At 39.7% G+C, this 61,100-nt stretch overlaps 3 protein-coding genes and 1 non-coding gene across 4 annotated transcripts; 2 read left to right on the top strand and 2 right to left on the bottom strand.

Annotated features, from left to right (window-relative positions):
- Positions 1-4,721: 4,721 nt before the first annotated feature.
- Positions 4,722-7,197, top strand: LOC140953468 (frizzled-4-like). Its single transcript, XM_073402907.1, has one exon. The coding sequence runs from the start codon at positions 4,971-4,973 to the stop codon at positions 6,639-6,641; it is 1,671 nt and encodes a 556-aa protein (XP_073259008.1). The 5' UTR covers positions 4,722-4,970; the 3' UTR covers positions 6,642-7,197.
- A 3,119-nt stretch (positions 7,198-10,316) lies between these two features.
- On the top strand, positions 10,317-24,844 carry LOC140953435 (ribosomal oxygenase 2-like). The gene is made up of 9 exons (XM_073402905.1): positions 10,317-10,855; positions 11,782-11,901; positions 12,731-12,862; positions 14,204-14,307; positions 15,000-15,120; positions 17,714-17,960; positions 21,828-21,991; positions 23,434-23,724; positions 24,314-24,844. The coding sequence occupies exons 1-9, from the start codon at positions 10,433-10,435 to the stop codon at positions 24,476-24,478; spliced, it is 1,767 nt and encodes a 588-aa protein (XP_073259006.1). The 5' UTR covers positions 10,317-10,432; the 3' UTR covers positions 24,479-24,844.
- LOC140924254 (U5 spliceosomal RNA) lies at positions 19,604-19,724 on the bottom strand. The gene has a single exon (XR_012164225.1). It is a non-coding gene; the product is annotated as a U5 spliceosomal RNA (small nuclear RNA).
- Positions 24,845-39,395: 14,551 nt separating the features above from the next.
- On the bottom strand, positions 39,396-41,873 carry LOC140939223 (placenta-specific gene 8 protein-like). Its single transcript, XM_073388802.1, has 3 exons — positions 41,630-41,873; positions 40,921-41,060; positions 39,396-40,101 (listed from the first exon to the last, which is right to left on the bottom strand). The coding sequence occupies exons 1-3, from the start codon at positions 41,862-41,864 to the stop codon at positions 40,015-40,017; spliced, it is 462 nt and encodes a 153-aa protein (XP_073244903.1). The 5' UTR covers positions 41,865-41,873; the 3' UTR covers positions 39,396-40,014.
- Between the last annotated feature and the right edge of the window lie 19,227 nt (positions 41,874-61,100).

Genomic DNA, 61,100 nt, shown 5'->3' with positions numbered 1-61,100 from the left:
GGCCGGAAGAGTGATAGAAAAAATAAAGAAAGAAAACAAAAATAAAGTGTTATTTTAAATTTAAAATTCTTGTAAGGACCACTTAAATAAACAGCAGCGAAGGAAAGCCGGATCTTGTCGTAGATCAGGATCAGCAGGATTAGCCTTGCTTCCATGATCCGTTGTTCAGTTACGACCTTCCCCGGGGGGAGTACTCTTTAACATTTGCCTTATAGGTACTGATCTGAACAAGAGAAGACTGAAATAAGATCCAGAGTCAGGATTTGGAAAGTCGGACAACACACCCTACTACGAATTCACACGCTCCCGGATTGCTCAGTTAATAATTGATAACGTTCATTTTTGAACCAAAAATCCCGGTGGGTACTTCCTTACATGTCAAAGAAATGTAATGCTTTTACAAACAGAATACATTAATGTATTATGTGAGACAGCATTGGATTTCTAGTTCTGTATCGAGTTATCCTGTTTAGCAAAAGACTACCAATATCCAGGCACCTCATGCAATCTATAATCACGGACAAAGGTTGAATAACTTAACAGCATTATTGGTCCATTTCATACGCCTTCTATATCTATCTACAATCTTTTTGAACATGATGTTCAAAAAAATTGTATCACATAGACTTTTGTTCTTGGGCCATGGTAGTTTGATCAAAAAACACAAACAGCGGTGATAAACATTGTGAGTTTTCGCATTTTTATAAGCATGACGTTTCGTTTGCTATTCAACATACATTTGCTGTTTGCGTTTTAGTTTGGATCAAAAAAGTTTATTTGTTCTCCCCCCACCCCCTCAGTCAATGTTGGGACATATAACATCAATTACGCGCAAAAACAATTTAATTTTGTCCAACATTGATCCAGTGGGGGGGGGGGGGGGGGGGGGGCACAAGTAGAAGGGAAGTGAAAAGTGGAAGCTTTCCCAACCTTTTCGTGGATGATTGTAGGAACTCTTGTAGTGATAGATTGTTTCGTAGTTTTCGTCTTAGCGGAGAACAACAATTTACCCTTAGCCTAAGTTCATCTCAGATTCAAAGTATTAATAAAATAATAATAATAAATGTCTTTATTTGTCATAAGATAAAAACTACAAATGTTATGTTACATATTTTTCACAGCAAGAAGAGAAATTAAGCCATAATAATAAAAATCGTAACTTATTACATATGGAATTTATATCTATAGATAAGTCTATTGATAAAAGTCATGATTCTTAAAACGTTCTCACAGAACGTAAAATGCATAACGTTTTGAGAATACTTTTATCAGTAGACTTATTAAAACTTATCACTCGGAATACTTATTAAAATAAGTGTTCGAGCGATATTCTTGTTGCGTATTAAAGTTGTATTGGTGACTCAACCGGTAGGCTTTAAATTCGTCTAGGGCCTACAAGTATCTTTGTTACATTTAAAATTCACTATAATTTACCAGTGATGCAACTATATGGGAAGCTTTTTTCCAAGTTCAGAAAAGCCCAATGTGCAATAATTGCCCTGGAAAAAGCAATTACCTTGGATTACAGGATGACATACTTTTCCTGATCTATCTCTGCAAAATTCGTCGACTCGCTCACCGGGAAATTTCATACCCGTTTAAGAGTTGTAATTGCTACATCACTTTGACTCGAAAAATGACTACCGCGTATACGTTTGTCGAAACGTCCGTCCATGCTGCCATCATCAGGCTAATGAAAAGGCTAACAAGGCTTTGGCTAATGAGGACTACAATCACTTGGACGATACTTTAGCAAAATGCTCAGTCAGAAGCAAGTACAAGTTCGTCTACGCTAGCTAGCGCTGCACATAGCTTTAAACGAACTTGGCGATGTCAAGCTATTTGCTTCGAATTCTTTTTTTGTAAGCTGACGAGTGTCTTCTTCGCATCAACTGCTTTCTTGGCCCAGTTTTGTTATAAGGCTTTATTTAGGCATTGAAACTATTTCCTGACGCCTTTTGCTGCCGGGATGGCAAGGATGGACTTAAACAAATAAACAAATTGTTATGAAGTAATGCTTCTTACTAACTCTACAAGAGCCGTTTAGTGTATGGGTATCAAAGCGCTAAAAAACAGCGATCAGGTTTCTTCTTGTTTTCACCTTTTTTTTTCTTTTTTTTTTAGAACAGATCGAAAGAAAAAAACACATAGGTACAGCACAGAAATGTTTTCGTGAACATGGCCCCTTAACAAGGACTCCTGGAGTCAAAATGTTTGTTTGTTTGTGTTTTTTTTTTTCAAAATCTCAGCCTTGGGTTTATTCGTAATATTCTTAAATTTCGCAGATTTCAGCATTTTTTATTTCGGACACACAAACAATTACAAAGTCAAAATGGTACCACGCGTCCTCGGCCGGACACACGCGTGGATGAGCTTAATTTACCTTCCTTAGCGGGTCACGCGAGGCAAGAGGTTTTCATTGACAACTGAAAAGGTTTCTCAGCTGGTTAGAAATTCTTCTCATCAGTGATTTCCCAGCACAACCTTATTTTCTTTCATTTAGCGTGTATTTATTCGAAAAATAATGCTGTGCTAAAAAGACTGCCTGCCGAATAACTTGGCCCAGATGGGTTCGGAAGTAGCCACTTCGCGAGCAAGTTATACCAATCGGCGGTACTCTCGCATTTTTTTCTTTTCGTTTTCTTTGTGTTTGCGACACCAAGCTTCAAAACTGCTCAGAAAAAAAGAAAAAGAAAACTAGTAGAAAAGTTCATCCTTGTGAATTGCCTATCGCCGGATATTATGAAGTGAGTAAATAACTTCGAGAGCATCCACTGTTGCGTGTGTGTTTGTGAGACAGAGAGTGTATGGTTAAAATTCCCACAGATTTCTGAGACTTCGGCAAACTAATAACCGGCGGTAACCGACTATTTGACGTATGAGATAAAAAAGTCTGATTAATTAAATGTCGGCAAATATATAAAAAGACCTTAAAGGGATCATTTTTCCATATCACAGCAAGAATTCTATGACCTGCAATAAATCTATCCACGCTACTGCTCTAAATGAATTGTTGGTGGCAAAAGTCGGAATTTTCAAACGCTCTCGTCGTCTATTAATCCCGGGGGGTGCTGAACATAGTTTTATACGGTGAAGCTCTGCACCCCTTACTCTTGGTTTTGACAAAAACGGTATGCCCTTCGTGCACTGACAAAACTGTTGTAAAATCACTGCCGTTTTATTTTAGATATTAATAAACTACAAAACCATCCCGTTTTCTCGACTTTTTCACAGCCATAAAATACCGCTTGTTACACTCCTTTTGTGCCTTTTCACAAACCCAAATGAACGATTTCCCATTTCCCCACCCTTTCGTCCCGGGGGGACTCCGTATATGAAAGGAGTGGGGGTGCTCGTCCTCTCGCTTATGGGTGTAAATTTCGCATTTTGGTCTCGCTTAGGGTGTTCTGGGTAAAACACCATTATATTTAGCCGTTAAGGTCTCTTTTAGGGTTGCACTCGAAGAAATATTAAAAAATTATATATTTTCAATTCGTTTTATTTACTCGATTCATGTAATCAAGATTTAAAATCATCGCCTTTAGGGGTGAAAAAAGGTTGGGCCACGCCCAGATGGGTCTCCTTTAGGGCTTTAATTCAAAATTTCCGACAAGCATCCCCACCCCTTTCATATGCGGAGTCCCTTCCCGGGCCTTTCGTATACAAGCCTGAAAAAGGTGGTCTTTCGGGCGGAGCCTCCCCGTAGAGGCAGGAACCCATAAGTAGTTGTGGGCTCCCGGAAGGGGCCAATATAGGGATTATCCCCCAGCTCACGAAAGAATCTGAAGAAATCTCGGCCAGTGTGGCGATATTGTTTGAAAATCAACCAGTCGAAACAACAACCAAGGTACGTATTAACGCATTTGTGGGAGATAATAGTCAAATAATTGCGGTTGCAGTTTAGAGACAGTGATCATTAGCAATATATTTATTCTCGAAAAATAACCTATGGAAGATTTTCTATAGTCAAGGAAGGTTTGAATACCCTCAGTCTTAGCTGAATAGATGATAGTTTTGTAGAATACCTGGCAGTTCCAGACATCTTTTATGTTTATACTCTCAGTGGCTAAACGTACACAAAGCACTTGATCTAAGAGCAAAATAATCTTTGCAAGGCGGACGATTTATTAAAAAGAAAAAAAAATCGTTAAAGCAATTTATATGGCTGTCCATATTTTTTTAATTTTTATTCACAGTCGGGCTCATTTCCGAGTACGTATAATTACAAAAAGTTTCCGAAAGTTTATGCGGGCACTTAAGGGGAAAAAAATTGAAATTTGTATTTAAAAATACAAGGAGGAAAAACAGTAGTTAGGTTACTTTTGCATTTTTTGCTTTGACAAGTCGCCCTTCGGATTTTGAATCATAATTTTGATAATTGGGATAAAAGTTTTCATGGATAGGTCAGCTGCAAAAGTTCAGATAGTTCATCGTCTTCATCTTCACTCAGACCGCGCGGGTCAGCTGATTGCCAAAGCAATAATCTGATGCGGCAACCAGTCTGTGCTTCTAACAAAGACTAAAAGAAAGGATTTCATCTGTGTAAATAGGGCCAGGGTTTGCAAATTGAAAGCAAGCAGGATTCATTGTCCCAAGTTTGCTTTGCGCATGTAATCAGCCAATCACGACTCGAAGCAAAATTAAACCTAATTGACAGATGGTTTTGATAGGCGTGGTCTTTAATCAGCCGAACGCCTTGTGATTGGCTAAAGCATATAAAGGTCGTGAACAGCACAAAGAAAACACAGCTACCATATTCACATGCAGATAACTTTTGCTTACATTTAGCATTTGTGAATTCCGTTTGGATGAACGAACTTACCTAAACTCAAGTCTCTTAGAACGAATCAGTCTACAAAGATCTGGGAAATACGAAGGACATTTTGAGATCAGGGTGCAAAAGTCTCAAGGCTTTGAAGTCACAGCGCATTCAACAATCAACTTCAGCTGTCGTGGCAATGAAATAGACCATGAAGGCGCTCGATCGTTCGTTGGTTTTTGTTGTGTTTTTGACAAGTTGTATCGCCTTTGTGAACTGCCAAGGATCCCGAAAAAAGTCATGGCAGTGTGAGAAGATCACTGTTCCACTTTGCAGTGACCTGGGTTACAACGCCACCAGAATGCCCAATATGTTGGGTCACGATACGCAGAAAGAAGCTGAACGGGAGATCGTACAGTTTGTTCCCTTGATTAAATGCAATTGTTCCACTCCTCATCTGAAGTTCTTCTTGTGTTCGGCGTATTTTCCAATGTGTACCGATATGGTGGATGTGAAAATCGCTTCATGTCGCCCGTTGTGCGAATACGTTCGCGACAAATGCCTTCCCGTTCTGAAAGAATTCGGCATTTCGTGGCCGATGAACCTAAATTGCACGAAGTTCTTGTACGAAAACAACGATCGTCAAATGTGTATGCCAGGACCAAATTTCACGGACAGTTCAAGCCCCAAACCGGTTTTAGGTTCTACGAGCGTGAGACCAAATGACGGTAATGACCTACTCCCAAATGACAGTGTTTCTGCTACGCCAGCGGGACGACACCACACTGGCTCGGAACAGTGCAGGAAATTCAAAAATAACATCAATTACTATTATGTGAAAAGTACTGCATCGTGTGCCGTGCTGTGTAATCAAGAAGGTATCTTTAAAACTTCGGACAAAGAAACGGTCGACAGATGGATGACTGTATGGTCCGTAGTATGTTTTATATCCACGTTCTCTGTTCTCTGTACGTTCTTGGTTGATACTGCACGCTTCAAATACCCTGAACGTTCGATAATATGGCTCGCTCTATGTTACAACCTCTACTCCATATCTTTTATCATTCGTCTAGCAGCTGGCCGCGAAGCAATCTCTTGCGATCAGGAGTATAATGGGCCAAAATTTCTTATCCAAGACGGTTTGCGAAACACTGGCTGCGCTATTGTCTTCTTGATACAGTACTTCTTCATCATGGCCGCAACAGTTTGGTGGGTAATTTTGGCGCTAACTTGGTTTCTCGCGGCAGGGATGAAATGGGGTTACGATGCCATCGGCTCTTACTCGAACTTGTTTCATGTTATTGCGTGGACTTTACCAACCATCAAAACAATTTTTATCTTGATAACTCGCAAAATCGACGGCGATGAATTGACTGGACTTTGTTTCGTTGGAAATCAAGACCTGATTGCTCTTGCTGCGTTCGTTCTGGGTCCCGAGTTTACTTATCTAATTATCGGTACCCTGTTTCTAATCGCGGGATTTGTGGCGTTGTTTCGCATCCGCGCAACGGTTCAACGAGACACCAGTACAAAGAGCGAGACTAATAAACTAGAAAGACTCATCGTTCGCCTTGGGATATTTTCCGTGTTTTCAACCGTCCCTGCGACGGCTGTAATCGCTTGTTACTTCTATGAATACGGGAATAAAGAGTACTGGTTTTACGGCAAGCGCGAAAATAGAATCGCCGAGCCGAATTTCAGCATATTTCAGTTAAAGATTTTCATGTCTCTCTTCGTTGGGACGATTTCAGGTTTTTGGATTTGGTCACCGAAGACATTACAGTCGTGGAAAAAATTCTACTATCTAGTGATTGGGAAAAGACCTCCGCGTCCAAAGAACCAGAAGATCGGCGGGAATAATTCCAACGAAACGACTGTTTAAGTTTTTTAGTTGTCGTTGTAATTCTCTCGTATCGATCGAGCAATTGACTTCATTAGCGCCTCAAGAGCTCGACGTTCTTTGGTAGTTATTTTTATAGTAGACTAATATCACTTGTATTACTCAGTGTACTCGTTTCTTCGTCTGAAAAACAGTCAAAACAATCTCATGCGGCAGTAAGCAATTAGCACCTAATTTGAGATTGTATGTAGAGACTGAAATCCATTTACTAGATTGCCCTAAAACAACATTAAATTACTTAATTCAGTGTATGAAGTTTTTTTTGGATCAAAAATGTTGTTACTAAAGCTCAAAACTGTCCAAAACCTCCATGTTCGTTTCGTCTTCAATTTCGCTGGTATTGCATTTCGTTTATGAAGAGAATATGTAAACTTTGTACATCATATTTTCCTCGAGAAGAACGACTTTCGTTGTGGTTGAATTATTAACTGTGGAAGCCTGTTCCCGGGATGTTGTAGTTTGCTGTGAGCTTGTTTTTTGGACCATGATTGATATGTAACATAGGCAATCGAATTAAAATATTGTTGCTAAATAGAAATATGTTTTCAAATATCTATAAGTTATCGTCTTTTTGCAGTTGCAGATATCGGCAGCTGCTTTGGGGAGGGCACATTTGTTGGCTTTTATAATTTCATATGTTTATCATACAAGTGGACAGTGGCGAACAGAAAGTGCCAGTTGACAATGCCATATCAGCGGTACAAAAATGTTATCTGTTTTGTGCTAATTTTTTCTGTTTGTTTCGTTTTGCGGACGACCAGAGCACGCGGCGCGCTGTGAAGTTTATTTTTATACTTCAGTCATGAAGTACTGTAGAAAAAAAAACACCATTGTCGGCTGGTTTAATGAAAGTTTCTCCGTATTTTATGTCATTTCCCCAGTTATCTGTCGGGATAAATCTGACGCGAGATGAGAGTTGTTTTTCTTCCTCTTCGCTCTATTTCCCTTCGTGAATCGGTTGCCCTTTCATCTTTCAGATCCAATTATTGTTTTTTTATCTTTTTGCATAGGCGGCTCGGCTAAATTAAAGGACATCTGATATTCAAAAATGGTGGAAAACCCAAAAATACGGTAGTTATTCATTAATGGCATCCCCAGCCAAAAAAGCTTCAAATCATTTCTGTCTTCTCAAAAGCATTAATTACCTGTTAATCTACTGGAATTTTCCGTAATAAACTGTATAATTTAATGTCATCACTTCGTTCGAAGGTTAGAAGTAACAACAGTCGTGAATATTCATGGGATGATTTTATGTGTAGAGCTGTGTACCAAACGTTCTAATTAAGAGCCAATGTTAATCTCTATTCATGACTGGGTTTTGACATGCATTAAGAAAACGCGAGGCCTTGTTGCATGCCATTGTAGTTGCAGTTTGCATCAGAACGAACAATGTTCCCAGACATTACCAGCTTGCCCTTGTATTTTCCCGCTATACCTTTGGAGGGCTCTAACTGATGAAAACTTGACTGGAAGCCTTTATAAACTCTGAGAGGAAAATAATGTTCAAGGTCGAGAAAAACGAGAGTTCAAGTGACCTTGATTAAGTTGAGCGCACAAGTCAACAAAGAGTGGGACAATGTTGGTGTCTGAAAATAAGATCATAGCTGTCATCGCGTGCGATCCAAACCGCCAGGTCCCAAGGATTTCTTAGTTCCTTTCGCCCTCAGGATTAAGAGCACTTCTAGGAACGTTTAGCGAGGGTGAACCTCCCGAGGGAGGAGGGGGGGGGTTCTGGGGCGGGGTTGCTCGTTGTCTCGCTTACGGGTGTAAATTTCGCATTTTGGTCTCACTTAGGGTGTACATACCGCTCGTAATGTTACCAGAATAATGAAACAACGAAAATTTGCGAGAAGGAATGATCAGGAAGCAATGAATCTTCACCCTTTGTCAGACCTCTCTTAGTCGGTTTTTTGGGTGAAAAACCGTTGCCTCTTATCTCTTTCTTCGTGAAGATGTGTTATTTATTGTCAACATTAGATTCCATCGTCCACCACACTGGGCACCTTTTATGATGTTTACACAAAACATTTCCCTATACAGGAGTAATCGCACTGACTATCGTTGGAAAATTTACGTTCGCAAATAAAATAGAGGCAATGTATGAAAGGTCGAGCGTAAGCGTAAAACTCAACTTCGCTCAACTTCACGTTTAATCTCAACACTTAATATATTGCCGGCTATTTTCAGTTACGTAATTAAAATTTAAGTGCGTTAACGTGCGTAGCCAAAAAAGCGTCAGTGGATATCAACCTTTAAGTACTGTTAGCAAGCATTTACTGTTAGGTTTGCCACTACAAATATAACGAAACAAAATAAATACGGTTACAATATAGTAGAATCCCCTTGGTTTAGTGATAAAGGCGATAGATTTTGGAGCTAGGCCTTCAGGGTTTGAAGCTCACTTATGCCACCAGGGGCCCCTGGGCTCCTGATTCCACTTAAGTTAGTTTTCTTTTTTATTTATTTGGAATCGAATGCTGTTATTCTATATAAATTTTGGCGACCACAACCCTCCCTACCCTGCTTAGGGCTCCAATATTCCATCAGCAGTAAGACCAGGACAACGGTTTCATTTTCTTCAATGGAGGTGGTTTTCACCGAGGCAGACATCGAGAAACTCCCGCGTGACCGACCCATAACTGTAAACGAGGGTAGGCTGGGCTGCCTTCACCAAAACATATTCACGAGAAAAGTGACTGACATCGCATTTACCTCCGACTTTTGCAATAATCATTCACATCTGCGTCCCGTGCGTCCTTGTATTTGACGTCCTGCGTCTCCATCCCAAACGTCTCCGCGTCCCATACTTGATGTCCCAAAGTCCCTCGTCTTGCGTTCTTAAGTCACAAACGGTCCCCGACAGACGCGTCCCAATGTCCAGTCCCCTTCTTGTCCCGGCCCGTCCCAGTTTTATACACGGCCACGACTATCGACATTTTACTAGCTCTTGTCAAAACTTATGTCAACATCAGAGCATTTCAATGAAAGTGTCAAAACTATATATGCGTTTTTGTTGATATGAATAGAGAAACTCTGCTATCTACAAAATCAGTACCTTATAATATATCAGTAAGAACAAAGAATTTTAAGTGCACGGTTCCAGCAGCATTTACCAGACAACACAAGAATCTTTTCATCTTTTAAGGTAAAAAAGGTTCTTGTAATGGGCAATCACTGCTGTGTACTTTATTCCTTTTGCCAGCAACGACGACTCGTATTTTCTCATGGGATTGTAAGAATCACGTTATTTCAATTATAAAAGTTTACATCAAGGAACCCCCGGCACAAATTTAAAAAAAAAAATGAAACGGCAAACCGATCCTTACGGCAAGGCCATGAAGAAGTAAAGAATATTTAAAAAAACAAAAATATATATATATTTAAACAAATTGCCCAATATTTCGGTTTGAAAACAAACCTTCTTCAGGGGCTAAAAGAAAAATGAAAATAAAACTAAAGATTCGTTACAAATAAGCATTTAAAAATGTGACAATAAAAACAATTTTTTACAGTACATCCACCATCATATTTTAGTGCGGAAATTTGGCCTGATGGCCGAGGTTACCAGTTATTGCGGGCCCGTAGAAATGGCGCGAAAAACTGACCAATGAAAACAAAGAACAGAGGCGCATCCTTCACATGGGAAGCCTTGCGCGCGCGTTGACGAAACTCCATGTGAGTGTGGAACATCTGAGCTCTGCTTGCATGTGTGTGGAGCTGCTGGCTTGCACCTTTGTCATCTTTCTCTGCTCGTGTTTTCCGTCTCTTGGACCATGAAGCGAAAGAATCGTAACCCCAGTGCTTCTTCAACTCCTCCGGATGGAAAAAAGAAAAAAGTAGCGGGTAACACCGAAGCTTCGACTGCTGCGACGAAGGCCATAGACTTCAGTTCACCTCAGAGGGTTCTGGAGTCACTTTTGTCCTCGACAAATTTGGATAACTTTTTCGACGAATACTGGGAGAAGAAACCACTTTTTGTTAGTCGAGAAAATGCAGATTTTTACGGACAGATGTTTACGAAGAAAGAGTTGGAGGCCATTTTGAAGAAGGAAGAAATTCAGTTTATTGAAGATATGTCGTTGACTCGCTACGCGGAAGGCAAGACTGAGTTGTTGAACGAAGATGGACGGGTTAATACGAAGCACCTAAAAGCGGCTGGCGTTGCTGTACAGTTTCATCAGCCTGACAGATACAAGGTTTGTAATTTTATCGAAACACGTGCGAGAGTTTCGCGCAAGCTTTGTCATGAAATGTGTGCCAGATTGTTTCTCCCCTGTCTAAACGGTAGAGATACTCGCTGCCCCTCGCATGTGGACGCAGCTTAAAACCCGGTTTTTGTAGAGTATTCAGTACGGAGTACCAATGCTATAAAAACTGAGCCTGCTTGGTGATGCCATGTTCGTGGTCTAGACATATTATTATAATGTGTACAAATCAGGTTAAACCACACCCAAATAATACTAGTATAATAATGGAGGGAAAACATCTAGAAGTTCATCTGCAGTAGTTTTGGGCTTTATTGCAGGAGTTCAGTTTTATTTTAGCTAAATCTTTGTAATGAATATCTGCTAGTACAAGAGATAAATGAAACTCATGGAGAAGAATGTGAATCTTTATAGTGTTGATGTGGTCAAAGGTAAGGCAATAAAGAGTCAATAAAAATGTAGGAAGAAAATGCTTTCCACATGATATCATCTTGCTTGATAACAAAAGCATTATCTGCATAGAAGGCTCGTTTGAGAGAGGGAAAGGTGTAGTTATTGAAGGAGGATCATTTTAAATTTAACCAGGGTGTGGGAGGGTATTAATACGTGTGTAATATTCAAGGAAGTATACTGTATTATAGTATTTAAAAAGATATAAGTTTTCCCATGGGCTTAAAAATGGTTTTATTAACTAATCTGTGAATAGTGGCATAGCTACAGGGCTGTGCTCTAGCAGAGCCCGGTGGTCCCTGGCGCCTAACTTTTGCCCTTGGGCAACTAGAAAATCTCAAATTTTTCATACAAATCATATGCGGGACACCCTAGTTTTTACAGTTTCAGAGCACTGGGCTCCCTTCAATTTTCCTTAGAGCACAGCCTTGAGCTACCAAATTAAGTATTACATTTTGCCTCCCTAGGATGAAGTCTGGAGGTTGGCGGAATCACTGGAAACGTATTTTACCAATCTTGTTGGTGCTGATGCATTTATCTTCCAGCCAGGATCACAAGGGTTAGCTCCACAGTTTGATGAAATGGAGGTTTGTTTCATGAAACATATATTCATTTAAGTACTTTTCCCTAGAATATTATTCCAAAGAGCATTAAGGGTAAGGTGTGACATAATTAACTACTGTCTACTGACACAGTATTGGTAAATAGTGTTAGTTACTACCTTTTATTGCTAAGGTCATTAAGGCTCATAATGCCAAAACAATACCATTGATAGTAAATAATAAGATGTCGAATTTTTGGGTGTTAGGATGCTATCTCGGAAAAGTGAATTAAACACCTAAAGAACACTAAACTGGGCTTGCAATGAGCTCTCCTTTCCTCTGCCCCTTGCACCTTCGTTGCTCAGTTGCCCATTCCCACATGCCTTGCTTCACTCACTCAAACAGGGCTCGAAATTGCAACTGAAATGGTTGCCATTGTAACTAACATTTTCTCCTGGCGACTAAAAATCCTGGTTTAGTCACCACTTTGGCGACCAGATTTCTCTATGATTTAGATTTAAATTAAAAGAGTAAAGTTAAAACAAACATTTGATCTTATCTTGCTTTGCTTTCGTCATAAAAAGGTGCCAAATTACATAATGAAGCCAGTTTACCTCCAAATTTATACTGACTTCTTCCTTTGATATTTTCAAACAATCAGATCTGAAGGATCACGCCGTACTGTGTTGCGTCATTTACATCATACAAACTGGCAACTAAAAATTTGCATCTGCCGACTACATTTCTCCAGTGGGTCAACAAAAGGCAACCTGAGGAGTTTTTTAATTTCAAGCCCTGCCAAATAGGATAGCTTGCTCACTGGCTAGATGTTTTGGAGGTGTATCTTTATTTACTACTTGAACTTTTTTTACAGACATTTATCCTTCAGCTGGAGGGGAAGACTAAATGGAAACTCTTTAAACCTATGCAAGAGCTTCCTCAAGAGGCCAGTCCTGACTTAGAACTAAGTGACATAGGTGAACCTATACATGAATTCGACATGAAGGTATACTCAAAACCATTGCTCCCATGCTAATAACAGAGGCCCAATTGTTATAGTGTGTACAGTGTTCCAGATAAGAAATGGAACTCAGTAGGCGGGGAATAAAACAGCTATGGATTTCTTTTGGTTTTATTTTTCTTCTATTTTTCAATAAAAGTACCCAGGGGCCACACTCATAGTAGCCAGGGGAAATCCCCTGCCCACAGCTCTTAATGACAACCGTGCTGTCCGCAGACTCAAAAGTTAGAGCGAGACTTTGTCTTTCCATCTGGGATTGAAAGGGTTAGTAAAGCACTAAGAAAGTTGTTAGTGAAAATGCCTTCAAAGGAAGCCAAAAGCCTTTTGCAAAAAAAAAAATTATCATTTTGATTTTCAAAGGTTGTACACATAATCATCCCTGCTATCTCATTTAAAATTATGGTTTTGTTACACACAGTTTTCCAGGAAATTTATTGTACCTTCTCATTTGTCATTGATAACAAAAAAAGGAATATACTAGCAGTAACCGTTGGCTAGGAAGTGTGGGCAAGCAAGTGGGTTTACCTTGGCGATTTGATTGATAAAAACCGCTTACATAATTGTGTAGGCGAATCAGAGAAAGCTCTTTTAGTTCCAGTGTCAACAAGAGGGATCACTGTGGATCATGAAAACTGAATTGAACAACACAGTGGACAAGACTCATATTTAATTCAATGATTTTATTCACTGTTGCTTAGATACAATTAGCCTGCAAATAGTGAGGAGAGACGGCTGTATTTGCCGGCAAAGATACATTTAAACAGTAATCACTGTAATGGGTGACACAAGTAATGCATCACTTACACAGTCATGACACAATTGCGCAAAGCGAATATTCAATCCGTGTTCGATGACCAAAGGCCATTGATATGCAATAGAAAATAATGAAACAGCTTAACTTACCACTGTTTAAAACTTATTGAAGCTTTCAGATGACAAGCATCATAACATATTTCCCTGGAAACGTATCAAAATATAAAAACCATGCACTGTAGTGGCTGAACATTGAGAACCTTGGCACAATGTTTTCCTTTTGGGAACTTTTAAAGAAAAACTTGGCTTGTTTTGTTTAATAATCCTTGTCTTGAGGACTGAATGAATGACTACAGGGGACTTTGTCATGTGTATATAAATTATAGTAACAAATCTGTTAATGTTATTTCTAGTCATGAATAGTATTAGGGCTAGGATAAAATAGAATGAAAGAATCAAACCAGCTCGACACCTTTTTTAACCTGAATCACAGGCCTTTTTTGTATCAAGGAAGTTTGTTTAAAATAACCTTACTTTATTTATAAATAAAAAAATGCTCTGATCTTTCTGCAGCCTGGGGATCTCCTTTACTTCCCAAGAGGAACTATATATTTCCCAGTGCCTATTGAAGATAAAGACCATACAATGTACCTATCTCTGACTACGTTCCAGGAAAAGTAAGCTTACATGTATATGCAGAAAAAACGTCTGCTAGGCTGGCCTTTTTTGCCAAGGTCATTGAATGTTTATCCTAGTATATTAAAAGGAAAGAGCCTTCCCGGAAGTGCCATTTCTACAGAGAGGGTGGAAGCAGTGGACAAAACATACTGTGTTACGTCCCGCTGTCTAGTTCCAGGTTTGGTTTGTCCCCTGGCCAGCCTGGTGAGCTGGGATCCTGGCTAAGCAGGCTTTTTGTGTGTCAGTTGTCATGTCATGACAATGATTTCCGTAATTGTGTTTCATTAATGTGCCAAGAGATCGACGAATCAAACCAGCCCAGCTAGCTCAAAGTAATCATGTGCCCTTATAACTTCTGAAGTTACACTTTTTGTTAATTTTCCCTTGTTAGCATCCATGTGCATCATAGGGATGTATCCCTGTGCCTACAGCATGGTGAGAACACTAATGTCAGAATTAACTCTTGCAAAGACAGATTGTGTTAAAAGTAGTGTCTCATGGGCAGTGTAGGAAAGTGACTAAGAATGCATCTCTGTGTCCATGTTATGGAATTTTTCATTACGAGATGCTCACCAGGGGAAGGGTGCTTATATTGTGGCATAGATCGGGCATGCCAGGGAGGGCAGGATGAGGGAGACTTGATTAAAAAGGACACACTACTGTAACAAACTCTTTGCCCTGTGAATTTCAGTTCTTGGGGGAACTTGCTGAATAATGCATTGTCCAAAGCCGTTGAAAAAGCAATGGAAAGTGATGTTGAATACAGAAGAGGACTTCCTTTTAACCTGTCTTCATTTATGGGCAGTGGAGTGGTAGGTAGACTGTTTGTACAAGTGTTAAAGATAACTAATTATTTAAGTTTTATACCATTTTGATTCAACCACTGTCAGGGCAGCAAATCCCAAAAATAAAATAAAGAAAATCTCTTCAAATGTATTTTCAAATAAGCGCCCATTCTCAGACTTCCACCTTGACTTAATATTCCATTACTACAGTAAGCTGTTGGTCGATCAGATAAGTTCATTATTTTTGCTAAGTGAACTTCTTGTACTTAGCAAGATGTGCCGATGAAGGTTTAAAGTTTTCACAACAGTCCACTGACGCTGAATAATTCAAAGAATTATTCTTTGTTAAAATGTTAACTTTGGTACACTCACTTTTTTTATAAGAACGTTCTGCCTGAAATTTGTCAATATATTAAGAACATGCTAAAACATAATAATACCCGAGGCTCTGTGAAGAACAATTTATTTTTCACTGCTATTACTTTTCTAAATCCAGAAAATCAGAATCAGAGGGCACTTTTTCTTTCTTCTTTCCACACATTCCTACTGTGTATGGTCAATAATACTTGTACTTGTACAATTCATTAATTTAAAAACTATAATCATTGTCTTATCTGGTCTATATATATGTAGCTTAAAAGTTACCAGATTGCTGTTATTGAAGTTTAAGAACACCTGTAAGAACATTTCCAGGCTGAAACTGTCCAGTAAATAAGAACTGTCTAGACTCAACTCAAAAATGGGCGTTATTATAAAAAATAGTGTATCTTGTTTTGTTATGGGGAAATTACAGCTGTAACTCAACTTTCCCTTTGTTATGTCACTGACTGAAAAAAGTTTCGCAAAGAAAATGACAAATTACCCTTTAAGCCCCATGAATGTCCACATATAAATTCTCCTAACTGATCTCTGCACATTTTCCTTGAAAAAAAATATAGCTGAGGGAATTGTTAAGAGAACAGAAAGCAATGTCACTTTGGCCAGTCAAAATATTGCAACTAAACTCTATTTCATATTGTTTGATCAGTCCCTGCAAAAGTCTTCTTGGCTGTAATGCTTTCAATTTCATTACAGTCAAACCTCGTTAATACGGACACCAAAGGGACAGAACAAGTGTCCGCTTAAGGTGATTCCCTAGTAAAAGAACCTAACATAGATTGTAGATGAAACTTGGTACACTGATGTAACAAGTCAAGAAGATGATAAAAAAGTAATAAAAAGTGGGGGTCACTGTGCTCGTTTTGACGTCACAATGCTGAGAAATACGGCTATTTTGGACCCTTTGTCAAAAACCGCGCGTAGCTCAAAACTAGACAAAAACGAGAGACTTTTTCGATAATGCATGTGGTATCGCACAGAATTTGACATTATTGTATTGTTTATCCACTTACATACCAGAAAAATACCTTTTAATGCTCCTGTTTTTATTTTACGCTCCAAAGTAGAATTGAATTGGACACGTGCTATTCGACCCGTGATAGCTCAATCCGTACAATTTAGTAAAATTGCCAAAAACTGAACATAGATTTGAGCCAATTTTTTTCTCGTCGAAAGGAAGCACTGTCCTTATTAAAATCATGAAATAAAAAATGGGGGTCACCGTACTTGTTTTTGCGGTAGAACTGCAGAAAGTGCGCACCAAATGCAATTTCTCCAAGTTTTGAGAGAGGACTAGGGCGAGTTTCAAAACAGAATGTATGTGAAAGGGGGAAGGAAGTATTAAAAAATCTGTTTTTACAGAATTTACATCGAGATATCACATTTAGGATACAATGTGATAAAGAAAGCGTTTAAATAAAAATCAAAGTGAGTAAGCACAAGTTAAACATCCACTATCGAGATTCTCCGTGAGGAAGTCGAACTCAGCAACACGCGTACTGCCTACGTTATGCACATTCCCAACACATTGAGTCTCACCTTGGCAAGAAACAACCTCAAGCAAAAATTCCAATAGCGTTTCTCTTCCTTCAACTTCATTTTAATAATGTTACTTCACATGCTCTTTTTTACTGCCACCATCTTGTTATGCACAGTAAGAGATGCGCAGTGCAAAACCAGGGAATCACCTTAACAGAGGTGTCCATATTATAGAGGTAGGGAATGTATGATTTTTGGCATTTCTGGGACCAAACAAACTGTCTGTAATAAAGAGGTGTCCGTATTATAGAGGTGTCCGTAAGGAGAGGTTAGACTGTAATTTCCTGAACCTCTTCTATTGATTATGTATTTGTAAAGAGAAAATTAATATTGGTGACTTTTGGGACATAAAAGGGTTAATTAACTAGGGGGGCTTGCCGGGGGGGGGGGGTACTCCTGGGAATGATTCTTGGTGGGGGGCTGCCGCCCGGTTCTCCAAATCCTGACCATATTTCAGACCAAAAAATGTAATTTTCCACACCCGTTTTCAGACCAGTACCCCCCTCCCCAGGGGGGCTTGTAGATGGGGGGCCTGAAAGTGGCATTTTTTTGTATTTGAACAAATATGATAAGCTCCCAATAGTGATGGCAAAATAGTCGTTTGTGGTGTAGTCTTGAATAAGACCATGAAAGTAGTTGGAAGGCAGTCATGACGAGTAACTATTAAATTACACATTTACTAACTTGCTTAATTTATGTCTAGCATGACCAAACTGAAACAGAAGATTCATCAGAACAAAATGGAAATCAACAAAAAGATGAAAAAGAAGCTGAGGGTGAAGAGGCCAAACCAGGAAATCCAAAGATAGAGTTTAATGTAAACTTGATCAAGCTTTTGAAAGGACTGGTGCGCCACTTGAATCCTGATAAAGCTGTTGATGATATGCTTCGTGATTTCTTTGGATGTCGTCTTCCACCCTTTGGAGGAGTTGGAAAAGATGTCAAAAAAGGTAGGTAAATATTTTCAGGTGTAATTAAATAAAACGTTTTCAAATTTGTGACAAGAATGTCTATGGAGAAAAAAGTCACAGCTTGAGAAAGCCAAGAAAGGCACCTGCTCTAGCAAAGAGAAGGATGTACCTAAAGATTTAGAAATCGTTGACCAAATGACATGGTATCTGGGCAACTAAACAGAGCTTATCCTTTCTTCTAAACTGAAACGTTCCCTGAATCCTTCAATCCCTATAATTGGGATCGTGCGATTTAGGGGAACGTTTGAGCCCTGATCCTGTACTTGCTTGTAAAAAGAAGGGTCCAGATTTCCCAATCTTTCCCTTGGTAGATCACAGTCAGTCTAAATATGTAGTGTGGTTGCCAATGGAAAAACAGTCTTGCACAACTGTAGTCTGATAAACTGTTTATGGCTCTTTTTCCAAATTGTCTTTTGTTTGCTTGTGACACAAAAGTAAAGATTGACATTACTTCACAAGTCGCTTAAGTACTTACACCTTGGCGTGACCCCTTTAACAATATTTCTGGGTTTTATTTGCATATTTTGGTTATTTTGTTGTTGTGGTGGTGTAAGATATTTCAGGACTTTAACTCTTTCACAGACCTGCTTGTAATATTGACCATTGAAACTTAAGCTTTCACAACAAAAATTTTGAAATCGTTTTGTAAAATCCTAAGAAATTAGTAGTACAGTAGAATCCCGCTAACTCGAACACTGAAGGGAAACGAAACAAAGTTCGAGTTATCGGGGTCGATTGATTGTTTAATTTGCTATGGTAATAATGATAGTTACTGATTTTTCAGCACTCAAGTGTATGGCACGTAGTGCAAATAATTTATTATTTTATTAGAAACGGTAACATGATTATGCATTTTTATGATAAAGCGTGAGCTGTTTGCGGTAGTTTACCGATTATACAACAAGAAGAACTAATAAGATAGCATCCGAATGGGGTTACAAGAAACAGAGTTTTTGAGTGATCGGGGTAAATTTCAGTGAAATATTGATTATGGGGAAACAAATTTAGTTCGAGTTAGCGGGAAATTCGAGTTCGAGTTAATTGATAAGTGACTGAAAAGTGGGGTAAAATCCAAGGCAGTAGAACTTAGTTCGAGTTAGCGGTGCGTTCGAGGTATCCGAGTTCGAATTATCGACGGGTTCTACTGTACCATGAAACATTTGGCAGAGTTCTTGCATGACCATGATTTCATCCACAGATTCCCAACTTAGGATGACAAACAAACCCGCCATAACTTGGTTTGCGAGTGAAAGATGGGCTCCTAGACACTTTTCTTAAGGCCTCCACTATGATATTAGTTTTACAGATAGTCAAACCTTCAAGGCCGAGTGCTCCTTTAGCTGGAACCTCTCCTAAACCCGGCCTAAACGATTACCTCTTGTAGGCGATCGCGACCACTTTTCTAGGATGACGGTCTTAGAATTTCCCATTGTTTTTAACCTCTTTTAAGCGGCCGCGTAACTCTCGGAGTTAAACCGTTAGAATATTAGCTGTTATAACTGCTTAACACCTTTTGAAAGGGGAAACTTGTCCTACCTCCATCTCAAATGGAAATCGTGGTCGCGTCATTTGTGTTACGTATGGAAGCGTGTGCATATTATGTTCTTCTTATCACGTTTAGGAGCCCCGCCACAAGGCAGGGCGACGAAAAATTAGTCTATAGACTCATTCAAGTGTTCTCCTCCACGGAAATCTTTAGTAAAAGGCGAAAGATTTATGCGAGTTGAAGGAAAACCAGAGTTGACGCAAGCTGTTGTCTTTTGACGTTTTGTCGGACTTAAGGGAACTATGCATGTGGGACATGCGCGTATTACGCTATCTAATAAGTTCTTAAACCACGCATGCGCATCATGGCTTATCCGCGTGTTAATTTTTTTCTGCACCTAGCAGTGACTTACCCAATTTTTTTTTTCGGTCGGTTTCTTCTCTTGTCGTCGAAATAATCCACCGTGAAACTCCTTCTTTAACCATTGAATGTTCATCGATCGATCTTCTTAACTAAGTAGCATGGATGAGTCACCGTTTCCAGAAAACATAGCATTTAAGAAGCGAGGAGTATTCCTGAGTTAGTCAGTCATGGTTTTAGTCAGGATCTCTATGAAAATCTACTGCATCAAAGAAACATAGCAAGAATTGACTCTTATTACATGGGAATATAAAATTCTGTGTGAAAATACGGCTCGACCAGAGCGTCCCGGAGAGCTTGCTAGCAGGCTAGCTCGACAGCAATGTTTCGAACCCGGTCGCTAGGAAATGGAAATTAAGGAAGAAGCAACAAAAGAGTGCTTTGCTCAACGTTTCTTCTTCTTCTTTTTTGGTTTGTTTGCTCGACATGTGCCATTTCAAACAAAGTGACGCGATGCGGGAACAACAATATGATAAATATTCGCTCTGTGTTCTTAGTATCGTCAACCCCTTCGCACATTTAAGCACGTATGAATCTCCTTCAGGTACAGAATCTCGATAACTCAGCAGAAAGCAAAACAATAAACAGATTTAAAGGGCTTTGATATGATAGACATTGGGATGACTCTGTGTGCCAGAGACTTATCTTGTGCGGTTACCGGTTTCGGTTATGTTATAGTGACCCGGGCGAAAAGTTTTATCTCGCGGCTTCGCCGCTCCTGGGTCCGGCCGAAGATCTGTCGGCTGCAGCCGACATTATTGAAGTATTCTGCCGCACTCAAGAAAAAAATTCGCTGATCGCTAAAAATGGTAAGACTGTCCTTGTTTAAGTACGTGCAACTACAAAATACAGGGCCATATTTTAAGATCTTAAACATAAGTGGCTCGCTAGTCGTGACAATACTTAAAAATAATAATTTAAAAACTTATGGCGCGTAAATGTACCGTATTTCCTCGAATAATAGCCCTCCCTCGAATAATCGCCCCCTTTTGATTCCAAAAAGGAAATAATCGCCCTCGGCTATTATTCGACGAAATACGGTATGTAAATGTAATGACAAATGTTTTTACGAGAAAGATATAAGACCTGGCTATAAGTATGACAGACATAAAAAAAATGTAAAAATACAAAATTTAAAGAACAAGTTAATGTATACCAGTTGATATGAATGCACGTCTATAGAAAGTATATAAGGTATAGTTATAGGTATATAGTTTAGTGGCTTGATGGCTCGTCAGTCGAGGTTAGCATCTTAAAAAACGAGAAAGGTAATATTTTAGGGGCTCGGCGGCCTGCTTTGTGGCTCTTCAGTCCAGGTTTAGTGGCTCGGTGGCTCGTCAGTCCCTACTGCCGAGCCACTGAGCCGCGCCCCAACGAATATACCTAGAAAAGGTGCCCTGTATTCTGCAGTTTAATAATCCCAGTTCCTTGAATAAAGGACAACCTTGATATGTCTGTCTTTTAGCGTCTCCAATCTCGTTCCCAGTCTTGGAAAAAATAGACGTAAAATTAAGAGGTCCTTCTTCCACCAAATCAAGAATGGGAAGTGACGTCTTTGCCTTCTCGCGGCTTGTCTCTTTCGGGGTATGAAGGTTGGTTTCCATTTTATTCTGCCCAGGGGCCCGTTTCTCCAAAGTTCGGTAGCTTTTCGGGCCCGAAAACACACATTCAAATCGAAATATAAAGAATAAGAGCGCGGGTCCTGGCTAGCAAACTACTCCATTTTGTTTCATTAACTGATAGGTTTGTCATGTTAGATATAAAACTATTGAAACCTTTCTCTTGCATGTAAACAACAACAGCTTTACGGGCCCATTAATTAAATACCTCGTGTCAGGGCTTTTCTCTTAGAAAATGAGATCGGCCCAGCGGGTGAGGTTCACGTGAAGTGAGTAACATATTTGTCCAGATATTCTTATGATACATTTTCTGCGTGATAGGCAAAAAGAAAAGTGCTGCGCCTTCCGACGACAGCAAGATCAGATTGATTCATCCGGACCATGTGCGAGTTTTAATCGGGGACTTGTCGGACGGTGTTGCCGGAGACGAAGATTATTCCGAGGCAGAAGAAGACGATGAGGAAGAAAGCGAAGAAGAGGAAGAGGTGTGAAACTTAGCATATAATTAAGCAATAGAAAACGTTTTCCGTGTTTGCATAGCCTGATATAAACACGAGAGGGGTTGGGAGAATTCGAGACATTTTGCAAACCCGAGACGAAGTCGAGGGTTTGCATAACTGTCGAGAATTCTCCCAACGCCTCGAGTGTTTTTATCAGGCTATGCAAACACAGGAAAAAAGTTTTCTATTGCTTTTATAAAATAAATTTCCCGAGAAAAAACGCAAAACTCTTTGTATGGCACTGAAAATTCTTACCAGTCACAAAGTCTTGTCCACGAAGTCTTGCACGCGTAATCAGTTCTTGTTTTGAAAAAAGATCTTTTCCAAAATACGGACTTTTCTCGCTTAAAATGTTAGCTTAAGCGAAGAAAAATTGACACACTTAAAACTCACTTTCTTCGTAAGGATTTTCCAACTTTCAGCCGACGAAGGAATGGGTAAATAAAGTAAACTTGTCGAGTTTTGTACTTGAAAACTTTTTCAAATTAGTGCTTGCGTGATTAGCGCGCGAAAAGTGTTTACATACTCTCATGCAAACACTCCTCTCAGCTAATCAGAGCGCGCGTACTATCTTAGTTATTTTATAATTCGTAATGGTACTATCTCACTAGTCCCCTGCGGCCCTACTTAAAAACTATGCAAGGTATTTGCAGCACTAACCTTCCGGCCTTGTCCACGAGCTTTTTCAAGCGGAGAGCGCAGCCTTAAAGCGGGGTACTGGAAATGAGCTACAAGCGCGAATAGGGGTGATTGGAACGAACGCAGAGCGCTTGGGATGCAGCCAGCCTCCGATCCCATGCAGACGTTCTAAGAGCTACGTTACGCGTTACTCTAGAACAAAAGGCGTTCGTGGAGAAGAAACGCGTGACAGACTGGCAGCGCCAAAGCGAAGTAACGACAGTGACACCCTTTGGTTGGATTTCCACTGTCGAGTAATTTTGACGTGCGAACGCACGTAAATTTTACTCGTGTAAATAAAATAGAGGTAATAAAGAGGTTAAACATCACGTTAACGTCAAACGGCAAGCGCGTTTTTGTGCCTTGTGACCAAGTTTCCCCTTAACTTGTCGTTTACTGTTCATTATTTCTACACATAATTTAGTAGTTTCATGCGATTTGTTAATTATCCATAAGAAATTTTTTGAGGTGTTTTTATCTGCTCATTTTTCTTTTTTGAGAAATTGTGTACTTGAATCTGACGTTTGCCGTATACACGTGAAGCTTAAACTCTCTAATGCATCCTGGGAAGGTCACGCATAAACGTAAAAGTTGAAACTCGCTCAACTTTTACATTTACGCGTGGGCCTTTCATACATTGCCACTATTTTATTTACGCGCGCAAAATTTACGTGCGTGTGCACGTAAAAATTACGCGACAGTGGAAACCAACCCTTACTGAGAGAGGTGTCTTATGCTAACTATGTTAGGAGGAACCGGAGGAGAGTGAGAAAGGGGACAAGAAAGGTACGAACAAGAGCGACAACAAAGCAAAGCAGAAAGCTAAGAAGAAAGAGAAAGAGAAAGACACGAAAAAGAAAAGTAAGAATAATGAATCAGATAAGGAAGAAGACGAAGAAGAGATGGAAGAAGACGAGGAGGAAGAGGATGATTACGAGGAAAGTGGAGATGGAGGTGAAGGATTTGGAGGAGAAGAGTATATTTTGGTTCTTCATTCAGTCAAGAACGACAGGTCCAAGCACATGATGGGCGACAAGAGTGTAAGTACCCTACCGTTTAATCCTTTGTAAAAAAAAACTTCTCCCCCGGAAGCTTATTCGTTTCAAGCACATTTGAGGGGGGGGGGGTTAATTGAGACGGCGGGGCTTTAATGCCCTTTCAACAACCTACCAGAAGGAGGTATCAATTGTCTTTAAAAGAACTAGAATGTAAAGTGGACAAGGTCAAGCACATGAAGTTGGAGTTCATGTAGCCGTGGATGAAAAACAAACCCGATGTTCCAGCGCTGCGAGTATGTGTACGATTGATCGCTGACCAACCACGCGAAACTAATGTGGGGTATTTTGCTATAGCAGTAGTGATAGCAGTAATAAAACTACTATTTTAGTAGTGCTTTCATCGTTGCAAATACATTTTTGGGTTGGTCCATGTCTCGTACCTTTTAAACGAGTCTTGGGCAGTGTTAAGGCTTTGGAAAGGGCCAGGTCCGCTCAGCGTTAACTGATTATCTTATTAATTCTCACGACCATTTCTCTTAATTATTTATTCATATTGTGAGGATAAAATTGATATTGATCACCTTACGGACTTGCAGAAATGGTAAGCTGATCCTTGATACTTTCATTGTAGCCTTGTTCAATTTTGAAGTTCCCCATCCGATACAAGGAGGCCCTGCGACAGATCACAGCAGACCGGGAGGAGTACATCACCGTCAACAGCCTACAGCTTTCAGACAAGGAGCGTCATTTGTTGGTGACTTCGTTATGGAAAGAAGGCCTATTAGAAATGGAGTAACTGTGGAACTTGAGAAATGAACCGTTTAGTTTACCATTTCTGTTGACAAACTTAAAGATGTTCGTTGCGTTTCTTCTCGTATTTTTGGAGCCCGAACCATTCTTTCGGCGGAACCTGGACCAGGCGTTTTGTTAAAATTGCTTTAAAATGTGTGGAGTCATCAGATTAAGAAGGAAACGACCGACTCTGTATCTTGAGCGTCTGGTAATAGCGTGAAAGACAATAACGTAAAAAGCCCCTCTTTTCACAAGTTTCGCAGTTTGGTTGGTTAATATTTAAGCGCTTTGGCCTTATCCAATGTATGTACCTGATTTAAAAAAAGTTGCTTTGGCCGTAGGCCATTTCCGAGTTCCAAAAATTCTCAATTTCAAAACGAAGCCAAGTGTAAAACCTTTCTAGTGATGATGACTTTCATTTGCATACGAGTAAAGAAACGTTATCAAATCAAATATAAATTCAGCCTTAGCCTCGCTTTGAACAGAGGCTTGGGGCTACTCGAAAATATAGCCTATTGCGCATTGGGAAGCTATACTATTGTTTGGCCACACAAGCATTTCATTGCCTGAGTTTCGTATGTCCTAATGCCCAGTTGCCAAAGCAACCTTTTCTGAATTAGGTATAGGTCAGTTTCGCTGTGGCGCTCACGAGCGTAACCGCGGCTATGTAGGCTAAGGTGTGGTTATCGTTTGATAGTAGTATGAATTAAAAACGTTCCGGCGACCTGGTATCACGGGACATGCCGTTGAGTTTAAAATTTATTTTAGTCCTTGCACTGAAGAATGAAGGAAAGGTCTGTTAAGTTGTTGTTGAGTTAGTTGTTAAGTAATTATAATCTGCCAATTACCAGGGGCTTGTTTTTGAGCAAAATCTTGAAATATCCAATTATGGGTATTCACATTTCGTCCTAAATATAATATTAGCATATTTATGCTAGTTAATGGTCATAATGCAATTAAACAAGAGAGACATGTCTACGAAACAATTTTGTGTGTATCGTTCCATCCATCTCTGTAGAGGTTTCTATGGCAACCCGAGAGTAGAGCCTCTTTTTGTCTACTTGAGAGAGGAGTAAAGGAAGCTCTGCTTAAATCATGTCAAACCTTTGGGGTCGCCGCAGCCCGAGCGTCTGGACTGTTCAATCTCCTTTTCTCCCGTCAAACTGTTTTTTCGTAGTGCGAGCGTCCCTTTATTGATAAACCGATGGTTGTAACCGAGCCCGCTGTAGCAAGCGCATGGCTGTTAGGCCTGGGTTCGAAATTATATCCTAGCAACATGCCGCGCATGCTCAACAAAGATCTTACTCGGTTCGTGCAGTCTTTATTGAGTACGCCAAAATCGAGCAAATGAAAGAAAGGCTCTGCTGATAGGCTGGTTCCATGGGGGATCTATGATTGGTTATGCACCCGACCAGCGGTCCAGATCTAGATTTTGATACACTTCCACTTCTTACCATATATATACAGTGTGTATGTTGTGGTTTAATTTTATCCATGGATTAGCCCACGTCCGATAAATTGAAATTCTAACATGACTCCGAGTCCTTAGGGACAAAATTGCAAATCTTTCAGGATTCCATTTTCTCGCAATTCCCAGAAGGGACTTGAAAACACAAAGAAAACCAAACCAAATATAGGTAAATGACCAGAAAGCCTCCGAGTCATGTTAGAAGTTTAGTATAACGAACGTGGGCTGTTTTATTTCTTTTCTGGGGGGTGTGGTAAAGTATAATAATGAGTTTGAAACAAAAGAAAATAAAATTTAAACCAAGCATGAAATTCAACCACAGCATATGTGTCGGCTACACGTGTATGTTGCAGATTAATCCACACTCGTTTGAGAGGCTGAAACGTTGGAGTTTGGGTAGCAGATGAACGAAACACTGGTGTGTAAGGGCTTGTATAAAAAAAAGGAGAGGCGATTTGTGTCTGCAGACTGTAATGCATGAACGTTCCTCGAAGCAAGACTTTCGCTTAATGATGTCTTTTATTACCGGTGAGGTTGAAAGGCGGAATGAGTTTGTGGAATGGCATGTGGCATGACTTGCGGAAGGGCGTAATTATGCGGAGTGAAATATATGCAGAATGACTCGAATAAATAAATTTAGCTGGAAATTGCACCCTTTTTTGACGCCAATCAATTCACAAGCAGCCGCTTTTTTAATGTTGCGGGCTCGACTACGATTACAATCAAGGAGTCAGGAAGGACTCCTTGATTTCTCACGGTCGATTAGCTTTCTTTGCACAGCCACAAAAATTCTACTTGCCTTTTTAAATTATTAGTCGGGTTGGATGGCAGCACCTATACCACATCACGAAAGTTTGGAGAAAAGATGGTTTGGAAGATCACGCTCCCTACTGCGTTACTATTTTTCTGCAAAAGATATTTGCACGATTGACTTTCCTTTTTTACATTTATTTGAATTTGAAACCACGTGAGATAACAGGCCAGAGCCCCGATTTTAAGTACTAGGCGACTTTGAAAGACGCGTGCTTTACATATTTGTGGCGGATTAGAATGCCGGCTTAGTCGGAAGCCCTTTGTTTAAAACATGGCGGGATACTCGCAGCTTAAGGCAAGCATGTGCCTTGTAGCTGTCAACATAATGCTTTTTAATTACATTCTGTCATAATTAACAAAACCCGATCGACGCTTGATTGAAAGTAATTATACAAATCTGGTACCAGACAAACCGCTTTTAAAAAACAAAAAAACAAAACTAGTTTATCGTTATTTCTCAGTAATTTCACTTATCAAAACAAATATTTAATTTTATCAGTTTTCCCGTTTCTTTCAAAACTTCCGTTATTTCCGGACGTTTCACTGTAGTCAATGAAAGACACGTTTCATCAGTCGTCTTTTGCGCGGGAATATCAAAATTTCCATCTTTCAAAGGCGATGAACCAAAGCTCGCAGGGTACCAAAGCGCCAAAGGCGTACGATGCAGTCCCGGTGTTTTGTGTGCACCCGTTAAAAATATTGAACGCCAAAACTATCAAGTTTTGGTACTGCGAAGGGCAGCTAGTTTCTGTACCCAAAGGTTAGTGCATGGACAGGCTATCGAAAGAAAATAAAAGGAATGCTTGCCCAATGGATAGCAGGCATAACTACGCAAATAAATGCCTCATTACATCCTTGTCTGCGAGGTTAGTACTAAATTTACTCTCTAGAATACATTACACAACTCAATCAGCAACACTTTGCAAGTAGAATTGGCGATCAGTGTGGGCAATTTATATTTGTAAGGGACGTCCGTCGCACAAAGAGTTAACGCGCGGGGCTTTTTAGTCAATGACTGACATAAGAGTTTCCTCACAATCGATCCAGTGAGAGTGCGATAATGTGCGCGTGTATTTTGCCTACAACTGGCAATAAGCTGAATAAACCGGAAGCTAAACACCATGAATAAGTTACTAAATCACATCGCTCAGATTTTTAAGTGGATATTAAAAATCGTATTTTCTCAAGTACCGGAGGGGTTTTTCGCGCATTCTGTTGCGCAGTTTGGCAGTGATATACCGAGCATCAGACAGGTAACGCACCGAAAGCCACCATTTTACTCTTCTTCTACCAAACAGTTTTCCTGCAATGGTCTTAGTACTGGTCCCGTTGCTGAAGCCTTGCACGAGCAAGATACGGTAATCCAGAATCGAGAATCGATATTGTACTCGGGACAAGAAAAGGTCGCCGTCCATGGACCAACTGATGCAATGCTAGAGCTTCAAGCTGCGGAGAATCGCCAATTCTGGATTACAACCAGTGAAGGAACTCCTGAGAAGCGTCCAAATTATAAAGGAACTTTGGAGGCCAGTCAGCCACGGTGATTGTCGCACCACGCATAAAGTAGAATAAATTTGTTAGCCTGGTCTTGTCTTTGACGCAAATCACGTAAAACTATAAAGAAGTTGCCACTATGAACTCGGGAAAATGAAAAGTCAATAATACTGTGGTTGACGACTGACAGTTTAAAAGAGAGACAACCTTCACCTCAGAATCTTGGGCGCGCCGCCTGTAAGCTCAGAGGGAGAGGGAAGCCCCATTATTTGGCCTATTTAAAAAACAAATGACACTGCAAAAATAACCTACAATTATAATTTCAAAAGAGAGTCTACCATCACCTCAGAAACTTGGGCGCGCCGCCTGTAAGCTCTGAGGGAGAGGGTAGCCCCATAATTTGGCCTATTTCAAAACAAATGACAGTACAAAGATGGCCTACGATAATAATTTGGATAAATGACCGACATTTTAAAAGGAGAGACTACCTTCACCTCAGAAACTTGGGCGCGCCGCCTGTAAGCTTTGAGGGAGAGGGTAGACTCACAATTTGGCCTATTTCAAAACAAATGACAATACAAAGATGACCTACAATAATAATTTGGATAATGACCGACATTTCAAAAGAGAGACTACCTTCACCTCAGAATCTTGGGCGCGCCGCCTGTAAGCTCTGAGGGAGAGGGGAACCCCATAATTTGGCCTATTTCAAAACAAATGACAGTACAAAGATGACCTACAATAATAATTTGGAAAATGACCGACATATCAAGAAAGAGACTACCATCACCTTAGAATCTTGGGCGCGCCGCCTGTAAGCTCTGAGGGAGAGGGGAGCCCCATAATTTTGCCCATTTCAAAACAAATGACAGTACAAAGATAACCTACAATAATAATTTGGATAAATGACCGACATTTTAAAAGAGAGACAACCTTCACCTCAGAAACTTGGGCGCGCCGCCTGTAAGCTCTGAGGGAGAGGGTAGCCCCATAATTAATTCGGCCCATTTCAAAAACAAATGACACTACAAAAATAACCTACAAAAATAATTTGGATTATAACCGACATTTTAAAAGAAAGACTACCTTCACCTCAGAATCTTGGGCGCGCCGCCTGTAAGCTGTGAGGGAGAGGGTAGCCCCATAATTTGGCCTATTTCAAAACAAATGACAATACAAAGATGACCTGCAATAATAATTTGGATAATGACCGACATTTCAAAAGAGAGACTACCTTCACCTCAGAATCTTGGGCGCGCCGCCTGTAAGCTCTGAGGGAGAGGGTATACCCATGATTTGGCCTATTCCAAAACAAATGACAATACAAAGATGACCTACCATAATAATTTGGATAATGACCGACATATCAAGAAAGAGACTACCATCACCTCAGAATCTTAGTTATCAATTGCGAAGCCAGCTGCGAAGATCGACTTCCAAATTTTCAATCGATTGGAAATGAATTTATAATACCCAAATAGTCTGATCAAATTTCGCGTTTCCTTGAGATGTCTGGTTCGTTTAATCAGAAGTACAAAGTTCCTTGACAGGCAATGTGTCCGGTGCTCTCCAAAGGTGTCTGGAGGAATGCTTTAAAAACTAATTACGAAAGCAACGCCTGCCTGTTATTGGAAACCAATCTGCGGTGGTTGCTGTGGAGATTAGGCCTCCTCGGGCGCGCATTAAAATCGGGGCTCTGGCCTGTTATCGGGCGGCGGGCGGGCGGAGTGTTTCTTTTTCAAACAGTGGGCTGGGTCGCGTGATCGTGACATAATATTCAGAGATTGAATGTATCTTGTATTTTGTTTCCTTGGCATCCTCGGAGACCCAGGGGCAGATAGTGGGGGCGAGGGAGAGTCTAAACGGGCGAGAAAATATGCCACGAAGAAAAGAAAAGGACGACGAGAAGAGCCATTGGGGACAATGTCTTACCAGACCAGTTCCAGACGGTCGCCGCCGTTCTGGCTTCTGATTGGTGCCAGAAAACGTTTGAGTTTTTCTGCCCAATCAAAAGGCAGAACGGCGGCGACCGTTTGGAACTCGTCTGGTAAGACATTGTCCCCAGGGGCTCTTCTCGTCGTCCTTTTCTTTTCTTCGTGCCATATTTTTGCGCCTGTTTAGACTTTCCCTCGCCCCCACTATCTGCCCCTGGGTCTCCGAGGATGTTTCCTTGGCTGCGTGGTGGAGTTTCAGGCACGTGAAGCTAACAGCTGGCGGAGAGGCGCGAGCTCGAATCCTGTCCTGGCAATTGCGTTTGTCTACTTTTTCACTTTCTTTCTTTCTCTCTTTGTTTCTTTCAATCTTTTCTTTTCTTCTTTTTCCTTCCCGCTTTTAGCATTTCTTTCACGATCAAACGCACACACTTACACTAAACAAGGGAGGTGCGATCTCGAAGAGAAGCAGAAAGGTCTAAAGGAGGAAGAGAGCAGTTCGCTTCACTCGATTTGTGGATTATAGATTAATGTTTGACTCGGGGCGTTTATTTAGTCTCAAATATGATCGGATTCGTTCACCGTATTAAAAATCCCCAGAATTGTAGCTAGCCCGACTTCACTTTCAGCGAGCGGTCTTTACCCTTTATCTAGGAAAGATCGAAGCGACTCTGCTGGCAGGGTACACCGTTTAAATGCTTGAATCGAAATCCGGGAGGCGGCTGAACACAGGCTATATCACCCTCATGACACAGAATTTTAGGTATTTTACACTATTCAGTGGTATTACTAGGCACTTTAAGATCCAACGACGCGGCGGCAATAAGAACGTCGCTTAAAAAGTGAATTTGCGTTCTTTCAGTCTTTATCGCAATTATTCCTACAGACTTACTTTGTCAAATGTAGGCGAACCCTCCTGGAGTTGAATTCGTAAGGACCATATCCAAGTACAGAAAGAGGAATTAAATTTTTCGTTGCTTGTTTGCGTCCTCCGTAAAACGCGAGGTTCCGGATTTTCACGTCGTAGTCGTGCAAAAACGGGCAAAGAAATGTACAAAAAAGGGTGGTGCACGAGCAAAGTTATCGTTTTGCTTATAAAACCTATTGTTTATTTGACGTTCTCGTTGCCCTCTGCGTCGTTGGATCTAAAAGTCCCTAGTACTGTTGTATTATATGCCCGCGGAAACAGTCCTAGCCCCATCACCGAGGTAAAATATAGTACAGTTCCATCCGAGTACATTGATTTAACGAATTTCTGGAGCAAGTCATTGATATATAAAACAAAAAGAAGGGGCACGAAAATTGAACGCTGTGGAACTCAACGACTGGAGGGTAAGTCAATAGACCTTTTTACAGACACGGCGGCCATATTGAATTAATTGGATTTAAGGAGTATTATGGGATGCCCAGGGGGCATTAGAACGATCCGATATACTCGCTCATTATTTACGCGCTTTGCGGGCCAATTTTTCTTTAAGTCTTCCTTGAAAAAGGGATGTAATAATGATCGCCTTTTTCCCGAGAAATATACATTGAAGTTCTATGTTAGATACTTGCCAAGGGAATTCGTTTAAGAAAAGGCATAGCCAAGCAAATAACTGGCCAAATATTTGATATGGTATAGCATACATGATGCAATGTGCACGCGTGCGGAGTTGAAAAATAGAGGAGGGTGAACATTAAGAGAACATGTGAACAACTTACAGTTGATTCCCGATAACTCGAACCCTCGCTAACTCGAACCTCGCGCTAACTCGAGCCAAAGTCGATTTTCCCTGAATTTCCTTCATACATTTACTGTAATGTAACTCGAACCTCCCGCTAACTCGAAGTAATTTTTGTTTCCATTCAATCAGATTATTTCTAAATAATTTCTAATTTCGACAACTCCGAACATGTTTTAAGCGCGTGACAAGAGGCAAAAAGAAAAAACAGTGTACCACTGTCCTGAATTCCTAAGCATTAAATTTATTTCAAATCAACCGTGTCAATAGCTTAGCGCGCGAATGACGTCAGAGTTACTGATTTGCAATTTTTGTCTGAGTTTTGCCATTTTTCTCATTTTAATGACAATCATGACACTTAAGAATAAAAATCAACGATAAAAATTTTGAATGACGTTTCGATGACTCGCTCATCATTTTCACTTGACACTGATGACAAAAGTCAGACAAAATTGAGGAGTTCGCTAAATGTTAATTTCAGTTTGTTTGTTTGAGTTTCGGGTCTATAAATAGTAACTGCGCGCAGTGCTACTATATTTTTTGCCTTTACTTTTTTTGTCACTAGCTCCAGTTCAAAATCAGTGTCCATCCCTGTGAAGACTGTGAAGTGTGCACGATACTTTCATTCCCTCGCCATATTTTTGCTTACTTGCTTATTCTGCACTTATTTACCTCGAACTCCCGATAACTCGAACCTTTTATAGAAGAACCTAGAAGGTTCGGGTTATCGATACTCCATTGTAAGTCCAAATTAATCAACAAGCAAAGTAAGGTTTGGAATACCCTGGGTTCCAGAGACTTTTTTAAGGGCTACTATGATCAAAATATTGGCGCCCTTTTAGAAGTAAAAGTAACAAACATTTGCCTCGCCAAATTTCAAGTCAAAATTCCAATAGGAAGACCGCTTATTTTAAACGTAAAGTCCAGGTTTGCTTTTAATTGCCGCTATTACTCGATTCAAAAGTGACCGAGAATTCCACAAAGATCTGGAACTAGTTGGAATAAGAGGCATGTGACTTCAGACTTGCATCGTGTATCATGTAGACATTTCCAGACGGTATTTCTTTGTTTGTCAGTTGAAAATCGTGTTTTTTTCATGAATTGAGGCAAACGTTTAGTGACGTCACTGGACGGCATTAACGGCTGGGCGATTCAGACGTTACTAAAAAAAAGGGAGTAGAAACCACTCAAAGGAAACGTCTGAAATTCAGACGAAGATTTTGTAAACCGTCCCTATTTCTACCAAGATGTATTTGTACTTGTCGGACGAGAGTGATGGAACGCGGTATTTCTTTGTTTGTCAGACGGTATTTCTTTGTTTGTCAGTTGAAAATCGTGTTTTACTTTTTGCATGAATTAAAGCAAGGGTTAAGTGACGTCACTGGACGGCATTTAAGGCCGGGCGATTCAGACGTTACTTAAAAAAAAGGAAGTAGAAACGACCCGAAGAAAACGTGTGAAATTCAGACGAAGATTTTGTAAACCGTCCCTATTTCTATCAAGATGTATTTGTGCTTGTCGGACGAGAGTGATGGAATGCGCTTGTTAAGATTTAGGTAGACGTTATTTTAAGATGCTTCATGTACAGTATAACGAATCGTCATTGGGTCTGTATCAATAGTTACATCTACAATGTTTATACCGCGCGTAAGTTTGCCTCTGCCGTGAATTTTAATCCAAATTGTTCGGAACACTTTTGAAGTTTTTTTTTGTTTTCTCTGCTAAGCGTGCTGATTTGTTTTTATGCAAACCTATATTTTCCTTGCCAAAACCGCCTCTATACAAACCTATATTTTCTTTGCCAAACATTTTTCGTAGCTGGTTTAGCTCATTGTAACATAAACCGCTACTGTCTTTCTTTATGCAAGATTTTCCTTTAAAAAGGAGTGATTTCCCAGCATGCTTCACTAATTATTAAAATGTGTCCCGTGTCGGAATTATTTGTTCTCCTCTACTATTCCACAAGCAATGAAATACACCATGTCTATGAGTAATGTAAATTTGCGTTCAAATGATCAATAAATGTTTTGGCTTTTGAGCTGAAAACAAAACCTTAAATAGCCACATAAACGACATACCGAATGCACAAATCCGGATGTTTTAATTAATCAGCAAACAAGAAGGGTCATAAAATATTGTTAGTTCTCAAACTTCACATCACAAGACATTTTAACAAGAATACTTTGCTACAGTAAAGACGAATGTTATAATTATAGTGATTTGAAACGTCAATTGTTCAGAAGTTTCACATTGAATACCCGAGACAGAATACTTGAAATCAAACAGGCCTTCTATATCCTCGCAAATTTTTATTCATTCATCACAGTGTGAATCGTTTTAACTTGAGCTCTACATACAAGGACTATGGAAATTATTTTCCTAGTTGATTAAAATCCACTGTCTATCTCAAAATTGAACGTTTCACTATCATCCTACTTTATAAAAATTTTCGAAAAGCAAACAAAAAGCAAATAGTTTTTAACACACGTCATCAACCTCGGCTTCAATTTCAGCTTTTGACATTGCACTAATAGATTTCACTTTTTCTTTTATCTCTTCAGCTCTCTCTTCCGAGATCGGAGGCAGTAAAACTTCTACTTCGCTTTTAATTCTTCCAATTCTTTTGTCAAATGCTTCTGTTATTTCCCTCTTCTTGTTAATTAAGAGCAATTCTACAAATGGCTTCCTGAGCTTCTTCACATCGTTGGTTTAGCTCAAGCTGCTTCTGCATGATCTCGTGACTATTGCTTGCTGGATCCATTGCAATCATCTTACCAAGACTGATGTGATACGCTCCATCAAATGCTTATTCGACAACTCCACGTATACGCTTGAAATGCTGTTCACCACGTACGCAATCTGATTGGCTTGAAAGGCTTGTTTCGAAGATGACGTCACGCATGACAGCGGACATGCCACTGTCACCTTAGTCCAATCTGTTACGAGAGGTTTGCACAAAGTCCTTGAGGGAGGTACTCAGGCAACACTTGACTAAATTGAAATAGCATTTGGAAAAACCGAACCAGCTTGCCCCACTGTTCTCGCAATTCACCGAGAGCTTGAATACCTTTAACCAAAGTCTGTCTGATTTTTTCCATATCTATCTTCTTTAAGTCCAGTTCTTTCATTTCGGCAAGAAGATTGGTCGCTTCTTTTGTTTTGTTCGCAACCTCATCACAAGATGCCTCGTATGCGCGACGAGAATCCTTCAACATCTCATTCGCTGTTTCCGTCCTGAATCGATAACTGTTAAATGCTTGCTGGACTAACCCACCATCGCTGTTGTACATTGGCTGTTTGGCAAGATTTGGAGATGTATTTGGAAGGGCGTTGTTACCAAGAGCGGAATGCGATCCAGCTAGTAAGGTTTCAGCCTCTTCAAGGAGTTTATCTGCTTGCAAATTTATCTCTTGAATGTCTTCCTGGGAATATTGCAGTTGTGGTTTCCGAGACAAGGTCTGGGAAAAATCAATTGCATCTTTGCACAATTTCATCACTTTCGTTTTCATCTTTGATTTCTTTACCTCTTCCAATCGATTTTTCTTAAGGCTTTGAAGTGCCTTCATAGTGCGTAATACTCCATCCTTTGCGCTTTTATCGCCTTTCATGACTTCTCCACCATGTGCAGGTTTCACAAGGGTTTTCACCTGGCCGTAAACCTCAGGCACTATTTTGTAAACCGCCAATGCGCGTTCAGAAGTTTTTGGACGATTGAAATGTCTTGTGGGCTCATTGACTTGAGATGCTTGTGAAGAACGAGTATTAAAGTCTTGTTTTCCCGACATCATACTTGTGATACTTGGTATGATACTGCCAACGGCGCGAGTAGTAATGATGATGGTGTCAGCGCAAGCTTTTCCAATGACATCCCATTCGCCAGGCATTGATTTAATGGAATGTTTGAATTCTTCATTCGCCTCCTTCATTTGCTTTTCCATTTCATTTCGTCTACTTAAAGCTTCATCTTTCTCCGCTTGAACGGCTTTCATATGCTCCTCCGCAACCTCACGAGCGATCTTTGCGGCTTTCAAATCCTCTTTATGTTGACCTTTTGCTCGTGTACACGCTTCAAGGAGTTCCGCAATTAGTTTCATCACAGCAACGAACTCTTTTTCAACCGACGTGGCCAACTCTAAACAATCATCAGCGATCCTTTCAATGTTTTTTAGGGCATCGGGGACCATCGATTGGACATCTTCAGCTGACCCTGCGATAAGAAATTTCACTGCTGTTTTGACGTGCTTGTCGACATTGCTTGAGTACAGAGGGATCTGATCCATGGAAGTGTGTGCCTTGTTAAAGGCATCCCATCCTCTGTTGCTGAACTGCACTAGACAGGCACGAAACGAATCAGGGTATTTCAGAAATTCAAACTTGATGCTATCTTTCTTGTCTTGAGGACTGAAGTCGGCATCCGAAGAAATAAGAATTAACTGTCCTAGCAAAGCGATGGATAGAGGAGCTGGCGTGAGAAAGGTATCCCAGTTTGCGTAAGGTGCCGTCATCAATCTCATTTCTTCTTTCTTGTCAATTCCTTTGTTCATGCCAGCTATAGCTTTGTCGAGTTCCTGCTTCGTATTTTGAGCCATCTTTGAACATCAACAACCTAAAATGTAAACCGTTTTAAGATCAACGACCACTGCACGGGCAGGAGTCTTTTTGGAAATATTGAGCAAGAAAATCTCTATAGAGTAGTCTGTACGGTTATAAATCTTCTTCATATCAAAGGGGGGAATTGCATATATCCCATGATGCTTCGCGCAAATTTCTTTTTTCTCTCCGCGGTGGAAACAGCGTTCGAGGGTTCCGAGGGAGATTTTCAACGACCTGAATTTCACGATGCAGCTCATCCAAGGTAAGTTTCAATGAGCCCTGTTAATCTTTGGTATCTGATTAATAATATAAAATGTTTGCATGGTCATTTCACGCATTATTGCTGTCGTTTGCGACCCTGTTAAGCCATGCTTTTTTAACTCGCAAGTGAATATTTATTTAGATGACTTTTAATTATCGAAAACTGTCTTTATTCTAGCAAAGTTTTGCCCTAATAAATTATTTAAATCGGCGGACAAGGGGTGCTTGATACTAGTTCTACACTCCGACCTCCTTCGACCTCGCGATTTTTATGGGTTTGATTATTTGAAATATCGCATTTTCTGCCCTTTCTCCGCTAAGATGCAAGACGAAGGTTTCAATTTCTTCATGCTAAGTCCTGCGAAGATAGGACATTTTTTCTTGAATTTGCTCTGTTTTCGCTGACCAAAACACAAATATTACCTCGTGAGGGTATGATGAATGTTTAAATTCAATGGTTTATAGTTATTAAAGCTTTTTTGTCAGGTTTAATCGAGTAGAAGAGGTGCGTAAACTCAACATTTCCTTTAAAGACAAATTTTCGTCCGAGATCAAATTCAACTGACTTATGAGAAAAAAAAGATGAAAGCAAACCTTAACGAAAGCTCGAGAACAGAGAAAACTACAGAGAAACGGCTCCTTCCCTCGAGCAACCGGACCACCATTGTCTGCACTTACGAAGAACAACACAAATTAGCTCCACAAAAAACCTTTTTCCCTAACTTAGCGAGACGACAGATGAAAACAAAGCTCTGCTTTTCTTCTCAGGCTTGGAAGTACAATTTACAGCTGAATTTAAACTTCTGGCGATTCCATATTACCCATTAGGCTATTGTTTCTGATTTGATTTGCAACGTTTGAGAATTCAGTAAAGATCAAACCTATTGTTTACCGATTTCCACGCATGATTTGATCCGTCAATCAAATTGAGCTTTTGGTTTCTTGAATATTAACCTCGCCACGAATATTCCGCTTCTATTAACCTCGTGTTCAATAAAGAATAATTACTGATTGTCCAATGTGATGTGCGGAACAAAATATCTGTCAAGCAGGAAAAGGTGTGTTCTACAAGATTCCCGCCTTCCCGGTCATGTCCTTGACAAAAATACTGGAGACCTTTTTACGTTCTTTTCTTTCCTCTTTCAATAGAAAATACGTCCACACGGTCGCTTGTACGGTCGTCTTTGTAGCACCCGCGCGTTTAGTGACCTTTAGTGTGCAACGCTTATTCGGGCCGCAATGCTACTTGTCCTCTTTCCAGCTGTTCAAACAAAAACGATGGTCACGCGGTCGCTTTAACCGATTTCTATGGTAGGTTCTTTGTTGAAGAAGGCCAATTTATGAACCCCACATCGTCCCTCCACTTGTGCCGCCATTGTTTTTATTTGTTGAAGCCGCCTCGCTTTGGCGCGCTGAATCGTGAAAGCGAGTCTTCCGGAAGTCAGTCAGTTTACCGGAAACTGTTTCCGCGTGGTCCGCATAGTTCTTGAAATTAAGATATCCCGGCCAACGCCCTTCTCTGTCCTATTATGGCTCTTGACAGCATACATTGCAGTTGTAAATCAATCTCTTGGGAAGGGTGACAGATGCGTGCTTGGTCTTTGTAAAATTGATTTGTTTGCCATAGGCTGATTGGCTGCCGCCCAAAGTCTTAAACTCTTGCCCTATTTAAAGCTGAGACAAACGAAAATTGATGGATACTCAAAACCGAAAAATGGCACTTTTTTCAAGGGAAAAACAAAAACTAACCAACACACAATTGACAGAAACCCTCATTAAATCGCTTTCCTTTTGCTAGTTCAGCGTAAACAGATGATTTGTTTCTAGTGGAGCTGGGCATTTACTCACGTTCCAGGTAAACGGATATACGTCTTTCTCGTGTGAACGGTAATGAAATGAGACTGGTGTGATCATAGCCTATTGCAGTTGAAGAGTGAAGGAAGCCACAGATTACTGTGCACGATAGCCTCCGTAGCAAGCGTTTCCGTACTGTTTCGGAGTAAAGAAGGAGGAACAAGAGTCAAAGACCGTGCGAAAAATGGCGCATTTTTTGACTCTCGTTCCATTTCTCGCTCCGTCAAAGCCGAAAATCCCTTTCCTCTGTCTTTCTTTGCTCCGAAACCAAATGGAAACGCTTGCTACGCAGGCTATGTGCACGATTAAGGGTACCGAGTCTATGCTTTTCTGTTATAGACGAAATACAAACGAAAGCAATTGTGAACTTTTTTTTTTACTCACTGCAATTTTAACTCTACTAGCTATACTCACAATACAGCTTGGCATTATACTACCGCAGCATCTTCTACAAAAAGGAACTTAAGAACCACGACGAAGTTCACTACGACAACGTCTGTTGACTGGGAAAAGACTGGAACGAGAACGTCAGTTTCGGCGGGAAAAAGGAAACTTAAGATGCAGTCGGTCGGTAGGTCGACGACGACAACAGTGAATGTAAACACAAATGTAAAACTCTGATGTTCCTTCGCAACAATGTTTTTCGCAGTGGCGTCTTTTAAAACAATGCAAGATCTTATTTTATTAACGATGACGAATTTTTTTGTGTTGTCTGACCTTTTTGAGTGGAAAAACATCTACTTTCCGCACGAAATTATTCAACTTTCAACTTGAATGAGATGACCGAGTTTAAGTGTCTCTCAGAGTTTAGATTTCGGAAAAGAGACACTCTGGTGTGTAGCTGTTTTCCATATAAAGTTTCTTTTACTCTATATTAAAGATATATGATTTGCCTTACCTAAACTGTACGTACAAATAAATTTATCACTTACGAGTTAGCTCGCTCGGCCTCCACAGCTGTTGTCATTCTTCGAAGCAAAATCAATTCATTTGTCGAATTTTCAATCAACATCGCTTGTTAGGAGAAAAAAGGAACGATACCTGGATTTACGGGGATAAGAAAATGCAAAGGACTTCAAGAATCGTTTAAAACAGTGGATTTATACCTGCCGAAGATTGTGGATTGCAGGACGACGTGATTCTACTTTGTTTGGCGTCGTCGACGACACTACGACGACGAAATTTACTGGTCGCGCTTGCGCAGTACTCTGTAACTCACTTCCGGTCGTCGTCGACCAAGTCGTCGTCGTGGTTCTTAAGTTCCCTACAAACATAAAAAACTGAACGAGAAACACCTTAACTACTCTAAATCCCGCAATTTTCTTTCCATGGAGATGGTAACTGTTGAAAACAAAGCTGGCGTTTCTTATAGATATCAGCTTGGTAGGAGTTAACCGCGGCGTTACACATGATTAAGCTCACGGGCCAGCTGACAGAGAACACAAAGTGGACAACATTCGACCTTACAATAATCGTCAAAAAGGGTGCCCTGCAATTGGATGAAATGAAGTCAGTCATGGGTGAATTATCCTGTCTTTGGTATTGAAATAATGATTATATGAAAATCATATACAGGAAATGTGGGGTGAAGAATTAAATGAAAGAAGACCATCGCTGTTATAGACGCAACTTTTGCAGTTGCGGAAAGCAAGTTTTTGGTATTCTTTCAGTATTCTTCTTATAGCGGAGCTCCAAGCGCGCGCTTCGCGTGCGCAAGCGTAGCTCCATACCTTAGAAAATTTGGTTAACCATCCATCCGAGAAATTTTGGTTATCACGTGATCGTGCGGGAGTACGTCCGTACAGACGCTGAGGGAGGGGAAAGGGAGTCAGGTGCTGTGGAGGAGATAATTACCAAATATATTGAAGAAACGTTATATTGCCACAATTTTGCAGTGGTGGCTATAAAATCGGACTGCTCAAGTAATGTAGTTTAAAGGGCTCTCATAAAAATTAGGATCATTAAACGTTTTCCTTCCCCTAAGCCAACAGATAATCACATAAGCTTCAAGAACACTTTTCACTAGAGAGCCTTAAAGCCTAAAGCATAAAATTTAGGGCACAGTGCTTAACAATATGAGTGCCGTAAAAAAAGTTTTCTGCAGTGTTATTTAAACGTTCTTTTACTGTTTTGATGGCTGGATTGGTTATTTTCATTTTTCATTCAATTCATTTTGGTGGCATCTTTTTATTAAGAGGCTTGATTTACTGTAACTTCAGTCATAAATGTGGGACAAAGCTCCTTAAAGAACTGAAACTAGTCCCCTATAACGAGGTTGTTTTTAAAGCTCTTAATGCCTGTCGAATACCTGAATATTCTCCTGCACTCTCAGCTTGATCCTGAGTCCCAACAGTGCACCTGGGCAACAGCAAGGAAAGCAACATCCTTCGCCCATCCTGGACGAAACATCAGTCAGCAGGAAGAAAGGACAGAAAATGCCCCTACACACTTGAAACACAAACAAAATAAAATACACGTGGCTGGGTAAACTCAGGTGGAAGAGCGTTTGTTTGCAGAGCGGGAAGTCGCGTATTCGATTTCCGGATCCGGACCAATACTTGGGGTCTTAAGAAAACTGAGTAAGAACGTATTGTCTATGGTTTCGAAACGGATAAACCGCTTCGCGTGGCTAGGATGACCACGTAAAAATGGCGGAGCCGTATCTATTAGGATGCGTGACTGAATACTGCCCTCAATTAGTACATTCGAGCAAGAAATACTAACACTTAATAAATAAAGTTATAACTATTCTCATTCGTGTAAAAGCCGCCGCTTGACGATTTAATCAACTAGATTACTGCGTGTTCCCTTGTAAAGCAGTCTAGTGGTCCTTTACGGTACCCAGGGAAATTCCCTTTTATATGCTCTAGCAAACAAATTCGCCGTCTTCTCGCAAGTCTACTCTACAACGGACAAGCAAGTTTCCTTACCCTCGCCCCCTTCAGCGGCGCTGGCAAATTTTCTCTATCAGCCCACCCTATGCCCTATCATTTGAGTGCCGCTTAAAGAATACTTACGAGAGCCACAGTCCTCAAAGCAACCACACAGTCCAGTGCTCCAATTCCGTTGTGCCTTTTGAACCACTACTGGTTGCTGATTCACCACTACAGTGGTATTGGTAGTCTGTTGTGCATACGGTGCCGGTTGTTGAGTTACCACTGGATACTGACCCGGGGGGTACGCCGGTCGATACATCGCTTGCTCTGGGGAATACGGCTGAGCCGTGGGTGGTGCAGTGGGTGGGGGATCCATTATTTAGGCTCTGAAAGGAAAACTTATTTTAAAACAAAAATCAACGCGTCCTGATATAAAAGAAACTTGACGTTTCGATGGCTTCATGTCATCATTAGGGAGTACTTGATCTTTATTGGAAAAACATTATAACACATGTATTACACATCAACTAAACTTTATTATGATATTATTTTTGGGGAGATCGGAAGAAATACCATTTGACAATGACGTCACAATAGTTTTAATCGCATTTCTGCCCTTAAAGGCATTTCACGCTTTCGAAATGCTTTTCGCTACATATACTTTGGGTGCTTGTCTTCTGTTGTAAGAAGTTTCACAAAAATATGTAAAAGGACTTTCGAGATATCTTTGAATTTCTACTAAAAGGTATAAATTATGTATGAACTGAAGGCTGGGCAAATTTGCTACCTTTTGTATGCTTCCGAAAAGTTTTTATCACTCATAAGACTTGCAGGGGTGGCGAATGGTAAAATCCGAGACTCGCCGAGACGCCGAGAACCTAGTTAGAAATCCGAGCCCGAGACTCTTTGGTGAAAAGTTTCGAGACTGAAAAAAAGTAAAAGCAAACCATGAAAAAACGAGACTTCGAGACTTATCAAAAACGCTTCCGAGATTTCGAGATCCTGCCAAAATTTTCCGAGACCCACGTTTTTCGAGGTACCATTCGCCACCCCTACTTGCGCGATTTCGATCAACCATGAAAACATGTGAATCAGTCAGACGCAATGCTGAGCTCTTTTTGTAATTTCTAGGGCTACTTTCACGAAAACAGCGATTAATTAAACCAAAATTCGTCGATAGGTTTTCTTTAAAAAATTTCAGTGCTGCAATTGATCAGTGTACTATAAAATCCACGAATTTCGTGTCCATTTCGTGTCCAAAGTCACTTGTCTAACGTAGGCGCAAAGTTGATAGCCTGCGTAGCAGGCGTCGGAAGGAGTTAGGGATAGGGAGCGAAGGGGAAAAGGAGGGCCGGGGATTGGGGAGAGAGGGTAAGGGCGAGGTGCTCGCTTAGATATTCTTCCCGACACTGTTCTTTCTCTAATTTTTTGCAAAAAACAATTACAAAACAGCATATTAAGCATATACAGGGGCACCCGATGGATCTGTTCCTCAAAATATCTTGTCTTCAGACAAATTTTTTGCTAGCTGGGAGATTTGGAAAAAACAAAATGTCCTTGGAAGGAAAGTGTTGCTGTTAAATAGACAATTCAGGGTGTCTGATGAGCTAGCTCGACCTGATGATGATGAGGGGAGATTCTAGATTTGGTATCTAGAATAGCTGCTATTTGCTATTTTCAGAAGCCTCTTTCCCCTCCCGCCTACTGTAGGGGTGAATTTCGCCCTTAGCGCCCCCCTTCACCCCCACTGAGGGGCTGAATTTTGTCCTATGACCACACCCAAACTGGCCAGTAACGTCTGCACACACGTCTACTGGGAAACTTCCCGGTAACTCAGGTTGCAGGTTGTAGATGCACCTTGCTGGCTGGGAACTCTTCCATCTGTCTTGCTGGGCTTGAGGAAAAGATAAATCTTTACCAGCAGTCTCCCAAAATGCTTAAAGCGGCTTCAGAAAGCTTTATTCATGCTTTGTTGTTGTTTTTAGGTCTTTTTCTCAAAATTTTCCTACGGGTGCCCCCTGCATATATTTTTTCCTCATCAGCACACTTGGCGTCAGAGCAAGAAAAGTGAAAGTTCTATTTACTTAAATCATAAAATACATTAAGTTCAAGAATTTGAAAAAAAGATTGGTTCCTTTTAAACTTCTTTTCTTTTACATTTATGTCAGAAAAATTTACACCCTTATTTTATAAAGAATGTTGTTTTTCCGGTCCAGGCTGAATATTCTTGTTTTTCTGCCTATTTAAGGCTGAAAATTCTTGTATTATTTTTACATTAAAGCTTAGGAGGCACTGTCCATAAGTATTGCAGGTACCTTTCATCGAACTGTTATTAGCATTGAATATTTGGTTTTACTTACTGCTGTTTTTTTCGTTTTGTAGGCTAGTTTCAGGGGCACCCAACGACGGTTTCCTCCTAAATACATTGAAAACACTATTTAGGCTATCCAGAGTACTTTTAGATGTCTAGAAATGCATTTTATGTATTTTAAGCGGCACTGTAAAATTGAAATTGTATCTGTTCGGTCATCCTAGGGAAACTTGAGTCTTTTCGGAAGTATTATTTTCCCGAATATTTTAGATTCAATTTGAAGTATTACGAATGTGAGACATTTTCTGATTTCTCACTCTATTGCATTTTTGAGTCCGAAAATTTTAGGTCTCCTTTTCTCTACGAAAAATAGCCTAACTTAGGGAGTGAGCTTCAGAAAATCGTAGGGAATTTGTGAGATAAGCTTCCAAAGTTGTACATGAGTGGAACTTTCGATCTAGAAATTTTTAGCCGTCCCCAGGCAATAGAAAATTCTAGGCAATATTTGTTTCTCCGAACAGATTTTTTAAATAAAAACAGGTGTCGGGTGCCCCTGTTTTTTCTCATTATTTTAGGTAAAATTGGTTTCTCATGGTGGCTTCCGGTCGCAACCGCGCGTGGCGAACTTGAATTATACAGGCCAGCAAATGTCATGGAATAGCACGCCTTAGGGCCTCAACCGGTGTATAAAACCTTTAAAGACATCTTGATAATTCTTTTAGAATCCATCTTAGTGAAGAAGTGGGTGTTTTTGTTTATGTATTTTCCCATTTCTTAATAAAGCTTTTTTCTGTTTATGTTTGACAATGATCATTGCTTAGCTGGTGTTGTGTTTCGAAAAATATAGAGATGTCTTTGTTATTTTTATTGTTTGTTGGAGCTATTCCCTTCCTTTGAATTTTATCTCCGATATATAGACGTCACTTTGCACTTTAACGGTCTCGATATTTTCGACTACATAAGCCGAGCTTGTTGAAGTAAAAGCATGTGCGGTCACCGTACGGTTGATGTACTGCATCGATGAATTATTGAACCAACAATATGAACACCGCGATCACCAACAAGCAACGAAGAGAAGTCTCACCCCTCAAATATGTATTTATTTCAAGACAAGTACGTGGAAATCGCTTGTTGATCCATTGACAGCTTTATCAACGTACGTTAAAACAGGACGTACTGAAGCAAAGACCTTCCTTGCTAGCTTCTAAGATTTGTGTGGACTGCCTTGCTATCGTAAGGCTAGTTAACTCACAATCGGCGGCCAAAACACTCTCTTTGACTTAACAAGAGATATATTTGGAATAATAAAACGAAAATCGTAAATAGATCGACACACAGCAAAGGTGCAGAAAGTTTTATCTGCAAAACAAGTCGTAGCCTGAGTATCAGGCCTTCCTAAGGGGCTAGGGGAGAGGAGATTTTAGATGGGGGATGGGGAGAGGGAGAAGAGAAAGGAAGGCCTGACACAAAACCATTCAGCAAACCGTGTGACACATCCAAAATCTGGATGTTGCAGTGATTGGATAACACACAATACCCCCTTACGTCACCGACCGCAAGAGCGATCGGCAAGAAGCAATTGACATTTTTCATAGATGTTTTGATTTCATGTTACCGGTATGTGATACTTTTATGGACAGAGGGGACGCAGAGAGGAATTCAAAACGGCTCTAGAGGGCGCTCTCAAGTTCTTTCCTGGAATAAAAATAAAATCCGAGTAAGAATTGTGTTTTCAAGGCCTCGTAGTTTAAAGGAAAGATGTACTCGGAGTATGGAAAAGCCTCATATACCAGCTTCTGCCGAAACTATGTCTGAGTATTGGTTTCAAAAGACCGGGACAAAGACGACGATATCAGTGTTTCAGATATCTAAGTTCTGATTTACAACATCCTGCCGTTAAAAGGGGATTGTTACTGTAACTGAAAATAGAGCGAGGTAGCCATGTATTGAGATAGCCGACAGCACCAATGCTTTTAAAAAGCTTGACTTTGCTTGTGGCGGTTACGATAGCGTACGTGATTGGAATTCGTTCGCTTCCTCTTCCAAAATTCTCTCACTTTTGAAATGTCTTAAGCTCAAGCGGGCGCCATCATATTTCGCCAACGGGATTGACCTTTGCTATAGGCTCTCAATTTTTTAAAACTTGTAACAGCTTTCACGAGCTCTCCGTGAAGTGGTGGAATTTGCTGCTGCTTGATATGATAATTTCTAGGCATAGGTGTTTCACCATCGCACCTTCCTATTTATTCTTGCAGCTCCTTTCCACCGCCCGAGGATACGAGGGATAACATCAGCTTTTTAGCTGCCAGACAAGCGCCTGATGTAACTCTGTAAACAAAAGCAATTTACAATTTTCTGGGGCACGTTTATTTACGAACGAGAGCGTTGGCGATCTTACACTAACACAATTTTTAAGACATGTTATAATTCCTGTAATGTTTTACATTACAAGTATTCAAAAACTCCTCATTGGAGGTTTAAAAAAAACGAAATCGTAGCAACACAAGCACCGGAGCTCGGCCAAACCGTTGAGTGAGATTTATTTTAGGCGAGCTTTTTGACACGTGAAGCTGACAACCCAATGACCGGAAGTGATTTTGATTGGATGGTATCGAATCATGCTGTGTGGGGGTGGAAGGCTCCGGTAAAAGCATCTGTGTCAGGCGTTTCTCTCCTTCACCTCTCTCCCTTTTTCGCTTCTATCTTTCCCCTTTTCCCCAGAAACGCCTGATACTCAGGCTAAACAAGTCGCTTTCCACTACCGTTCAACTGTCACGTCCCTGTTGAACTGATAGGATCACGTGCGTTCGGAAGCCTGATAATATAGTATGAAGCGATGCATCATGGGATATATGAAATTCCCCCCTTTCTTCATATCTAAAACGCAAAAATTTTAAACGGCCTTGCAGCATATTTTGAAACTTCTTATTGAGACATGTTTGCACTTCTTTATTCAAGCTTTGCTAGGGAGACTTGTTGCGAGGTTTACTACCAACAATTTTGTGGCAACCTGGTCAACAAATTTGCACAGGTTGGTTGATTATACCAAGCCGTCCTAAGCTTCTTAAATTCAAGTCCCAAGGGGCTCGCATCCACAAGTTGGTCTCCAGCATGGCGGCTCCTCAAAATTCTCAATCTTTTTGTCTTTGTTTTGTCATCTTTTTTTGGACAGAGGGGGGGGGGGGGGGGGGGGTGAATGAGAATTAAAAAACAGACAATACAAATTTTTCTTACGATTTCCTAAAAGATACGAACTAGTAAGCTTATGTACAAAGATAAGACGTTTAAAATATAATTTCAATGACTTAAAATTTTCACATTTCTATACTGTATATTGATTGTACATAACCTGAATGCCAGAGTTATTCTTCCTTGTCCTACACTAAAGTGGATAGAATATGTTTATCGGTTTGATCTTAATTTAAACGCATCTCCTCTGATCACTTTCATGGATCATGGTATACTTATTTGTGGTATTAATACTGTATGACAGCATCGTCGTCAAACAAATGAATTTTGAATTTGAATTCCTGCACTTGCTTTATTTTATCTATGCAAGTAATCCCAAAATTTTCTCGTTTTGTCCCACTGAATTCTAGCTTCATAATATTCCTATCGACACTTGAAACGAACTGTTGAATTTTCGTTGACTCAACATGATTAGAAAATGTTGAAAATGTCGAATAAATATATGCATCGGATAATATATGGGTATATTGATTAGTTAAATCCAACTAGTGGTCTATTATCAATGCATATCTCAGTCTGGTACAAATTTATGACGGTGCATTTTGAATTTCTAAATAGGCAAATCGACAATGGCTTTTTTAACAGGGCAATCATTGCTCATGCTCAAATCCTAGTACACAGTTGGGGCCCCCGTAGAATGAGGATTCCGGCGTTGTTTCACAGACAGACTTATGTAACCAGACTTTAGTTTCGTCTGTGGTGCAGGCTAAATTGCTAGCCTGTTGCTATAGATTCATGAGCGAGTTTGTGACATCGGCAGACATTCAATACGAGATGAACAGCCAACAACTCCTTCAGGAATCAGGTCGGTGTAATTTGCGTGAAAAAACTTCGCTTCTAGGCCTTACATGTACTTCTCGGAAAAAGGTAATGTTGATGATGACGCCACCTTGATTACGATGTTTTTGGTTTCATTCAATTTACAGTCTTGCTGCCTCATGCAGTCTGCAGTCTGCGGTCTGCGGTCTGCGGTCTGCGGTCTGCGGTCTGCGGTCTGCGGTCTGCGGTCTGCGGTCTGCGGTCTGCGGTCTACGGTCTGCGGTCTGCGGTCTGCAGTCTGCGGTCTGCAGTCTGCAGTCTGCAGTCTTCAGTCTGCGGTCTGCGGTCTGCAGTCTGCAGTCTGCAGTCTGCGGTCTGCATTCTGCAGTCTGCAAAAGTCATACACCGGATCTGGCAGGCGCTTCGGCTGCCGTCTGTACCCTTCCCATGGTCCCTTGCGGTTCATCACCAGTCACTCGTTTCGCGCTCGTCTCTGCCATGCGAAAAACGAAGCGCCTGAGGAGGAGGCTGGCTAAGGTCACTATTTAGCGAGTGCTGGCATGACTGCCAACCGCATTCAAAATATTCCTTCAATTAGCAACAGAACATAAAGTATATTTTAGAAATGTTTATTTTTAGGTTCTATAGCACTTTTCACATCCAGTATCTTTATATTCCCCAGTGAATCTGTGTGAAACTGACTTTAGTTTAGGTTTATAGTCAAAGAGAATATGAAATAATCGAGATAATCTAAATAAAACAGATTGATCCAGAAATAAACTAAGTTTAAGAATGGAAGTTTTAGTTTAAGAATGGAAGTTTTGTTTTGCCAGATCAGATTGTGGAGTGGTCTATAGGCAGCACAATTGTCCAGATCATTTCCTAGATTATCTGTCAAGCAAACTTGAAACTCTGTGCGCCCGAAATAATGAAATTATCCTACTTGGTGACTTCAATATAGATCTCCTTAAAATTGAGAGCTGCGGTTATAGCCAAAAACTTTTTGAAACTTTACAAAGTCTATCTCTACTTCCAACTATCGATAAACCCACAAGGTCTTATGGTAGCTCCGCTACCTTAATTGATAATATTTTCATTAATAGCCTAGATAAGTTTGTACTGAGTGGTAACATTGTGTCCGACATCAGTGACCATTACTCACAGGTTTGCTTCCTGTTTAGCAACCTTAAGATAATTTCTAATAGTAGAATCCGCAAACTGGATCTTTCATCATTTAACCAAACTGATTTCAACAATGATCTCGAGCTAATCACTTGGCCCCTTAACTCTGATGCTGACTGTGCATTTAATGTCTTTTACAACAAACTTAACAGACTAGTTGATAAGCATGCACCTTTTAAAAGAGTATCTAGACGTAAAGCTAAGCAAATGGCAAAGCCTTGGATAACCAAAGGCTTACTCACCTCTATACGTAAGAAAAACAAGTTATACCACGATGGTCTATGGGATGAGTACAAATTGTATCGTAATAAATTATCACTGTTAACTCGTTTAAGTAAAAGGAATTACTACAACTCCTTTTTCGAACTAAATCTTAATAATATGAAGGCAACCTCGGAAGGGATTAATAACCTAATATCTACCTCCAAGAAGAAAGTAAACCAAATTTCTATTATTAAAAAACCTGATGGTAGTCTTTCAACTGACCCTAGTGAAATCTCAAATGTGCTTAATAAGCATTTTGCTAGTGTTGGACATAACCTTGCTTCCAAACTACCACCTTCTAAGCACTCATTTAATGAATATCTCACCAACAACCGTTTGCCAAACTCTTTTAACTTTGAACCCATTATTCCCAATGATGTCAGTGCCCAAATTCAGGCCTTGCCCCTCTATGGCATGTTCTCTTGTCCTATTAAAATCCTAAAAGGCTGCAAACACATTATTAGCCAGCCACTTGCTAACATTTACAATTTATCTGTCATCCAAGGTAAACATCCCAGCAAACTAAAACTTGCCAAGATTGTGCCAGTTTATAAAGATGATGATGAGTCCTGCGCAAGCAATTACAGGCCTATTTCTCTTTTGTCTATATTCAATAGAATATTTGAAAAACTAATGTATCAAAGACTCAGTAAATGTATCATTAAGCACAATATATTGATTAACTCCCAATAGGGCTTTAGGAGTGGTTATAATACTCAACATGCAATTCTGGATATTGTTAATACAATTCAGAGTAATATGAATAGTGGTAAATTCACCTGTGGACTCTTTATAGATCTGAAAAAAGCCTTTGATACTGTTGATCACTATATTCTTCTTCAAAAACTTGATTTTTATGGCATCAGAGGTATTGTTAATGATTGGTTCCGATCTTACCTAACCTATAGGAAACAAACCACTTCAAATGGCTCATATTTCCAACAGTGAAACAACTTTGTATGGTGTTCCACAGGGCTCTGTGCTGGGCCCACTTTTATTCTTATTGTATGTGAATGACATTGCAAATTCTTCAAAGCATCTTTCATTTTATTTATTTGCTGATGATACAAGCATTATTTATGCAAACAAGAACCTCCATAATCTTGAACAGATAGTTAATTCTGAACTAAGTAATGTCAGTGACTGGCTTTTAGCCAATAAGCTAACCCTTAATTTCAAAAAGTCTAATTACGTGCTTTTCCGTCCTCGGCAGAAATGTTTAACATATAATCCCTCCATCAAAGCTTATGATTCAGCTACAAATGCATTGAGTACCTTAGAAAAGAAAGATTTTGTCAAATACCTTGGTGTTCTGATTGATTATGAACTTTCCTGGAAAAACCATATTAATCTAATCTGTTTAAAGATAAGTAGAACCGTGGGAATTCTAGCAAAGCTTAGACATAGTATTCCATTACGTCCCCTCTTAAATATCTATCAAGCCCTTATCAACCCCTATCTTTATTATGGCATCTGTGCTTGGGGCTATGCACCTAAAACTTATTTAAATAAGATACTCTTAATTCAAAAACGAGCCCCACACCTGATTTACTTTACGGATTATAAGCAACATGCTGTACCATTTTTCTTAAAATCAAAAGTCTTTCCCCTGTCCTTTATTTACTTTGATTGTCTTTGTAGTATCATGTGGGACGTTGCTAACAATTCTGCACCTGAAAATATCAAGAGAGCCTTTACTAGGATTTCTGAGGTGCACTCATATCCTACCCGATCTTCTCTCAATGATGATTTCTATACCGAACACTCAAGGCTTGAAAAAATGCGTAGTTCTTTTCTAAGAGTTGGACCAAAAATTTGGAATTCTTTACCCTCAGATATGAGAAACTTACCAAAATCTACCTTTCGGAAAAAAATAAGGAATAAGCTCTTTGAAATTTTATCTAAATCTGATGACTATCTTGAAATCACTGAAATCATGCATCAACTTAAATTTAACTAGCTCAGGAACACAACTAAATTTATATTCTCTGTGTTAATCATAATGCAATTAAATTAGCTTAATACATACTATAGTTTTTATTTTGCGACAGCTGGTACTGTTTGTAAAATAGTTCTTTTTTCTTTTCTTTCTTTAAATTTGTGTCTCTTCCCCCGCCTGGATTAGGCTCTCCTATACGCGGGTGGAAGCTATCGTGTAATTGTAAATTGAAAGTGAATGAATAAAGTTGAAGTTGAAGTTGAAGTTGAAGTTGATCAGCCAAATTCATATATTAAGACGTGTACGTAGACGGAGAACACTCTAAAATATGAATTTACCTATTGGCATGGTGCGTGTATGAATTTAAGAGAGACAAGAAAGAATCTTACAGATTTAGCAAAGACCAACACATGGAAAAGTTATAAAATGTGTTTATTAATATGTCCGGGTAATTGCCGTAGTTTGACTAATGGTAGATCGACGGAAATATTATCCTCACCCATAACTAGTGGTGTTAGACTGTTAGCTAGAATTCAAAATGTTATTTCTTTTTTAGACTTCATTAAGTTATCGGTCTGCTGGCAACGAGTCATAACAAGGTCTCAACAAGAGTGCTTTAGTGGCACAATTACAAATCAAGCTAAATTATCCTTTCCAAGAATGAAATCATTGAAGTGGAATAGTCCCTTAAGATAAAAGGAAAATAATAATTCACATCTTAGCATCACATGATTTCTAGGCAGGAGATTAAAATGCATCAAGTTTTGTTAAGAAAAAAAATTATTGACCTTTGCTTTGAAGGCATGATTTGTAGTTTGCATAACGAGCTTTGAGTCGCTCAAAACCCGTTATGCAAATTAGCTGCGGGCGCATTCATTGTGCAACTTAATGCCATGGTTTGACAACTCTCGGTTCTTAAGGTGTTTGCCGAACGCCCTAGGACTTTAATAAATCGACCAAAAAAGAGTAATTCAAGCTACTAAACTCAGTTCGTGTGCGTACTACGATCGCTAGGTATCATGGGCGTATTCAAAATCTGATCATTTGTGTCAACAAGATGGCGTGGAGTATATCTCGACTACGGAGTGAATATTCTTTAATTACGCTGTAGAAATATACGATTTTGCTTTGAAGCTCTGCTGGAAGCTTTTGAAAAACAAAGTGTGTCGAATTCTCAGGGAATAAACAGTCTCATTCCGTTGATAAGTGTATTCTGGTGTATTTTGTTCGTAATCACTTGCATCTTGTTTGCAACTGACCGAGAAAAGTCGGCACAGAATCGCTTTGTTCAATGCTTCAGTCATGAAAAGCACCGAACGTAAGACCCGCGGTTCGCCGAAAATTTTGAATTCACAGTGAAATCAGTGCAACTAGTGCTAAGAGGTACAGATATCCATAGCTGTGATAATATACTCCTAAAATAGTAGGAGCTTCTTCAGAATACCCGGCCACGGTACAGTTGTGTTTAAACACAGTAAGATTACTTTTCTTTGTCATTCAGCAAGACGTTCACTTGGTAGGAATCATAAGAGAAGTAGAGGGGGTCATCTTTTCAAGGACTTAGTTCTCTGCTGGCACCAAGTCTGCATTTTCTTTGGTTTAAAATCTGTATTTATCATCACATGAAGACAAGTAAATAAAGTAGAGTGTATTTGTGTGCAAGGATTGACCTGTGTCCTCTTTATCAGATAATATTGAATACCTTTATTCAAGCAATACTGCAAATTTGCATATATATCTCCTATTGGTATGAGTCATAGGATGTCTTATGGCAGGATTGAAACTGAAAATGGCATGTTTGTAGTTACAAAGCCTGATGCAGTCAATAGATTTTAAAAGCTATTCAGCCCCTATTTGTTTAATGATTGTCTGAGTATGTACAAATACATGTTATTACATATTTTTCTGTATTACAAAAACTCTTTAAAATGTAAAATTTATACATGTTTACAGATCTCCTGTAATCAGTGCTGGGGAGACCCCTTTCCTCTCTTGTAACGCCCTTCCCTTCCCCCAATTTTTCCCAGGTCAAATATGGTGTCATAGGTCTCATTATATTTACAGTTAAACCCTGTTATACGGACATTGTGGGGACCGTAAAAATTGTCCATTTTAATTTAGAGAAAATTTAAAGGCTTTTTTCCCGGGAACAGAGCAAGCTGTGTGTAATGATCAACAAGGTTGTGCTCTAAGGAACATTAAAAGCAGTCCAGTTCTCTGAACCTGTAAAATCTAGGCTGCCCAGCATATAATTTAATTTGTATGAAAAATCTGAGATTTCCTATTCACCCAAGAGCAAAAGTTAGGCGCCAGGGACCACCGGGCTCTGCTAGAGCACAGCCTTGATAAGGTGTCTTCATTCAGCGGGTGTCCGTCTCCCCAAATGAAGCTTCCAACCGTTTGCAAACAAAGCTGATATTTATACCCAAATAAGGATATTGGTCGAAGTTCATTTACCGAGAACCTCAGTCTGAGCATCAGATTTCACGTGTAGCTTCACGTGACTTTTAATGAGCTTTGTTGTAAACAAACCCCGAAAGTTCGGACAGCCGTTCTCTTCTACATACTGTAATTTTATACACGAACTACCAGTCGCCATTTCATTACCCAAAGAAATAACCTGATGTAAGCAATATATTTCCCCGAAAATATATTCAAGCTTCCAAGAAAACAACCGTTTGCAAACAAAGGTGATATTTATACCCAAATAAGGATGCTGTTCGAAGTTCATTTACCGAGAAAAATTCACCTTCTGAGCGTGAGATTTCACGTGAAGTAAATAAACCCCGAAAAGTTCGGACATGCGTTTTCTCCCACATACTGCACTTGGCAGCAAGGGATGCTCTCGGCCTTTGAGGTGTTTGCAGAACGCTGTAGGACTCCAGTAAATCGCCCAAAAAAGAGTAATTCAAGCTACCCCAAACTGAAATGAAAGTGACCACAATTTCCGGGCGGTCTGAATGGGATTAATTGACTAGCGACAAACGGCGAAAAATATAACTGACTACCCACAAAATGAGAAAAAAAAATTACGACTACCGACAGGAAAAATATTAAACGACAACTGACATGGTCCGTAGACTGCCAGCAGTCTCTTATTTTTTTTTTGAGACATTAATTTGCATACCCTTTCGCTCGCTGTGCGTGGCTCTGAGAAAAGAACAGGGCGGAAGGAGCTGGCTGTCTACATGGTCCGACATTGTAGGGATGTTTTTATTCAGAAATAAATAGTATTTTTTTATTTCTTATTTTTATCAAAAGTATAATCGTGAAGGAAAAACACTTTAAATCCCAATTTCAGTTCTTTTAGAATTTTCTGTGATCAAATTCCTTGTGTCAAATTGTTATAAAATTGCGTAGGTTTTTTCCTGGCCTGTATAGAGGACTGCCTATTTCGTGCCAGCAGCTCAAGCTCATTTGAGACCGTTCAAATTGTGCGCTTGTGTTTCTCCTCCTTTTCGGAGAAAATACGAGGAAAGCGCGCGCTCATAATAAAATAGTCATCAGCCAACCAAAACAAAATCTATGTTGGCGGTGGGAAAGCGATTACTAAAGCAAAGATCAGACATGAGCCACTCGGAGGAACAAGCGCTATGCATTGTGTATGCCTCGTTCTTTAAGCAAAGGTCTGACATAAGCCACGCGAAGGGCAAACGCGCTACACATCGTTCTTTAATAAGGGACGGACCATTAGAAAACTTATTGGGGGGGGGAGGGGGGGCGGGCGAAGTACAAAAAAAGTATTCGGGCAAGGAAAAATCATATGAAAAAAAATTCATGCACGCCAATTAACCCTAAAAAATATTCATGCTACGGCCTAAAAAAATTCATACAAGGAATTTGATAACGAAAAAAAATTCCTGCGGCCCGAAAATTCCCCACCCCCCCCCCCCATAACTTTTCTAATGGTCCGTCCCTAAGCATAGATCCGACATAAGTCACGCGAAAGAACAAGCCCCCTACACACTGTGTGTGCCTACGATCGCTGTAGAGTGGCTTCCATATGATCTCTTCGATCGCTGAACATTTTTTTTGTTCGGCGATCAAAGTGATCATATGGAATCGGAGTTTGACCCGCTCAGTGCAAATTCGCGCAACAACTGCCTACATGACGCAACAGCATGCAACATGTAACAGTTTGTTGCCCAACAAAGTTGCATCCGCTTACACGGAGGCAAAGAGAAAAAAGCAGTGGCAGCACTCTTAGTTTTTTAATGGCTACTTTGGCCGAAGAAAACTTTTGGACGCTAAAGGTCCATTTGGCGGTTACATTATTAAAAATCCGGCTAGAATTATAGTCACGTAAATAAAGGTTATTGTTGTTGCTGTTGTTGGATCTGAAAGGGGAAGGAGAGAAAACTTAGAAACTAACTTTTTTACGTTCTTCCAATAGCCCTTGTTGTTTGTCGATTTTTGAACAAAACAAAGAAAATGAAAGAAAGATGACGTGCTACAGTTATTCACAAGTATACCTAGGTTAATAGATACTTGAATAATGCATGAACAAAAAATTTAAAACAAACAAGGCCCGTTAAGTTCTTTCTACGAGTAAAATGCAGTTTCTTTAGAAAACGAAAAACGACCTTTAATAATAATGAAGCTAAAATTACAGTGTGCTTTCAGCAAACATCTATTGGACAATTATATCAAACGAAAGTAAATCGCTACTCTGGGAAATGTAACAATCTTTTTTAAAGAAATTATTAAGCCATTTCATTTTTTTAAGTAACTTGACGGTTCAATTTCCCACAAGTTAAAAAAAGTAAAGTTTGAGTTGGTAGCTAGGGTGGAATCAGTTCAAACTTTTCAGTTTTCAAGTACTCTTCTGTCAACAACAACAGTCCTATTCAGGACTACGTTCACCCGGACGATCAAACTCAACCTACTTTTGACTGTGTAGTGTGAAAAAAACTTCATTTTGTATGCGAGTTCGTGTGTTTTCTGATTTGTTGTATGATTTATTGCTTACGTGAGTAAAGCCCTGACAAAGCGATTAAACATTTCGACCAACATTGAATTTATAATCGACAACATGGGTGGCTAAACGATCAAACTTTTGTTCGTGATGCAAAATGTTGGATGAAAATGTTACATCTATATCGAAAGCCATTAAATGCAATGCTGAGAGAGACGAATAAATGGTAAAATATGCTCTTCCGACACAATGTTGGACGAAAATGTTTAATCGTTTAGCCGAGGCGCAATTATGGTAAATGTTGCAAAATAAGAGTTTTTTTTTCGACTGAATATAATCAAACAAATTTTCCTTAAATACAATAATTGCGTTATACCCTTTGGTTTATTTCATCATCCTAGAGTTTTAAGAATAACTGAAATATTAGGCAAGATGTCATCACACAATTTTTTTAAATGAAATTGTCATATAGCGTCCTGTCCTTTGATCACATGATTATCCAAGAACTATTTATTTAGTTGACGCCCCTTTCGTATCATCGTATCAAGGTGCGGCTGAGCAAAACAGGTGCAATCAAACGAATCAGAGAAGTCAATCCTCCTTATTTGAGAATACAGGTAGGCTCAAAATTTATCAACTTAATACGGACCCGTCTGCTTCTGTCCATTTAGATTGCTTATTAGTGAATGGAATATCGTTTAATGCTATGGGTTTTTACACGCCATGCATAAGCGAAACTTCTAGTGTTTTTGTCAAGTTTATTTTTCCTGCTGTTTTATGTCTTTATCACTGATCATGATATATAATTTCCTTGAGTGTACGAATAGGCTCAGAAACTGCCTGAAATGTTTTATTTTAGAAGTCTTATGTATTCCACTTTCCGTTTCGTTGTCACCACGTTCTTCGGCACAATGTTTTTTAACCTACATTGTAGTGCCACTCTTTTCCTGCCGTGATCAGTGTCTTATCCAATGTTTAAGACAATTTTCCATCTAAGACAAATTTCCGTTCTGACCTATCCGTCTTTTTTTAGCACAAAAATGGCTGGATAAATTTCAGTAAAACTGAATTTAAGCTTGCCGTTAACTGGAAACTAGATCCAGATTTCAAGAAGATTTTTCCCAGTCTCAAGACAAACTGCTCATTGAGAGCTGCGGTTTTTCAGGCTCTAAAATCAATTCAAGAAATTCTACCTTCGTGTTTTTTACCTATAGTACAAGTGTAGTTCGAATTTCAGTTATCTGAGGAGTGGGGACAAATTTACCAGAAAATAATGGTTTCATTCCACCAAAGATTTCTTAGCCAAAAGCTTTGCTTATGACGTACTTCATAATGACAATGCAGATTTGATTATGGACAAGGCAATAAGAGCAGCCAATAAGTAGAGAAAGGAAATGACCTCAAATCAAAAAAACAACAAGCATCCGGCTTGGTTCGAAACCAAAATACCCTCAACTCGAAAAAGACGGATCGTGCAAGCCAAGTGCACAAACGAAGTAACCATGACTACCGGGAAAACGCCCGCAAACAACTGTAGGTCGGTTGGTTTCAATTGTGAGAGCCTGATCCAGATTCTTTGCAGTCGGGAAGAGCAAAAAGAAAAGCGATCAGGTTTCCTTTTTTTCTTCTCCTTTTTTGATAGGAGAGGAAAAACGAGCTGAGACAAAAGGATAACATAGTCACAGGCTTCCCAATGTGGGGCATTTGTTATCAAACGTCTTCCCCGGGGGGGGGGGAGGGGGAAGTTTTGTTGTCGTAAAGTTTATACTTTCAATGCCACCACCGAGCAGGTTTGCGGTATTGCGGTGTAGGGAAATTTTTCATGCGGACGATTTCGGTAATTGTAGTCTGTAATTGCGCATGTGCATGGTTTTGTGTTCGGGCCAATCAGTTTACAAAGGTGAAAGAGTTGGTTGATTTAAGCCATTTTTGTAAGTTATCAGCCCCTTGCAATAACAAAGGAAAAAGCAAAAATAGATAATTGCGAAATTGCTAGGAGGCAAGAAGGTTGATGAGTTTATACACATTCTTTACCATTTCAGACTAAGAATTTCCCAGAAACCGTTGTACAGATAAACTGAAATTGTTCTGCTTTTTCAATATTCAGGGGCATCACTGATTTTAATAGCTCGACCAGAATGAAACGCGTTTGGTACTATGGCCAAAAAAGTAAAGATTCGCCTGTAAGACCAGCTCCCATGCAACTGTTCTCCCATGCCCGGTTATGGTTGTAAACAATATCGATCTTCCCATGTTAAACCTTTAAGACCCCAGAGTGACCAACATTGCTTTTCTCCTAACAAAAGAAGTATATTATGAAGAGAAAAGGTTATGAGAATTAGCAAAATGGTCACCAAAAGGAAAATGCTTCGATTCTTTATCAAATTCTCTCAACTTATTCTTTAAGGAAATGCATGTACATCAGCCTGGAGAATTTCGATGTGGATACGTGGTTCAAGGGTTAATTTGTTACTTGTTTATTTACTTCTAGAGTGAATCTTATTATGCCCGAAGGAATATAATTATACGCCCAAAATGAGCATTAGTTCAAACTTTTGAATTCTTCATCAATTTGTTCGAATGAAATGTCCTAAGCAATAATTTCACACAGTGCTACAAATTTAGTATCTAGTTCTAACTTTTGAGTCTGTGGATTAAATCCTATGGTGTAACCATTCAAATGAAACCTCTTTAGCAGTCGAGGTACTGGTATGTAGTTCTAACTTGTGAGTCCATGGATGAAATCCTACGATGAAAGCATTCAAATGAAAAACGTCTTTAGCTGTGCTTTCACATGATACTGTTATTATTATTATTATTATTATTATTGTTTTTGTTATTATTATTTTATTTTTAAAGAGGTACTTTTTGTTTTTCTCCAAATCAGGTTTTTTTTACTATTAAAACAACCCACCCATTTTTTAAGGGAAAAGCCCTGGGGACGAGGTTGACTATTTAAAGTGAAGCATTAAGGCTGATGTGGTAAAAGATGCTAATTATGTCGCTGGTTATTATTCGATTATTATTCATAGTTGATGACATAGTTGATAAGCGGGAAACGGTTTTTATATTTAACTATGGTTCAGTTTATGAAAAATTGCAATAAGTATTACCTGGAATTACCAATAACGACAGTTACTTCAACTTTAAAAGCGACAGCTACTTCATATTACGACGGATTCTCACAAATTACGACTAAATAATCGCCTTAAGTCCTATCAATTAACATTAATTTTAACGAGTTTCCTCAGCACGAAAATGATACAATATTTTCATCAAGGTCATTCTAATTACAGCACATGATTGGAGGTTAAATATGTGGTGCAGTCATACTCGTTACTGAAGCGATAATGTAACTCCTAATGTAACAATTTTAGGATGAAAATTGACTACTTACAGAAAATAATTATTTGACAAAGAAATCGCCCTGAATCTGAAATTGAGTCAGCTGTTGAGGTTATCGGAACCGCTGTCTATCTCTGGTCTTAAAAACATGCCATAAAAATGATAATAAAAAACATTTTCGTGCGTTCATTGAAAGCGCCTTTTTTACTGAATCCCAGATTACTAGTACAGCTGTATGATAGTGATATCACGGTGCATTTCAAGATCACTGCTTGTCACTGAAGTTATTTTGACTTAAAATATTCGAGAAATAGTACTATATTAATTGAGTTTAACGTTTAATTTAAAGCACCAATTAAGGGAAACTGGATGAACAGTTGAATAACAGTTAATTCGGCAATGCAAATGCACGGCGATTATATTAATTGAAAGCGTTATACCCATTTTTTTTTTTTTCAGATTAAAGCAGTCATGGCGCCGAATGGAATCGGATCAGCAAGTGAGAGTGATGTCACATTACGTGATACTGATGAGCAAGTCCTTGACTTTGACGATGATGTACTGTCGCAATTTGTAATAATCATCGCACTTTGTAATACCTGTCGCGATTTGTAATAAATCCATCGCACTTTGTAATATACCTGTCGCAATTTGTAATAAACCGTGTCGCACTTTGTAATAAAAAAGCTGTCGCAATTTGTAATAACTGTCCATCGCACTTTGTAATAAACTAAGCTGGGGCGAGTTTTGAGATTGAAAGTACGTGTGGAGGTGGGATGCCAAAAATAAGCCTCGGGATTAGGGGATTGCACGAAATTTTGGGTGGAGATTACAGGATTGAAGAACTCTATTGGGTACTCTCTAATGTCAGTCCCGTACGGTTTACGCAATTCATGAGATTGGTATTGGCATGCAGCAGTCTGTCGGGTTTAATTTCATTGCAATCTGCTTTATTTTTAGCAATAGCAGAAGTTTACAATAATGAAGGTAATGAAGCATGCTTCAAGGAAGATTACAGCAACGCAATTTACTTTTTTACTGAGGGAATTAAAGTGAACTGCAAGGACATAGACCTCAAGTGTGAATTGTACAGCAGTAGAGCTTATGCAAACCTTCTTTTAGGTTAGGCTATTTGGAATTTAGGGAGGACCCCAGGAGGAAGAGACTCCGTTACAGTGGCCTAAACTAGCATGTACCGTCCAACAGGGTATGGTTTTGGGTAGTCTCCTCCGCAGTTGTTATTAGGGTCGGAGCGTTGCGTGACGACTCTAATAACTGCTGCGAAAGAGACTAGGCTTTGGGCGTCTTGAGTGATAGATAGGGTATACAACTTTATTGTATTTACTGTTATGAACAGGGTGTCTTCGACGGCCTGCCCAAGATAGAAAAACAAGGGCTGAATAAGGTTTAATCCAGCCACTGGACAAGTCATGCGAGGTCCGTACTGTTCAAGCGATTTTGCCACTCTCTGCGTGGCAAATTGTGGCTAGAAAAAAAGACTTACCGCGGTTAGCATTCTTTTTTCCCGCAGTAGAGACTAAAAGCTACATGGCTTTCTACGGCTTACGTTTTACCCCAATGAGACCCTCCTGTAATTTGGGGCTTTACTACAGTTTTCAGAAGAAAAATCTCATCATTTTAAAATTGA

The sequence above is a fragment of the Porites lutea genome, chromosome 1, assembly GCF_958299795.1.
Source record: "Porites lutea chromosome 1, jaPorLute2.1, whole genome shotgun sequence".
Lineage (NCBI taxonomy): Eukaryota > Metazoa > Cnidaria > Anthozoa > Scleractinia > Poritidae > Porites > Porites lutea.
This window is presented reverse-complemented; position numbering and strand designations above follow the sequence as displayed.

Excerpts from the sequence above, each read along its gene's own strand:
- LOC140953468 (XM_073402907.1), top strand. The coding sequence starts at position 4,971 with ATGAAGGCGCTCGATCGTTCGTTGGTTTTTGTTGTGTTTTTGACAAGT.
- LOC140953435 (XM_073402905.1), top strand. The coding sequence starts at position 10,433 with ATGAAGCGAAAGAATCGTAACCCCAGTGCTTCTTCAACTCCTCCGGAT. Across the intron at positions 10,856-11,781 it reads ATCAGCCTGACAGATACAAG|GATGAAGTCTGGAGGTTGGC; the intron begins GTTTGTAATTTT and ends TTGCCTCCCTAG. Across the intron at positions 11,902-12,730 it reads CACAGTTTGATGAAATGGAG|ACATTTATCCTTCAGCTGGA; the intron begins GTTTGTTTCATG and ends CTTTTTTTACAG.
- LOC140939223 (XM_073388802.1), bottom strand. The coding sequence starts at position 41,864 with ATGGATCCCCCACCCACTGCACCACCCACGGCTCAGCCGTATTCCCCA. Across the intron at positions 41,061-41,629 it reads CTTTGAGGACTGTGGCTCTC|TGTGTAGGGGCATTTTCTGT; the intron begins GTAAGTATTCTT and ends TTGTGTTTCAAG. Across the intron at positions 40,102-40,920 it reads GAGTGCAGGAGAATATTCAG|GGCACCCTTTTTGACGATTA; the intron begins GTATTCGACAGG and ends ATCCAATTGCAG.